We start from the raw sequence: 71,386 nt of genomic DNA, 5'->3' as shown, positions 1-71,386 counted from the left end.
GCTTGCCTCCGCATCACCGTCCGATCTACCTACCAGCTCCACATCTCACGGCTTAGTCTCGCTGAACAAAAATCGATGAAACCGCCACACACTGGAGCACCAAACCCTATACCAGCTACCCAAACAGACCATATCCCTAAAACTATCGGCTTCTCCTCCTTCTCCCCCTTCCTTCTCCTCTGCAACTGCTCCACCCCCATACCCTGCCATCACCACCACCTTCTCCACCTCTGTCACCACCATCTCTACCACCTAACCTCCACCAAATCACCTTACAAACGCAACCCACCTTCACCACCAACTATCCATGATGATTTTCAATCCCTTCATCAACATCACACGACCTCAGTGACGTGTGGAATTGGTGAAAGTGATTGCATGTCATCAATCGAGGACAACAAGGCTATGGAGAGGTAGAGAAAGAGAATTGGCATCATGGGTTGCGACTATCACGATGGATTAGGTAATTGAGACAACCTAATTTCTATTTTGTGTAATTTGGGGAAGAACAAACCCTAATTTGGGGGAATTAGGTATTTAGGGAAATTGAAGCTTGTAGCTATAAATAGAGAATGGGTGTGGTGTAGAAAGGCAGACTGGGTTAGCCAGTTTCATGCTTAAGAGGCCTGGACTAGCCAGGACCTCAACTGTCATGTTTTAGTTCAATTTGATGCTTTGTTTATGTTCATGTTCCACTTGCAATTTCAATTCCAGTTCTTTATCACAGTTGACAGTTGGATGTTGTATGTTTTTGAGTTCAATTTCATTTCTGTTAATGTGTGTGAAGTCAATTTTAGTTTTATGCTGTGATGTTTAGTTTCTTCAATTCTAGTTAATTTCTAGTGCATAATCCTGTTAGTGTTAATTCTGTTTAATGTTAATGTTAGTTTAAATGCTCAACTGTGTTTCAATTCATTGTCAAGAAGTGATGGAATGTTAGGCTAGAAGCTTTGAAGCATTGTTTTGATTGAGCAATGGGAGAAATTAGTGCTCATAGCAAGCTAATTCTCTTTCCCATTCCATTTGTATGCTTAGGATGCATTGTGTTGATTGAGCATTGGGAGAAATTAGTGCTCATAGCAAGCTAATTCTCTTCCCATTCTATTTGTATGCCTAGAGCCACTGCCTTGGCCTTGCATTGTCACCATTTCAGTTTCACCATCTCCCCTGCCCTTGGCTTAGGCCTTGGTTCACTTGCACTGTTCTCTGATTGTTGTTGTTTAGTTCTTGCTGTTTAGTCATTGTTTTGTTTAATTTTCTTCATTGCCTTGTTTTGCCCTGTTTACTTCCCTTGGCTTGCTGCAACCCTGTTGCTGCTGCTGTTTTCTTCCCCTTGCCTTGTTCTGCAGCTGTTGTGCTGTTGCTGCTGCAGTACTGCTGCTTTCCTTCCTCTTTGCAGTACTGCTGCTTCCTCTCCAAAGCCCAGCTCACAGTTCACTTTCCAAGCAAAGGCCCAGTTCATTGTTACCAATCCCAGGTTTGAACCAAAAGTTGAAGCCCAGTTCGTTAAGGCTCAAGGCCCAATTCAGTCAACTGTGGGCTTAAACAAAAGCCTAATTCAGAGACCAAAGCCCAAGTTCTCAGTTCATCATTCAAAGGCCCAAAGCCTAGTGCACTTCAAGACCAACTAAGCCCAAAGCACAATCATAACCCATTGGTTACCAAAATCCATTGGTACCCAAAGCCCAACAATAGCAACTAGAACCCAAAATAGCTAAACATTACAAAACACTCCCAATCTCTGTGGATCGACCCGTACTTGCACGAGCTACAACTGACGACCGTGCACTTGCGGTATTACTGTAGGCCCGCGTTTCATTTCGCTTTAATTTTATACGCTTTCCCGGGTCCACCAAGTTTTTGGCGCCGCTGCCGGGGATTGGTGCTGTGTTTTCTTGTTGTTTTATTAGCTATTTTTGCATTTCACTGCATAGCATTTGCATCTGCATCTGCTTCACTTCATTGCTGTTGGACCTGCTGTTCTGAACCTGTTTTTCCTCTGCTGGACGCCACCAAGGAAAAGAACCAAAACCCAACTGGGTTTTTGCAACAATATCAGATCAGCTGGGCTGTGCTTAAAAGGTAACCCATTTAAGAGAACCCGAATTGTGGGCTTCCAATTTTTTAATTGTGGGCTGTAATATTAAAGCCAATTTTTGGGCTTCTCTTATTTTCTGTTGGGTTTGTAATAATTATTTGTGGGCTTGTTTGTGTTTAATTTGTGGGCTTGTATTTAATTTTTCTGATCTTGTTTAATTTGGACTTGTATTTTGTATTCTGGGTTTTTAACCCAGCTGAGCTTGTAACCGATTGTGGGCTTGTTTCCACTCAAGAGTGGACTCGAAACCAAAGTTTTAAAACAAACGTCGGGCCTTAACCAACTGGGCCAAATTAAACTTTCAAAATTAAAACTTAGTGTTTCGTAGGCCGCAGCCTTCCATTCCATTAGAGGACAAACAGTGGGCTTGCTTTCCCAAAAAAACCAAATTTATTTCTTTTCTTTAAAAAAAAAAAAAAAAAAAAAAAAAAAAAAAAAAAAAAAAACCAAAATTTTCTTTTGCTCCCAATTTTAAAACCAAATTTCTACTTTGCTCCCATTTTTAAACCAAATTTTCTTTTTCAAATATATCCCATCAAAACCAAAATTTTCCCATAAAAAACCAACTTTTTGAAAACCCATTAAAACCAAATAGTGGGCTTTGTGTCTTTTCAAAATGGGCCAACCTCGTGCTCTCCATGAATACATGTATCCGTCAATAAAATTCCATTATCATGTATTGTATTACCTCAAACCAATAACCCTTTTAAAATAAATGCAAGCATGATACAAATACTTCCTATATTTCGAGGGTTCGATTCTGAGAACCCCTATACTCATGTAAGAGAGTTTGAACAAATTTGTCGGACTATGCAACCTGATCATATGTCCGAAGACTCTCTGAAATTGCGTTTGTTTACATTTTCTTTAAAGGAAAGGGCCAAAACATGGTTTTACGGTTTGAGACCACAATCAATCAACACTTGGGACCAACTCACAGATCTATTTTTCAAAAAATTCTTTCCACATCATAGGACCATCGCTATTCGTCAAAGTATCAATTGTTTTGTCCAATTGGATGAGGAAACTGTTTTTCACTATTTTGAACGTTTTAATGATTTGTTGAGTGAATGTCCGCACCATGGAATTGAGAAGTGGAGACTTGTCGTCATCCTCTATGAGGGACTAGACTTTAAATCTCGAACCATGGTTGAGTCTATGTGTAATGGTGAGTTTATTGATAAATCTGTGGATGATGCATGGAATTTTTTAGCCGAGATTGCAGAGAAAACCCATCAATGGGAATCCGTTAGGGAAACAGGAACAACACCACATGATATGAGTCACCCCATGAATTAGAGTTTTATTCTTGTAATAGCTCCGACCTTAGGATTGAAAATTATCCTAGATTGCAAAATCCTATCATGATGATGATGATGATTATGATGTTATGTTAGAAGAACATGTCTATACTGAAAATGTTATGGAACCTTTGGGTTCAAATACATTAGGCTTCTCTGCCCCGACCTTAATGCATGATATTTCTTCTAGTATTCCATGTGATGTTTCCCCTGATGTGCCGATACACGAGAATCAATCTGTTGATGATGTTGAATTCTGATTGTGATCTTGCCAATTTGATTGATGATTGTGAGCATGATGTGACATGTGTAGATGAGTTAGGAGATTTTGATTTGATTGATAATGATATGCCTATTCTTCTACCTAAGTCACAATCTGATGGCCTTCCACCCAACCTAGATTTGGTTTGTACCCATATTGTAAACCAATTTTTCTGAAAATTCCTAATCTAGGATTGGAACTGTGTGCTTCCCAAGTCCTCTTGGACTATTTTTTCAAATAAATACATTTAAAGACCACAGTTGGAATGCATTTCTTTGCCCATCCCGAAAACAGTCCATTATGAGTTAGACCTTTTGAATCCTGAACCCCTAAAATTGTTAGATTTTGTGCTTAAAAGTAAACCTGTTGAAAATTTAGGTTTAGGGGTGATTCATTCGGTTTTTCACTCTCACTCCCATTTAAGTCCAATTTTAGTGTTTTGAAACTTTCTATGTCTCTACACTTTTTCTTTTGGGTTGATCCTCAACTCTTTAGACTTTTGGTGTATGGTGAATTTTTTGTATATAATCCAGTAGATAAAATTTCAAAAACCCTTTTGTTCCTTTTGTATATATTTTGCTAATCCAATATGATCTCGGCTGAAATATGTTGGATTTTTGCCTTGAATAACGGAGTTTTAATTCTGCTTTCGCCGAAATCGGGTATTCTCTCTCCTTTTACTCTACTCAGCATGTCCCTTTCCATATGTTGCATTTTAATTCTTTCCATATTTTGAAACATTGAGGACAATGTTTAGTTTAGGTTTGGGGGTATAGAGTAGATACCATGATAATTTGCCATAATTGAAAACGAACTCCTTCTTCTTTTTGAAAAAATTGAAAAATTCCAAAAAAATTGAAAAATAAAAATAAAAAATTAAAAAAATTAAAAAAAAAAAAAAAATCATAAAAATGGAGCTCATTTACCTTGAAATGTTGACTCTTGTGCAAATATGTATTATTAGGAGTCTTAGTCTAGATATTTAGGCACCCTGATTCTAGCACAATTCACATAGTGATAAGAAATTTGCACGCGCACGATCTACCAATACATGTATGGCCTCGATCTTCAAGGTGTTTGATAGGAAGTTACGATTGCCAATCACTTTAGAATACTGAACGAAACTTGACTAGCTTGTTCTTTGGTTGGTTGGGATAGAAGGTGGAGGTTACATTAAGAAAGACAACCATCGAATTTAACTGGGTGCATCAAAAAGGGCTACCTCTTGCAAAGTGTCATGTAATTTTTGTTTCTTTTGTATATGTATCAAAAGTTTCTTGTAAAAAAAAAAAAAAAAAAAAAAAAAAAAAAAAAAAAAACGATGTATATATTCAGAAAAAAAAAAAAAAAAAAAATATCAGAAAAATAAAAAAATCAAGTATTTATCAATTCCATCATCTCTTGTTCCAAAAATAAAAAGAGAATAGTCAATGTAAATAAGAGTCATGTAAATAGATCTTTTGTGTTTCATTGTAATAAGCAAGGAGGGTGTATGCCATTGATGTACAACGCGAGTAATTGTGAAATACCTCCAACTCATTCACAATTCTCGTAAAGTCCGGACAGCTAGCTAGATTTCGACCTCAGTTCTTAGCCTGAGAAACTATCTCTTGGTGATTAGTAGTCATAACTTCAGATCTTTCTTTACACATGTGTAGATACACTTTACACTCTTATCACATGTCTTTTGTTATCAGTGCTAGGATTGTGCCTTCGATAGCTAGATTGACATCTCCATTTTGCTGTGAGCTTAAACTGTTTTGCACATGTCACATTTGATGGAATCTGAGCTTATATTTTGTCCTTAGGTTTTGTAGGCACACCTCTGGTAAACCTTCACGAGACTTCAACTCGTCCACTAGGGACACTTAGTGGTTTAAAAGGCTTAGTGCATACGCTAAATGCATTCGAGAGACCAGCGACAGTGGTATAGTTAGGATTTCCTTAGTTTTGTTTTACTTGAGGACAAGTAAAATTCAGGTTTGGGGGTATTTGATGAGTGCCAAATATTGTATATATTTATCCCTTTTTGTTGGCATTTAACTCATCTTTTGTGCATTAATTCTACATTTTATCCCATATTCTGTATTTTCATTGTTTTCAAGAATAAATATTTTTATTATTAATTTTGCATTTTTAGGTAATAAATAAAGTTCGGATGAGTCGCGGAGCGAAAAGAGCAGAAAAGTAGTGAAAAGCCGGGAGAAATTACGCAAGGAAGCCGCGAAGAATGGTGCGCACAACCTCATTTTCTACACACAAAACGCCTCCGTTCTCAGCCATCAGATCAGTTCTCAGAAGCATCCGATGGTCGCTCCTTCATAGAGCATCAAAATCTGAAGTCTCTGCCAAGCACCACAGCGCTGAAATTCCAAGCCTTCAGATTAGATGGTAGTTGAATCCAACGGTCGCTCCCTTGCTGTGCATCAAAGTTTGATATCTCCGCCTTACACTACAACACCTAACCCCATCTAGAGCCGTTAACTTCGTTGTATCAAAAAAATCTGACGGTCGCTACAAGCTTCACTCACTTCACCGTCCGATCTACCTACCAGCTTCGCATCCAGTGACTCAGCATCGCAGAACATCAAACTCGATACGCCGCCTCACCCTAGCGACCGAACCTACCAGCTAACCAAACACGCCTCCTCTGCCAAACCATCGAGCTCACCCCATCTCCTTCCCCATTCCTCTGCAGAAACCATGTCCGCCACCAGCTCCGCCTGCCTCTGCCTCAACCACCACCACAATCTTCCAAAAAGCCATCATGGCTATCACCTACACAAAACGCATCATTCCCCTATTCTTCTAGCGGCCTATTGCATCAATTTCTCATCTCTCATCTCACTGAAACCCTAGGTGAGAAATTGATGAAATAGGTCGACCTAGAAACACAATTGAGGACAGGAGATGGACCAGGAGAAGCATAGGAAGGATGGGTCGACGAGATGGAGCAGTTATCCCGTCTAATTAGGTGAGAAATTTGGAAAACCCTAATTTCATAAATTGGGGATTTTTGGGGGAAAGTTGTTGTACGTCTAATTAGAGGAATGGGTCGAAGTTTTCAAGTAGTTATCAATCTATTAGGTTTTTTTAATTTCACTTTTTGTCAGAACCCTAGTTCACTGTTTTGGGGGAAAAAGATATTGTGTATAAATTAGGTTGATTGGTGTGTAATAGAGAGATATCGTGGCTAGCCAGTGACACATGTTTTGGTTTTCATTTCACTTGATATTTCAGTAACATTTTTTCAGTGCATGTGAATTGTGTGTTATGTATAAAAATTAACTGTGAAGTGTGCTGTTATCATGTGGAGCATGTGTGTATGTGTTGACATTATGATTATAAGCATGTTCATGTTCTAATTCTTTTGCTAGGGCTTAGAGGAAGCTCCTGATCATATGCTAGGATAGTAAATGTGTATGTTTTGTCTTGAAATGCTTTAACTGCCTTAGGATTAATGAAATGCCATCTGAGTTACTTCACTTGTGATCAGCTGTGCTGTTAGAAGACAGCTGATGCTAGGAGTGCAGCTAGGTCAGTTGCAAGAATTTAGTCCATTAGAGAGATTGTCTTAAGACTAGTTAGCTAGTTGAGCTAAAGATTTGTGATCAGTTGTGCTGTTGAAAGACAGCTGATGCTAGGGGTCATTTAGCTAGGTTAGTTACTATATTCTTCATTGTAATCTTTCATGAAAAAAACAAGACATACATTGCATCACAATTTCCTTAGCCTAGGGTCAGGTAGTGGAATCAAAAGCCTTAGTACCCTCCCTTGAACTCAGAAAACCTTAGAAACTCCCCAAAGAGAACTTTAGCAAATCCTCCAAGTCCCTGTGGACAAACCCCTATTTTACCCCTTTCTTGCTTCAACTTCCCTGTATACTTGCAGGTTAGTTTGTAGGTTACTTTTCCCTTCACACCAAGTTTTTGGCGCCGCTGCCGGGGACTCGGTAGCAGTTTGCTTGTTTTCTGATTGTTTCCTGATTTCTGTCTTGATTTTGCGTCACTACCTTGCACTGCTGAAAGTGCTGCTGCTGCTGGTGTGCAAGTGTTGCTGTGGTGTTGCTGCTAGCTAACTGCTGTGGTGTTGCTGTGGTGCTGTTGCTGCTGTGCTGCTGCTGAAGCTGCTGCTGTGCTGCTGCTGAAGCTGCTGCTGCAACTGCAAGTGTTGCTCTGCTGCAAGTGTTGCTGAAGCTGCCTGCTGCTGCTGCTGCTGCTGCTTCTGATCCAACCTGCTGCCAACTGAAGCTGCCAAGCTGCTGCCAGGCCTGCTGCCAACCTCTTCTGCTGGGCTTGTGCAACAATCTGCTCTTGGGCTTGCAACTTCAGCTGGGCTCCGTTGCTGCTGCTGCTGGGCTCTGCTACACCTGCTGCTGCTGGGCTTGGACGTGAGCTGCTAGGACGATCCTAAAGCCCAACTGGGCCTTGCAACTAAAAGGGGACTAAAAGCCTATTTTTGGGCTTCCCTCCAAAAATCAGGTAAGCCTAACCCATGAGCTAACCCAACTGGGCCTCATTAAATTTATCTGGGCTTGTATTTAAGTGTTATATTTGGGCCTGTAATAATTTTATTTTTCTTTTTCTTTATTTTTCTATTTGGGCTTGTAATAATTTTTTTTTTCTTTTTCTTTTTCTTTTGTGGGCTTGTCATTATTTGGTTGTTATTTTTCTTCTTTTGTGGGTTTGCACTTTATTTTGGACTATAGGTTTATATCCCAACCATTGGGCTCCTAACCTTACAAAGAAGGGAAAAATTTTGTCGGTCCGTGAGTTAAGATTTTTCTCACCAAAATTCTCCAAAGAACCCAAGAACCAAAAGCCTTTTTAGTTGTTTGGGCTTTTTGTCCAAATTAATCCAAAATTTCTCTAAACCCATTGTGAAACCAAAACCCAACCAAAACCAAATTTTAGGTCGTGTTTTTCATTGACTGTGGGCTTGTTAGATGTTAGTTCGTCGATCAATGATCTTGTTAGGATATGGTTGTGACCTTTAGAGACCAATCAAACCGACTAATTAGAGTCAATCCAATAGACCCAATTGACATACCCACATCCTCGAGGAAAACACACCAGACCAACCTGAGATAATGGAAGAACCCCGTAGCCTCAAGGATTACATGTACCCCACAAGGACAAGCCAACCCTCGTGCATTGTTTTACCAGAAGCCACTGGTCATTATGAGCTAAATCGAGCACAATACAAATGCTTCCCGTGTTTAGAGGAATTGAAAATGAAAACCCTTACCATCACGTGAGAGAATTGAGGAGATTTGTGGAACTATCCGTTTCACTCAGATGTCTGACGAAACCCTAAAATTGAGATATTCCCTTTTTCTTTGAAGGAAAAAGCCAAGTCATGGCTGTATGCCTTACATCCACAATCAATTAGGACATGGGACAACCTCACGAAAGAGTTTTTCAAAAAATTCTTCCCTAATCACAAGACTGCGACAATTCGTCAAAATCTGAACAGCTTTGTACAATTAGAAGGTGAAACCTTAGCTAGATATCTTGAGAGATTCAATGAATTATTGCTTAAGTGTCCCCATCATGGTTTTGAGAGATGGAGACTTGTGCAAATTTTGTATGAAGGTTTAATGTCTCCACCCGAACAATTGTAGAGTCTATGTGCAATGGACTCTTCACAGATAAAGTGCTGATGACTCTTGGGCTTTCCTAATTGAAGTTGCTGAAAAAACTCAACATGGGAATCCATTCGTGAACCTAGAAAGACTACACCTGTAGATAAGGTCCATAGAATTGAGTCTAAATTTGAGGAAAATGCAAAAATGGCAGCACTAGCAAGAAGAATAGAAGCATTAGAACTTCAGAAAAACGTAAAACCTTCTACCACTGCTTTCTGTGAACATGTCGAAATGGCTATCTGTGATATATGTAACGGTTCTGACCATCAGGTCAGTGATTGTCCGGAAATGCATGCATTCCAAGAATCTAGGCTAGAACAGGCACATGCTATGTTTCAAAAACAAGAGCATAACCCTTATTCTCAGACCTACAACCCAGGATGGAGGAACCACCCCAATTTTTCATGGTCTAAAGGACCCATCCAAGGAGGACCATCTCAACCCACTCAAAGCTATCAAAACAATCAAGGCTATCAATACCCTAAAAATCCTCAACAGCAGTCGTACCCTCAATACACTGCTGACAAGAAATTGTCTAGCATTGAAGAGAGTATCAATCAATTGACCCAACATCTGATGAAGAATGAGAAAGCAACTGATCAACGAGTCTCCGCTCTAGAACTCAGATGGGTCAAATTTGCGATGCACTGAATACAAGAGAAAAGGGTAAACTTCCTAGCCAGCCCCAACAAAATCCAAAGAGGATATTTCAAGCAGGAACATCATCTTGCAATGAAACCTCACCCGATCAAGCCCATTCCATCACCACTCTCCGAAGTGGTAAGATTGTTGAGAACAATGTAGGCATACCACAATCAAATGAGTCTGAGCCAAGCATATCATTGCCTACACCACCAAAGAACACCTCCAACTTAGAAAAGGAACCTGAGTACATTAGCAAAGCCGACAATCCCACTGTTGTGAATACCCCTCTAACTCCTAATGTTGATGTTGCTCCATATCCTCAGAGGTTAGTTCGCCAACAGATAAGCACCCACTACAATGAGATGTTAGAACTGTTCAAAAGAGTCAACATCAACATTCCTTTTCTTGAGGCAATTAAGCAAATCCCTGCATATGCCAAATTCCTCAAAGACTTGTGCACTCAAAAGCGCAAGATTAATGTGCACAAACGTGCTTTCTTAGCTGAACAGGTGAGTTCCATCATTCTGAACAAAACTCCACCTAAGTTTAGGGACCCAGGTTGTCCAACAATTTCTTGCACTATAGGAAACCACATGGTCAGTAAAGCTTTATTAGATCTAGGTGCAAGTGTGAACCTCCTGCCATATTCTGTTTATGCGCAGTTAGGTCTTGGAGAATTGAAGCCAACACCCATAACTCTCCAATTGGCGGACCGATCCGTCAAAGTCCCTCGAGGTGTAGTTGAGGATGTCTTAATTAAGGTTGATAAGTTCTACTTTCCTGTAGACTTTATTGTCTTAGACACTCAACCTGTACAAAACCCGGATAGTCACATTCCTGTCATTTTAGGACGTCCTTTCTTGGCGACATCTAATGCGATCATCAATTGTCGTAATGGAGTGTTGAAGCTGTCTTTTGGGAACATGACTGTCGAGCTGAATGTGTTTAATGTTAGTCAACAGCATGTGAATCTTGATGATGAGGATGTACATGAGGTCAATATGATTGAGAGTTTGATACAAGATTCATTGACTGGCATTATGTCAAAAGATCCCTGGCAAGCATGTTTGGAAGATGTTAACTTGGAGTTGTATGATGATGAATACATTGGTGAAGTCCAATCTTTGCTCGAATCTGTACCTCAAATGGACATCACTAAATGGCAGACTACAGTGGAACAACTCCCACTTTCTGAGAAGTCTGTTATATCTTCGGATGAGTCTCCTAAGGCCAAACAGGAATTGAAACCATTACCTGATACTTTGAAGTATGCATTTCTAGGTCCTTCTGATACTTTACCTGTTATCATTTCTTCACGATTAAACATAGAACAGGAAAACAAGCTTTTAGGAGTACTTGAGGAGCAGAAAGAAGCCTTAGGATGGACCATCTCAGATCTCAAAGGGATAAGCCCCACCATTTGCATGCATCACATTAATCTGAAGAGAATGCCAAACCATCTAGGGAAATGCAAAGGAGACTTAATCCTAACATGAGAGACGTTGTTAAGAGTGAGATCTTGAAGCTACTTGATGCGGGTATCATATATCCGATTTCAGATAGTAAATGGGTTAGTCCCATTCAAGTTGTGCCTAAGAAGTCAGGCATTACTGTAGTTCGGAACGAAAAGAAGAGTTAGTCCCTTCACGTACAACCACAGGATGGCGAGTATGTATCGACTACAGGAAGTTGAACACAGTAACAAGAAAAGATCACTTCCCCCTTCCCTTCATAGACCAAATGCTAGAACGTGTGTCTGGACACAGTCACTACTGTTTTCTAGATGGCTTTTCCGGTTATAACCAAATTCACATTGCACCGGAAGATCAGGAAAAAACTACATTCACGTGTCCATTTGGGACATTTGCTTTTAGACGTATGCCCTTCGGGCTGTGTAATGCACCTGCTACTTTCCAGCGTTGCATGATGAGCATTTTTTCAGACATGATAGATAGTTTTCTCGAGATCTTTATGGATGATTTCTCTGTGTTTGGTCTTCTTTTGACGAATGTTTGGACCATCTAGTCCTTGTGCTATCAAGATGTAAGCAAAAGAATCTGATTTTAAACTGGGAAAAATGCCACTTCATGGTGAAATCCGGCATAGTTCTAGGACACATCGTATCGGAAAAAGGAATTGAAGTAGATAAAGCTAAAGTCGATCTCATTCAACATTTACCCCAACCCCACTCTGTGAAGGGGATTCGATCATTTTTAGGTCACGCCGGATTCTACCGGAGATTCATCAAAAACTTTAGCCAAATCTCTCGCCCTTTGTGTAACCTACTTGCCAAAGATGTTGTCTTTAACTTTGATGCTGCGTGTGAAGGCGTGGGAAGAACTCAAGACTCTCCTCACCTCAGCTCCTATTGTCCAACCACCCGACTGGGAATTACCGTTCGAACTCATGTGTGATGCCTCTGATTACGCCGTTGGCGCTGTTTTAGGACAGCGTGTTGATAGACTACCATATGTGATATACTATGCTAGTAAAACTCTTAATGATGCTCAACTCAACTATTCGACTACCGAGAAGGAGTTACTTGCCGTGGTATTTGCATTAGACAAGTTTAGATCTTATTTGATAGGATCTAAGATCATCATATACACTGACCATGCGGCTTTGAAGTATCTTCTTTCTAAGAAGGATGCTAAAGCTCGCCTTATTCGATGGATACTCTTATTACAGGAATTCGACATCGAAATCCGTGATAAGAAAGGTTGTGAGAATGTGGTTGCTGATCACTTGTCCCGATTAACTAGTGAGTCTATTGATGAATCTGAGCTGATTAGAGAATCATTCCCTGATGAACAATTGATGTCTGTGACAAACCTTCCTTGGTTTGCCGACATTGTTAACTACCTTGCTACAGGTAGAATGCCCTCACATTGGTCGAGACAAGACCGCTCCAAGTTCTTGGCTGAAGTTAAACATTTCCTTTGGGACGACCCATATTTGTTTAAGTACTGCCGAGACCAAATCATTAGGAGATGTGTACCCGACATGGAACAGAAAGATGTGATATCTTTCTGTCATGACCAAGCATGTGGAGGCCATTTCAGTGCCAAGAAAACCGCTGCAAAGATCTTGCAGTGTGGATTCTATTGGCCATCATTGTTCAAGGATTGCCATGATTATTGTGTTGCTGTGAACGCTGTCAAAAGCTAGGAAGCATTTCGAGGAGAAACATGATGCCATTGAACCCCATTTTGATTGTGGAGATTTTTGATGTTTGGGGGATAGACTTCATGGGTCCATTTCCCATGTCTGACAGCAAGTTGTACATCCTAGTTGCAGTTGATTACGTTTCTAAGTGGGTAGAAGCCATAGCAACCAGAACAAATGACCACAAGGTGGTACTTTCATTTCTAAAGGAAACATATTTTCACGTTTTGGTACCCCTAGAGCTATCATCAGTGACGGCGGTTCACATTTTCGTAACAAGTACTTTGAGTCTTTAGTACGCAAGTATGGCATAACTCACAAGGTTGCTACTCCGTACCACCCTCAGACTAGTGGACAAGTGGAAGTGTCTAATAGGGAAATTAAGCACATTCTGGAGAAGACGGTCAACCCGTCCAGGAAAGATTGGTCATTGAGATTGAATGATGCTTTGTGGGCCTATAGAACAGCTTATAAGACACCAATTGGCATGTCCCCCTATCGTCTAGTGTATGGAAAGCCGTGCCATCTACCTGTGGAATTAGAACATCGTGCCTACTGGGCAATCAAAGAGCTGAACTTCTCTCTGGACGAAGCTGGAATTCAACGGAAACTTCAACTCAACGAGTTGGATGAATTGAGAAATGAGGCTTATGACAGTGCCAAGCTGTACAAGCAAAAGATGAAGATATTTCATGACAAGCGTATTCTACGCAAATCCTTCACTCCTGGTCAGAAAGTCTTGCTGTATGACTCCCGATTACATCTTTTTCCAGGAAAACTGCGTTCCAGATGGAAGGGTCCGTACCTAGTACGCACAGTTTTTCCTCATGGAGCTGTAGAGCTGGAGGATGTCTCCAACAAGAACGTTTTCAAAGTCAACGGGCAGAGATTAAAGCCATTCCTTGAGCCATTTCCACCCGACATTGAAACAACCAACCTGGAGGACCCAGTCTATGTGGACTAAACTGGTCCACTCTTTCCCTAAATAACCAAAAAGTTTTCCAAATCTTTCCCTAAAAACCAAAATTTTTCGTTTTCCCATCAAAACCAAATTTCCCAACAAAACCAAATTTTCCAAAAAGTCCAATCCCATTAAAAACCAAATTTTCTTGTAGATAATGTGTTAGTTAAATTTCCTTTTGTATATATTTGTGCTCATCCATTGTGACTGCTAATATGATGGATTTTTGCCTTGAAATAACGGAGTTTTAATCGAGCTACCCGTACAATCGGGTATTCTCTCTCCTTTTACTCTACTCAGCATGTTCCTCTTCATATATTGTTTTATAATTCTTTCCATATTTTGAAACATTGAGGACAATGTTTAGTTTAGGTTTGGGGGTATAGAGTAGATACCATGATAATTGCTAAATTGAAAACGAACTCCTTCTTTTTTTGAAAAAATTGAAAAATTCCAAAAAAAATAAAATCAAAAAAAAATTAAAAGAAAAATCATAAAAATGGAGCTCATTTACCTTGAAATGTTGACTCTTGTGCAAATATGTATTTTTATTAGGAGTCTTAGTCTAGATATTTAGGCACCCTGATTCTAGCACAATTCACATAGTGATAAGAAATTTGCACGCGCACGATCTACCAATACATGTATGGCCTCGATCTTCAAGGTGTTGATAGGAAGTTACGATTGCCAATCACTTTAGAATACTGAACGAAACTGGACTAGCTTGTTCTTTGGTTGGTTGGGATAGAAGGTGGAGGTTACATTAAGAAAGACAACCATCGAATTTAACTGGGTGCATCAAAAAGGGCTACCTCTTGCAAAGTGTCATGTAATTTTTGTTTCTTTTTGTTATGTATCAAAAGTGTTTCAGTTGAAAAAAAAAAAAAAAAAAAAAAAAAAAAAAAAAAATAAAAAAAAAAGATGTAATATTCAAAAAAAAAAAAAAAAAAAAATATCAGAAAAATACCAAAAAAACAAGTATTTATCAATTCCATCATCTCTTGTTCCAAAAATAAAAAGAGAATAGTCAATGTAAATAAGAGTCATGTAAATAGTCATCTTTTGTTGTTTCGTTGTAATAAGCAAGGAGGGTGTATGCCATTGATGTACAACGCGAGAAATTGTGAAATACCTCCAACTCATTCACAATTCTCGTAAAGTCCGGACAGCTAGCTAGATTTCGACCTCAGTTCTTAGCCTGAGAAACTATCTCTTGGTGATTAGTAGTCATACTTCAGATCTTTCTTTACACATGTGTAGATACACTTTACACTCTTATCACATGTCTTTTTTGTTATCAGTGCTAGGATTGTGCCTTCGATAGCTAGATTGACATCTCCATTTTGCTGTGAGCTTAAACTGTTTTGCACATGTCACATTTGATGGAATCTGAGCTTATATTTTGACCTAGAACTTTGTAGGTACGTTCTAAGCAAACCTTCACGAGACTTCAACTCGTCCACTAGGGACACTTAGTGGTTTAAAAGGCTTAGTGCATACGCTAAATGCATTCGAGAGACCAGCGACAGTGGTATAGTTAGGATTTCCTTAGTTTTGTTTTACTTGAGGACAAGTAAAATTCAGGTTTGGGGGTATTTGATGAGTGCCAAATATTGTATATATTTATCCCTTTTTGTTGGCATTTAACTCATCTTTTGTGCATAATTCTACATTTTATCCCATATTCTGTATTTTCATTGTTTTCAAGAATAAATATTTTTATTAATTAATTTTGCATTTTTAGGTAATAAATAAAGTTCGGATGAGTCGCGGAGCGAAAAGAGCAGAAAAGTAGTGAAAAGCCGGGAGAAATTACGCAAGGAAGCCGCGAAGAATGGTGCGCACAACCTCATTTTCTACACACAAAAGCGCCTCCGTTCTCAGCCATCAGATCAGTTCCAGAAGCATCCGATGGTCGCTCCTTCATAGAGCATCAAAATCTGAAGTCTCTGCCAAGCACCACAGCGCTGAAATTCCAAGCCTTCAGATTAGATGGTAGTTGAATCCAACGGTCGCTCCCTTGCTGTGCATCAAAGTTTGATATCTCCGCCTTACACTAAAACACCTAACCCCATCTAGAGCCGTTAACTTCGTTGTATCAAAAAATCTGACGGTCGCTACAAGCTTCACTTCACATCACCGTCCGATCTACCTACCAGCTTCGCATCCAGTGACTCAGCATCGCAGAACATCAAACTCGATACGCCCGCCTCACACCCTAGCGACCGAACCTATACCAGCTAACCAAAACACGCCTCCTCTGCCAAACCATCGAGCTCACCCCATCTCCTTCCCCATTCCCTCTGCAGAAACCATGTCCGCCACCAGCTCCGCCTGCCTCTGCCTCAACCACCACCACACATCTTCCAAAAAGCCATCATGGCTATCACCTACACAAAACGCATCATTCCCCTATTCTTCTAGCGGCCTATTGCATCAATTTTCTATCTCATCATCTCACTGAAACCCTAGGTGAGAAATTGATGAAATAGGTCGACCTAGAAACACAATTGAGGACAGGAGATGACCAGGAGAAGCATAGAAGGATGGGTCGACGAGATGGAGCATTTATCCCGTCTAATTAGGTGAGAAATTTGGAAAACCCTAATTCATAACTTGGGGATTTTGGGGGAAAGTTTGTTGTACGTCTCTAGAGGAATGGGTCGAAGTTTCAAGTAGTTATCAATCTTTAGGTTTTTTAATTTCACTTTTTGTCAGAACCCTAGTTCACTGTTTTGGGGGAAAAGATATGTGTATATAGGGTTGATTGGTTGTAATAGAGAGATATCGTGCTAGCCAGTGACACATGTTTGGTTTTCATTTCACTTGATTTCAGTAACATTTTTTCAGTGCATGTGAATTGTGTGTTATGTATAAAAATTAACTGTGAAGTGTGCTGTTATCATGTGGAGCATGTGTGTATGTGTTGACATTATGATTATAAGCATGTTCAGTTCTAATTCTTTTGCTAGGGCTTAGAGGAAGCTCATGATCATATGCTAGGATAGTAACATGTGTATGTAGTTTGTCTTGAAAATGCTTTAAACTGCCTTAGGATTAATGAAATGGCCATCCGAGTTACTTCACTTGTGATCAGCTGTGCTGTAGAAGACAGCTGAGCTAGGAGCAGCTAGGTCAGTTGCAAGAATTTAGTCCATTAGAGAGATTGTCTTAAGACTAGTTAGCTAGTTGAGCTAAAGATTTGTGATCAGTTGTGCTGTTGAAAGACAGCTGATGCTAGGGGTCATTTAGCTAGGTTAGTTACTATATTCTTCATTGTAATCTTTCATGAAAAAAACAAGACATACATTGCATCACAATTTCCTTAGCCTAGGGTCAGGTAGTGGAATCAAAAGCCTTAGTACCCTCCCTTGAACTCAGAAAACCTTAGAAACTCCCCAAAGAGAACTTTAGCAAATCCTCCAAGTCCCTGTGGACAAACCCCTATTTTACCCCTTTCTTGCTTCAACTTCCCTGTATACTTGCAGGTTAGTTTGTAGGTTACTTTTCCCTTCACACCAACGTTCTAAGCAAACCTTCACGAGACTTCAACTCGTCCACTAGGGACACTTAGTGGTTTAAAAGGCTTAGTGCATACGCTAAATGCATTCGAGAGACCAGCGACAGTGGTATAGTTAGGATTTCCTTAGTTTTGTTTTACTTGAGGACAAGTAAAATTCAGGTTTGGGGGTATTTGATGAGTGCCAAATATTGTATATATTTACCCTTTTTGTTGGCATTTAACTCATCTTTTATGCATTAATTCTACATTTTATCCCATATTCTGTATTTTCATTGTTTTCAAGAATAAATATTTTTATTAATTAATTTTGCATTTTTAGGTAATAAATAAAGTCTGGATGACTTGCGGAGCAAAAAGAGCAGAAAAGTAGTGAAAAGCCGGGAGAAATCACGCAAGGAAGCCGCGAAGAATGGTGCGCACAACCTCATTTTCTACACACAAAAACGCCTCCGTTCTCAGCCATCAGATCAGTTCTCAGAAGCATCCGATGGTCGCTCCTTCATAGAGCATCAAAATCTGAAGTCTCTGCCAAGCACCACAGCGCTGAAATTCCAAGCCTTCAGATTAGATGGTAGTTGAATCCAACCGTTGATCCCTTGTTGTTCATCAAAGTTTGATATCTCCGCCTTACACTACAGCATCTAACCTAATCTATCACCGTTCGTTTCGTTGTATCCCTTCATCCGACGGTCGTTCCTCGCTTGCCTCCGCATCACCGTCCGATCTACCTACCAGCTCCACATCTCACGGCTTAGTCTCGCTGAACATCAAAAATCGATGAACCCGCCACACACTGGAGCACCAAACCCTATACCAGCTACCCAAACAGACCATATCCCTAAAACTATCGGCTTCTCCTCCTTCTCCCCCTTCCTTCTCCTCTGCAACTGCTCCACCCCCATACCCTGCCATCACCACCACCTTCTCCACCTCTGTCACCACCATCTCTACCACCTAACCTCCACCAAATCACCTTACAAACGCAACCCACCTTCACCACCAACTATCCATGATGATTTTCAATCCCTTCATCAACATCACACGACCTCAGTGACGTGTGGAATTGGTGAAAGTGATTGCATGTCATCAATCGAGGACAACAAGGCTATGGAGAGGTAGAGAAAGAGAATTGGCATCATGGGTTGTGACTATCACGATGGATTAGGTAATTGAGACAACCTAATTTCTATTTTGTGTAATTTGGGGAAGAACAAACCCTAATTTTGGGGGAATTAGGTATTTAGGGAAATTGAAGCTTGTATCTATAAATAGAGAATGGGTGTGGTGTAGAAAGGCAGACTGGGTTAGCCAGTTTCATGCTTAAGAGGCCTGGACTAGCCAGGACCTCAACTGTCATGTTTTAGTTCAATTTGATGCTTTGTTTTATGTTCATGTTCCACTTGCAATTTCAATTCCAGTTCTTTATCACAGTTGACAGTTGGATGTTGTATGTTGTTTTGAGTTCAATTTCATTTCTGTTAATGTGTGTGAAGTCAATTTTAGTTTTATGCTGTGATGTTTAGTTTCTTCAATTCTAGTTAATTTCTAGTGCATAATCCTGTTAGTGTTAATTCTGTTTAATGTTAATGTTAGTTTAAATGCTCAACTGTGTTTCAATTCATTGTCAAGAAGTGATGGAATGTTAGGCTAGAAGCTTTGAAGCATTGTTTTGATTGAGCAATGGGAGAAATTAGTGCTCATAGCAAGCTAATTCTCTTTCCCATTCCATTTGTATGCTTAGGATGCATTGTGTTGATTGAGCATTGGGAGAAATTAGTGCTCATAGCAAGCTAATTCTCTTCCCATTCTATTTGTATGCCTAGAGCCACTGCCTTGGCCTTGCATTGTCACCATTTCAGTTTCACCATCTCCCCTGCCCTTGGCTTAGGCCTTGGTTCACTTGCACTGTTCTCTGATTGTTGTTGTTTAGTTCTTTGCTGTTTAGTCATTGTTTTGTTTAATTTTCTTCATTGCCTTGTTTTGCCCTGTTTACTTCCCTTGGCTTGCTGCAACCCTGTTGCTGCTGCTGTTTTCTTCCCCTTGCCTTGTTCTGCAGCTGTTGTGCTGTTGCTGCTGCAGTACTGCTGCTTTCCTTCCTCTTTGCAGTACTGCTGCTTCCTCTCCAAATCCCAGCTCACAGTTCACTTTCCAAGCAAAGGCCCAGTTCATTGTTACCAATCCCAGGTTTGAACCAAAAGTTGAAGCCCAGTTCGTTAAGGCTCAAGGCCCAATTCAGTCAACTGTGGGCTTAATCAAAAGCCTAATTCAGAGACCAAAGCCCAAGTTCTCAGTTCATCATTCAAAGGCCCAAAGCCTAGTGCACTTCAAGACCAACTAAGCCCAAAGCACAATCATAACCCATTGGTTACCAAAATCCATTGGTACCCAAAGCCCAACAATAGCAACTAGAACCCAAAATAGCTAAACATTACAAAACACTCCCAATCTCTGTGGATCGACCCGTACTTGCACGAGCTACAACTGACGACCGTGCACTTGCGGTATTACTGTAGGCCCGCGTTTCATTTCGCTTTAATTTTATACGCTTTCCCGGGTCCACCAATAGCCTACTACCAATGAACTTCGGACTGGAATGTAGTTGAGCCCTAACCAATATCACACTGATCAAGGTACATTTACGCTTTTTAAGTATCTGAACCCCAGCAGGATTTATGCACTTGATTCCCTTAGCTGATCTCACCCACAACTAAGAGTTGCTACGACCCAAAGTCGAAGACTTGATAAACAAATTTGTATCACACAGAAAAGTCTATTGAGATAGAGAAATTTGTCTCCCACAGAAATACCTACAAGTTTTTTTTTCCGTCTTATGATAAATTAAGGTGCACAGGAACCAATTGATAAATCGAACTTATATTCCCGAAGAACAGCCTAATACTATCAATCACCTCACAATAATCTTAATCGTATGGTTGCGAAACAAGATATTATGGAATCACAAACAATGAGATGAAGATGTTTGTGACTACTTTTTATCTTGCCTATCAAAGATTAAATCTCGAGCAAATCTTAGAGAAGATAGTACTCAATCACGATAGAAAACAACAAGATCAGATCACGCAACTACAGAGAAAATAGTTGGGTCTGGCTTCACAATCCCAATGAAGTCTTCAAGTCGTTAACCTACAGGGTTTTGGAATAAACCTAAGGCTAAAGGAGAATCGACTCTAGTCACAACTATTATCACACAAGAGGTGTGGGGATTAGGTTTCCCAGTTTCTAGAGTTCTCCCTTATATAATCTTCAAATCCGGGTTTGATAGCTTTGTTCCAAAGCTATCAATATTTACCGTTAGATGAAACCTGATCTAAGAGCTAATATAAGTTTGCTTGAAACCAAAGTAATAATCTCCACCGTTAGATGAACTTAGCTTGTTACACACAAATGAAATGCACCTTCATTTATATATGGATAACCGTACCTAAACGTGTATATTAGGTTGGCTCAATAATAGTTAACCGAAGTTAGACATATGAACACTTTCGTATCAACTTTATTCATCTTAACCACAACTAGTTCAAATGACTCAAATGAAACTAGTTCTAGAGTTGTTCAATTGTTTATATTCTCATAGAAGTATACAAGACACAGTTCAAGAAAAATCAGTTTGATTCATTCGAATCTATTCATGAACATTATAGCCACGGTTTGCAAAAGATTGCATTCCTTATTACATTAATGTATTGGTTCATGACACAACCAATTTTATAACATAACTCACTCAAGTATGCAAACGGGTGTGCATACCAAAGTAGCCGGACTTGGACTGTTTTCGACAATACGCAAACCGGTACGCATATTATCACACATCCACACATCAGTTGAAACCAGTACGTGTACGGGTACACATACTCAAGCTCTCGGACTTCACCTGACCTTGCCAGTACGCATACGGGTATGCATACTACACCGATCTTGGATCAACATATATGTAAGTTCGCATACTATGTCTATAATCTAATTAAGGCAAGTGTTCTATATTCCATTTAAATCATTGAAACATTCTTAGAAGATGACAGTAGATGTATCACACACACACTATTAGCTTCAAAGCAATTTTCAAGTGATAGAATGATCAATACGAAACATTCCGAGTCTACATCAAATGACTTTATCACACAAATCATGTAATATATTCCCAGGAGATTTTCACATGATCATCTTTTGACTTTCGTCAAGAATATAAGATGAACTTGGTTAAAGCGAAAGCTTACCAACACATATTTCGAGAAATATGTAAGCGAGTTGAACTCAGCTCAAAATATCAAATGTGTATAATCGAATAATATATAGCTATACGAATTTTGTCTCAAATATGAGATAGAGTAGAAATAAACTTTCCAAGTGATAGATGAGTTTCAGTCTCCTCATACCTTTTTTTGATGAAGTTCCACAATCTCTCCTTAGTAGTTCTTCTTCTTCAATTGATGAACGTGAAGTCTAATGCTCAACTACACAATCTATCCTAGTCTGAGACATAGCTATAAGTAGACTAGAAACCAAGACTTATGGTTTTGATCAATAAACTTGACCAACAAGCTTGAGATAGTAAAGCTTGCGAGTTCGACCGAGCAGTGCTCTAACAGTGTCGGATCCTTGCCTACAGTTAAAAAGGAATTTAGTGTATCGTGTTAACGTCATGAATCAGTGTGTATTGCAAAGAAGATTATCTTAGTTCGTCTAAGGGAAACGTTTGGGTATTTTGGCTCCAAGGCTGCTATTGGAAAGGTGTTGATGGACGAAGCAAGAGATAGACATACGACTATATCTTACTTGTTGCACTCTCTTGGAACCGTTTTTTTCCCCGGTTTCTAGGGAAATAAGATGAATGCTTGTTATTGCAGTGGTTGAAGTCTCTAAGTCTCGATCCGAAAAAAACCAAGGTACTTAGGTAGTCGTGGGGCAGTGCTCTCCTTTCTAGTGTGATGGACAATTTCTGCAAGGCTACTAGGTGGGGCGAAACACAAATTTTGGTATGTGTTGCTCTTATCCAGGTATCTTTTTGTTTCCATATAACAATTTTTTTTTTTTTTACTTTTCTATTGGTCTATCTGTAATATCTTTAAGGCATTATTCTTTTTTTTATCCGCAGTCATCGGCTTACGACCATTTTAAATGCTTGAGTCCTTCTCGGAATAAGAAGTGGGCTCTAGAGAAACCTAGAAGAGGAAGACACCCCTTTAAAGGGACACAACAATGCTAAATGGACGAAAATGGTCGAAATGAGGAAAACGTTGGATGCTTTGACAACCAATGATGTGGTTTTTGATCCATATTTGAGACTTGATGAAGATAGAGAAGATGAAGTTGGTGATATAGTATTTTCTGATATGGCGACCTACCTTGGACCTTTGTTTCATCCAACCGGGTTCGTCATTTTAGATCCTCGTAGAACGCTTCGTCAAATTGGTATAGTCTAGAAGAGAGTACCTGAAACCTCTCGTTTTAAACTGAGCGTAGAAAACTCCCTTTTTACTGACAAGGATGTCAGATTGACCTATGAACCAACACTGTTGATAGATCATTTGAATGCTCGCTCAAAAAAAGTAAAACCAAATGAGTATAAGGCTTGAATCTGCTCATAGCACTTGCGATGCAGATGCAAATTACATGGAATGGTATCATAGGTGGTCTCATTCTATGTGGAAAATTTGGATCTGGGAGCGAGAAAATACTTCAAGAAGGGAGAGAGTTCGACATCAAGGACAACAACAAATGGTGAAAGTAAATGGAGGGACATGGTAGTACGTATATTACTAATTATCCTTATGTTTGTATATGTTTTTTTCCTAATTATCTACGAATAATTACAGTTCGTCTATTCAATATGAAAAAATAGGTTGAACGAGTTAATTTGGTGGTCGAGGACCTGACCCGTAGTATTAATTCTGGTGAGAAGATAATGGTCCATGAACAAAGATTAATCCGGAATCCAGTTAAAGGAATAATAATCCCTGACAAATGAGGTCTATATGCTTATGAAGAGGACCGACCAAGGAGAAGTAAGAGGGCTAGCTCTCCTTCTTCTAGCGAGGACCCGGATACTTCCTCCAATGAGCATGTTCAATCAAAGCAAGGAAAAAATGGCGAAGTTCACGTGGTGTAGGTAAAAAAGGTGGATGTAGTGTAGATGCACGTGATGGAGGTACAATTGATAAAAGTGGTTATGGTCCAAGTGGTCGAGATGGCCGTGGTGGAGGTAAAAAAAACTCCAGTTCAAGGTGGTCGTGGAAGAGGTAGAAAAGCTAAAGTTGTAGAAGAGGTTGTGGAAGAGGAGAAAGATGACGAAGATTCGTATGAGGCATCGCGATCAGGTTCGGAGTCTGAATAGGGAGAGGAATCCAGTGAACGACTAATAGAGATGTAGCATCCTTTTAGTATTTTGCTTCATGGGTCATCTAAGACTTTGTCTATTTAGTATTTTCATTGTTTGGTTATAGATTTGGACGGATGATTTTTTATATCTTTGCATCATCAAGGAATATTAGTATTTCCTTTTGTCCAAATCTAAGTACAATGATGAAAAAAATCAACATAATGGAAATTTTCGAGCACTTACGACTAGGTGATTTCTTCACAATATCTAGCCGTAAATGCTTATAATTGTTATAAAAAAATAGACCTCGAGTCCTTGGTTGGTTTTCCCAACCGTAAGAGTTGTTAAATGGTTAGGGATCCTAACTGTAATGGTTTCCGAGTATGTCAAAAATAAAATAAAAAAATATGACACATAGTATCGGTTAGAAACTCCTGACCGTGAAAGTAGAAACGGATAGGGAAACCAACTGTGTTTTGTTTACGGTTGGGAAAAACCTAGCCGTTTCTTTCACTGATAACCAAAAAAAAAAAAATTGAATCTATGTTACGGCTAGATATCCAGGCCATTTATCTGTTCCACGTTAGGACTCCAAAACGTAAAACTGACATAAAGTAAAAACTCAGTTTGACGGCCTGGATTCCTAGCTGTAAATCTGACATTCCCCAAAACCTACATGTTTATACTTACGGCTTGGTCGACTGATAGACACATTTTGTGTCCGATTTTTCTCGATTCTATATATTTTTAGGGCTCATTTTTGTACTTATTATGGTGTTTTATTTATTTATAGGTATTTTTGGCCAATAAACATTTTTGGAAAAAATTGGTTCGAAAAGTTGTCGGAAAGCACCCGGAGGACATTTGCTATTCGGACTCTCACTTTGGATAAGGGGTAACCTAATTACTAAGGGGCATCTCATTTCCAGGCAGCTGCTAATCGCACCCTACCCTGTATAAGGGGCAACCATCTTCAACATTTGAAATTCAAAAGGAGGGAAAGTAGATACAGTTCTGGAAGATTTAGGGTTCTTGATTTGAAGGAGTTTGAGGTCGATTAAACTTCTTATTTTCATAGGATACACTCCTTATGAGTCTAGGAATCGGATATAGGTGTTGAGATCGATTAGACTGGGCTCAATTGACGGATTTTTATCACAACAAAAAATATGGAAAGTCACGTATGTGACCTGTTTTAGGGAATTTTAGAGAGATTAAAGTGTTGTAAACCTTTCCAAAGATTTGTATCTATCTAACAAAGAGTTTAGAATAAAAAGGAAAGCTCAGAAACGCGTAGAAATTCTAAAACAAAAAATTGCCGCAACTTTGCCGTGAAGAGAAGGAAAGAGATTTTGGAAGATTTGGGAGAGATTTAATCGGTATTTTTGATATAAATAGATTGTTTGGGTCATATAGAAGGTGTGTCGATAGTTTGGGGACCTAAGGAGAGCCGGAGAAGAAGAAATCAGAGCTTTACCAAACTCTGTTTCTGTTGTTGCTGCTGCTGAAGAGGAAGAACGCGAAGAACATTGACGGACGGGAAACAGTCGCAGAACAGTGTCGTGGTTTAACAGTTGAAGAACATTAAGCTGTGCAGGACAGTCGTATTCTAGGGTCTTAAATTTCTGATCCTGTCACAGTTGATTAGTAACGTATATCTTCAGTATTGCAACACCAACTGTAACGGTGACTTCTGTAACATCTACACACCGGTGCAGATCTGCTTTTTTATATATTCTCTTCAATAAAACCACCTTTTGAGCCATGATTTATTATTTTGAACCTGTTTTTGATATGAGGAGCTAAACCCCATTGCTGAGGCGATAGAGGAAGCTATTTTTCCAACAAAAAGAGGTACAATCTATTTAATTTAATTTATTGCAATTATTATTATGATTATTTGCCTTGGACTATTATTGAATATGATTTTTATTTGAGTGATTGTGATCTATTTTGATGGAGTATGCTTAGTTTATAGACTCTTGATGCTTCATGCTTGGTATTTACAATTATTGCTTTAGAAAATCTACTTGTTGCAATAGTAAGAATCAAATTGAACAAGAAAATTGCATGAATATAAATATTGGATTAAATCACTTTGAATTTGGAAAATAGTGGAATCTTAGCCTCAGTGTTCTTTTAATATTGATATCAACTTTGATTGAGTTTGCTATAATTTTTAGTGAGTTTTCTATTTTAATATTAGAATTTAAGTCTAATTAATACCCTTCACAAGTCTGAGAATCGAACCACTTTTACCACTATCTACAAATCACATCATCGACCTAGCAAATTCCTAGCCGTAAATATAAGAATTTCCTTTTGTACCACATTTTATCGGCTATTTTTTGAATTCTGAAAAATAGATCCATTAAAAGACTGATTTATATAAAGTTCTAGCTGTTTAACCACTTATTTATACTTGAAATAACTCCACCTCCATATAACTACCAATTCCAAATGAAAATCACACCTTCTATATCAATAACCTCCACCAAAACCCATACAAATTCAATGCAATGTACTCAAACAATAAACCCAACTTTACTTTGGATGAAGACATGTCTCTTTGCAAAAATTTTGTACTATGCTATCCAAAGGTTTTTGAAAATTTTGAAACATTTTGTAGTGAAACAGGTAACACCAATAACCGTGATGAAGTTAAATTGTATTTTCGATTTTCAGACATACGCAAAAAAGTGGAAAAATATATGACTTTACTTCGTATTTGGAAGAAACTTCGACTTAGAGGTGAGACTGATGATGAAGTCATACCTCAAACTAAGAAGGAATGAAGAAAATGGAAAGCTTATAATTTTAACTTCGAATCTCAACTCGCCATCATCAAAGACTTCTTGATACATCGTAAGGTACGTTATTAAAACCAACTTTGTAATGTGGATCTGGTAAGTATCTAACGGGTTTTATTGTGGTCTAATTAATAAAAGTATTAATACCTTTCAATCATAGTATGAATTCATGCTAAAACTCTAAATTTCTCAACTTACATATTCATTTACGGACAGGAAAATTGCCTTCTTAACATGTTAACCTAGCCAGACTCAAGTGATCCTGGACCAAAAAACGGCTAGAAGTTCTTAACTTCCCATCCGTTATGCTTATTTGCGACTGGGAGTTCCTCAGTTGCCAACCGTCTTTAACATTTTATGGCTGGTTCGATACATTATCTCAGCTGTAACACGTAAAAAAAACAGATTATCCCCGAATATTTAAAGGATTTGAATTTATAAAATTTCCTATTGGGAGTTGATTATAAGGTTTTCCTGACTATTGTGACGAAGGGTTTCATCATTTTTCTTCAAAGTTTTTAAAAAAAAATTCACCGAAATCATCCTTCTTCTTCTTAAAAATCCTGGAAAATCAAGTTTTGATTTTCAAAAAATTAATTGTTTGGTCAGTATAATCCATTCACTAATATTTATTGGTTCACTTATTCAACTAAATTAGCACTAATTAAATTGAGGGTAGATTGGGTATACAAAATATCAGAATAAAAAGTTATATGGTTACTATTTCATGATCCTGTACCTGGCTTGATTGGGGTATACCCAGATTAATTGGGGTATACCCGGATTTTAAGGGGACCTAGTGTCCTTACTAAGGGGAGGTTAGAAAAGGGTGATTTTACTTTAATACCCTTGAACTAATTAAATTTTAAAAATAAACCCATTTCTTAATTTCATTAACCCTAAAATTAAAAAACTAAACAAATCTTAATCTTCTCTTCTTCTTCTTCATCTGCATCTGCATCAACTAAAGCCATACAGATATCTTCAACTTTGATTTTCCAAAAAAATTGTTGACTCTACCGGCGAAAAGAAAACTATAAGTGATGTTTAAACTCAAACCCATCATTGTGTTGTGTGATTTGATTGTTATATTAGGTTAAAAATCGAAAATTATGATTTCTGTGTTTTTGGTCGGCAAGTTCGTAACATGCATATCTTGTCGACCTTTTATAACAACCATGGCGACTGTAAATTTTTTCAACAGCCGGCAGGGTATTTTTTGAAGACCTTACCTACTACTAGATTTTTTTAACAGCCGGCAGGGTATCTTTTGAAGACCTTGCCGACTAATATATTTTTCTCAACAGCCGGCAGGGTATTTTCTGATGACCTTGCCGACTAATATATTTTTCTCAATAGCCGGCAGGGTATTTTTTGATGACCTTGCCGACTAATAAATTTTTTCTGTCGTCTCCTGTTTGTCAAAGAAATAAAGTTGGCATGATCTTCATTCGTCGACTTTGCCGACTTTTCATACTTTTAGAACTGAAAGTGTTGATTTTTAATCTAATTTTGAGTATTATTTCATACAACAGCTTTGCAATCCCCTCTTTAGAAGTGTTTGGGTAGTGTGCTTTCATTTCCGTTCCAAAAGATTTTTTCAAAACAAATTTTTTTCATCAAAAAACTTCCCAAAGTTCAATCGAAAACAAAATTTCATTACTCAAATTCATAATTTCAGAAGTTTTAATCTACTCAATTAATTAACCTAATAAGATTTTTAGTGTTAATGAAACAAAAATATATTAGTCACTTAGAAAATATATGGTTAAGAGGTGTCCTGTTTTACTTCAAAATGACTCATGTTTTGTCTCATTAGGTAAACCCTAATTAATCCGGATATACCCAAATCATGCCAGTATCTCATACGGTCCCAATAATAGGACTCTCTGAAAAAACTACTCCAGTTTATGTCAATTTCCTTGATGACTTTTTAGACGGTCTTTGCAATACCTCCTTGTGAAGCAATCAAAATATTTTTGAGATTTTCCCAAATTTGGGAAATTGGGAAAGAAAGAAAGAAAGGCCAAATGGTACGCTATAATAACCAGAGTTCCTGGACGCCAGTCCCAAACCTTGTCAAAAGAATCAAGCTTGTCCTTTGTTTTGACCTCTCGATGGTGCCCCATGGTGAATTTAGGAGTCAAGAAGGCATCCATATCCTGCACTAAATAGGCAACTCTCCCTACGTCCTTTCTTTTGTGGGGACTATTACTTTTTGCAATAGTACATGGTACTAGTAGTAGTTTCTTTCACGAGTCATTTACCACTGAATCTCATGGCCAAGTAGCATCAGAAAAGCAAGGGCTCCAAAACTGTTGGTACCACCGGCGATACGATACCGGAAGTCGGAGAAAAGAATAAATGTGACCGAAGAAAAACGGTGGGACCAAATCAGTTAACAAGGAGAGGCAGAGTGGGACCATGTCAGTGTGTGGCAGGGGAATGACAACACGTACTGGGGCCTGGGCCCTTGTTTCCCATCATCTATTGGCCCCTCTGTTAGCCATCCTTTTGTCTCTTCCCCTTAAAACACACACTGAAAACCTTGTACTCTATCTCTGACTCTGAGTACGACTGACATCTCCATGCAACAATTTCCTTTCCACAGATTTTCATCGCCAAATAAAACCTGCAGCTGCAATTACAACCATGCATTCTTTCCGATTGACACGAGCAGGACGGAGATAACTATGACTTCCGGAGAAGGTAAAAATTTCAACAGAGTACAGGGATAAAAACTTGTAGATAGGTTTATCACTTAAATGAGTCATTATGAAGTAATTAAATACTGAGCCTTGACTTGAATGACTATAAATGAATGAAATTCAGTGAGTCCATTAAGTTCCCTTCACTCACTACAAAATCAATTACTGTCTCCCATCTCTACCCAACCAGAAAAACAATGTCTTCATCTCTGTACTTTCTCATCTTCTTCCTTGTTCATATATTCATGGCTTCTTCTTCTGCAGAATTACAACATGGGTTTTATAAACAAACTTGTCCAAACGCTGAATCCATTGTCAAAAAAGTGTTGAGAAACGCCATGGTCAAAGAACTCAGGGTTTCTGCTTCTGTCATGAGATTACAGTTCCATGACTGCTTCGTTAATGTAAGTAAAAATCAATTTCACTCTTTCTGTTCATTTCTTCAAAAATAATTGTTTTGTTTCTTTTTTATGGTGTAAAACAGGGTTGTGATGCATCTCTGTTACTAGATGATACACCAACGATGCTTGGTGAAAAACTATCACTCTCTAATATTAACTCGTTAAGATCATACGAAATCATCGATGAAATTAAGGAGGAGTTGGAGAAACACTGTCCAAATGTTGTTTCTTGTGCTGATATCATAATCATGGCTTCTAGAGATGCTGTTGTCCTGGTAACAAACAAAACCCACAAACCCTTTTCATTAATTCTGCACACAAAAAATCAATCAGACCCCTTTTGATTCTGATCTTGAGGTTTTTTGATTTTTGCAGAGTGGAGGACCAAATTGGGAAGTGAAGTTGGGCAGAGAAGACAGTTTAATAGCAAGACAAGAAGATTCAGACAAAATCATGCCAAGTCCAAGAGCAAACGCAACATATCTAATAGACCTCTTTGCGAAATTCAATCTCTCTGTCAAAGATTTAGTAGCACTTTCTGGGTCTCATTCAATCGGTAACGGAAGATGTTTCTCAATAATGTTTCGTCTTTACAATCAATCAGGATCAGGTAAACCAGACCCAGAGCTTGAATCAGGGTACAAATCAAAACTGAACAAGCTCTGTCCAATTGGTGGTGATGAAGAAGTTATTGGTGATCTTGATGCAACACCACATTATTTTGATAATCAGTATTTCAAGGATTTGGTTTCTGGGAAAGGGTTTTTGAATTCTGATCAGAGTTTGTATTCTGCTGGTGAACCGACGAGGAAGTACGTGAAGATGTTTAGTGAGGATGAAGATGAGTTTTACAGAGCTTTTGTTGAAGGGATGGTGAAAATGGGGGATTTGCAGTCTGGGAAAGCTGGTGAGATTAGGAAGAAGTGTAGAGTTGTCAATCCATGGAGGATTAGTGGAAATGGGTTTTGGTTTGCCAACTGATTAAGGGATTGATTATTATTATTATTTAACTTAATTGGGGTAGAGTCTTTTTGTTAAAGCAATCTTTACTAGTTTTCTGAGAGGAATCTTGTAAAAACAGGGTATGAATGAAATTGTGGACAACTAGGTAGGTAGTCTCACAATCATGCATCTACAATGGGAAATCGAGTGGGGAATGGGCATTGATTTTTGAGTGACTAAAACCAACAACCGATAATATTAAGCCTGGCGTTTTTAGGTGCCACCCGAAAAGATTTAGGGGCCATCAATTTATACCCGCCAAAGACTCTAGTTAAGGGGTACCCTATATGATATTGAAGTTACATAAATGCCTTCTGGTAAAACTGTATAAAAACCAAATCAAAAACAATTCTACTCATTTCAACTCTTCTTCTTCCAGTTTCCTATTATCTTCCGATTGTGGAAGAAAAAAAAAATTTCCACTCCAAAGTCAAATGGCCCCAATTAGGTAAGAATCTATCATTTTTTGGGTTTATTTCGCTTTAATTCGACGAATCGAGAAAAAAAAATTCTAGGGTTTTCGGTTATTTATCCAGATTCGGGCGATATTCATGCTCCTTTACTTCCGAATGTAGTCGTGTTCTTCATTTCTCAAGAACATCGACAGTATTCGGGAGAAAGATTTGATGGTTATCTGCCGAATATTGGTGGCCATATCTTCCTGGATACAAACTGCTAATAATCGGTAGTTTAATGAATTTTTTGGCTACCGAATATATTTAAGTAGACACACAGTATTCGGAAGAACACTCACTACCGAATGTATATATTGAAAAAATCTCAAAATTTCTGATATAGGAAAAATCCCATTTTGGGGCCAGTATTTATTCGGAAGACAATATAATGTTTTATACCTTCGATTATTTCAATTTCAAAATTTGAAAGTATAAGTTTTTCCCAAATTCTGATTTTTGGGCCATCGTACATTCGGGACTTTACAAAACAATTATCCTCCGAATATAGCAAGTTCAAAACAAACCACGCCATGGCTCTAGGTGGTTCCAAGGGCCAATATAGAATGTTAGACATACGATATTCGGACGTTTTGGTAACTAATTATACTTCCGATTATTTCAATTTCAAAATTTGAAAAGTATAAGTTTTTCCCAAATTCTGATTTTTGGGTCACCGTACATTCGGGACTTTACAAAACAATTATCCTCCGAATATAGCAAGTTCAAAACAAACCACGTCATGGCTCTAGGTGGTTCCAAGGGCCAATATAGAATGTTAGACAACCCATATTCGGACGTTTTGGTAACTAATTATACTTCCGATTATTTCAATTTCAAAATTTGAAAAGTATAAGTTTTTCCCAAATTCTGATTTTTGGGTCATCGTACATTCGGGACTTTACAAAAAACTTATCCTCCGAATATTGCAAGTTCAAAACAAACCACGCCATGGCTCTAGGTGGTTCCAAGGGCCAATATAGAATGTTAGACAGCCCATATTCGGAAGTTTGGGTAACTAATTATACTTCCGATTATTTCAATTTCAAAATTTGAAAAGTATAAGTTTTTCCCAAATTCTGATTTTTGGGCCATCGTACATTCGGGACTTTACAAAAAATTATCCTCCGAATATAGCAAGTTCAAAACAAACCACGCCTTGGCTCTAGGTGGTTCCAAGGGCCAATATAGAATGTTAGACAGCCCATATTCGGAAGTTTGGGTAACTAATTATACTTCCGATTATTTCAATTTCAAAATTTGAAAAGTATAAGTTTTTCCCAAATTCTGATTTTTGGGCCATCGTACATTCGGAACTTTACAAAACAATTATCCTCCGAATAATATAGTCGTGTTTAGAAATACCAACTTAATCGGTAGATAAGAATTTAAGTTTCCACCGAATGTCTTATTCGGAGGGAATACGTGTATCGTTAACAACCGATTGTAGTGCACCAATGATACGAAACCTCAACGGCCATATTTTCAGAAACCTCAACGGCCATATTTTCAAAAATTAGATCCGTTGGAACTCTAATCTATATAAGGAGGGTAACCCCTCTCAGTTATTATTGAGTAAAAATCTGAATGAAAAACCTTTTCAATGGCAAGTCCATCATCAATCGACAACATACTTCGAAGATGCAAGCGAACAACTACATCAATTGCAGCAAGGGAAGAAGAAATACAAAAAGGAACAAACAACCCAAAAAAATTAAACCATCGTTAGTGGCAACGGAGGAGGAGGAAGAGGAAATCAAGGCTAAGAAGCGAGGTCAAGAACAATTCCATCATAGAGAAAGATTAAAACAAGTTGAGGAAGAGACCGAATGGATAAAAAATTATTACATTGTGAAAGATCTACCCAAAGAACAGCAGGACGATCGTATATTTTGGATTAACGTTTCATTGGGTCCTTTTGTTGGTAAGTACAAGAAGCCACGCCACAATTATGAACCATCCCATGTTTCTTCAAGGGTGCACCATGTTATAAAATTGTGCACCGAGTACAACCGTATTCTTGCTAGGCACAGAGACGACAGGTTTGCGGCACAAGATGCTTATTCCAAGTGGAGAGGAGAGTCGTTTCTACATTTCGAAGCCGCGTTGATTGTTGCATCTCGGACTGGGAAAAAAGAATAACATGTGATGTTTGAGTGCTGTAAATTCAAATTTTTAATATTAATCGGCGGTTTGATAAAATATGGAATTCCCGAATATGATTAATCGTATTGAAGTGTTATAATACTGTTGTTCCGATTACATAGTTTCAAAAAAAATTATAATCGTGCCTCGAAAAAAAACGATCAAACATCGTCATCATCCGAGGGGATCAATTCGAGTAACTCAGCGGGAAAGTTGTTGTCCATAACACGATCCCAATCAACCATGTTGGACTCATATTGTTTCACCCAATCCTTGCAATGGTTCATCGGGAAGTAATCGTGCCACTTACTCAACGGAGGTAACGGACAATCTTTCTTTACTCTTAAACCGATAAAATGCATTTCATTCACAAATGCCATTACGATTCTTCTATCTTTAACCGACTCGTCGCAAGCCGTTCTTGTGGGTGCAAACGTCATGCTAAGTCCATACATAGGAGGAACGAAGAAATGTACCACGCAATTCAAAACGTCCGCTAGGAGATATCCAAATTTAGGCATTGTCATCCAATACTTGGATCCGATTGTCTTCAATCCCTTTCGACACTTCACACGCGCAACTAAGTCTTTGAACTCTTGTTCTTTGTCGTATCTATCTCCTCGCCTCATCATCTCCATAAAAAACCCTTGTCCTTCACTAGTTGTACCGCCATCTTATTTCTTAAATATTGGCATTGGGTGACATCTTCGATATCCGCCTCTCTAAAGTAACCCATTTGTTCCGTAGCAACGTGAAACCCACAATTTCCATCCCCATCAACCTCGTCGGTCGACAAAACAAATGGAATGATAAGTGGAGGGAGTTGTTCCAAATACTCTTTGTATTGTATATGTGGATCGATTTGGTCTTCCATTAAGATCTCTAGGGCAACGAAGAGTACCTTTGTCCTCTTTTATAGTAAGAATTTCCATTGGTTGGGTTTGTTGCGAGGCGTTCATTTGCTCAACAACTTCTTCGACAACATTGGGTTGACTTACTTGAGAAGGCTCTGTAGAGATCTTTGGCCTTACTTGTCGGGTGGTTGGTCCACTTTGATCATTTCTTGGACGACCTCTTTTCTTAGGTTCCGGCTCATCTTCAAATTCGGCTTCCGAACACTCGTGCCTAGACAATATTCTTTTATTAGACAAATACTCCTTCAACTCTTTTCTTTGGATGGTCCTCGACACTTCGGTGTTCGGCCTACCGGTGTTCTTTTGCTTAATAGGTTCATCAACCTCCCTTAAACAAGGGTGAAGGGCTTCCTCCAAATTATGCATCAATATTTGCTTTTTGGTGCCGTTTGATGTAGCGTAACGCTCGGCTATTCGTGCATACAATTCCGACTCGAAGAAAGACGGACCATCAACTACCGGGGTGTTCGGAGTGAAATTTAATTGCTTCCAAAATGGGTGAATATCATCGATGTCAATCACTTCAACATACCTACCCAACTTATGACGACATGGGAGTCCAATACCTATCATATCCTTGCAAACACAAACCGTATTCTCGTCATCATAAGTTTTATATAACTTCAATTGTTTCATCATGCGATTTATTGCCCATCTTGAAACTTTATGAACAACTCCCCTTAGAAGCAATTTTTCCTTAATATGTTCCATCGGGAATTGGTGTACACTAAATTGCATACATTTCCTAATCTTTACGAGATCACGATTGGTGAATTCATGGATTGCTTCTTGGATCGACACAACTCCATTTTGACTACCAATTAGTATTTTCTTTAGTCGACCATGAGACCCCTCCGCAATGCTTGTCGCCTCGTTCTTGAAGTTACGATATTCATATGTCCATGCAAACACAAACCTCTCCTTAATCGTTAACCATTGTGTTTTACAATACTCAACCGGTTTTGGGTAGTCCGTGCGTATTCATCCTCAAATTTCTTCAAGTTACATTCGTAAATTTCCTCGGTCATCGACCAAACGATTTTGTCCCATGCTTTCATGAACATTTTCCAAATTATTCCATCCTCCTTCCACTTTTCTTCAAATAGCCTATCCTCTTCCTTACGTTCTTCCAAGGTTAATTTACTAATGCGCTCATCCTCTTCCTTTGACCTCTTGGTACCCTTCCTTGGTCTTTTAGCTTGGAAATGATGATGGCAATTGGTTTTGAGATTGCATTGAATGTGCCACGTACATTGCAAGTTTTGGGCTTCCGGAAACACTACCGCTATTGCATGCATTAAGGCTTGATCGTTATCCGTTACAATAACCCTTGGAAAATTATCACCGTTATAAATGGACCTCAACGTCTCCAACATCCAAATGAAACTCACATTGTTCTCATGATCCATTAAACCCCATGCAATCGTAAACGTTTTTGTCCGAAGTATGGCAAGCAATGTTCAACAACGGCATGTTATACTTGTTTGTCTTATAAGTAGCATCTATCAACAAAATTTGATGAAAGCATTGAGCCAATTGGATCATTTCGGGATGTGCCAAGAAAATACGAACCACTATACCATCCTTTTCTTCCCTTCTCAAGGTGTAGCCGTGTAACTCCGCTAACCACTCCGATTGTTGCATGACCGTTCTACCATCCCAATCAGTCCTTTTGATCGTAGCTAGGGCCGACTTAATTGTAGACAAAGAAGACAAGTTGTCGGGATCGTCCGTTTATTTTACTTAAGATCGCACTCGCTTTTTGGATCCGCATAGACCTCACCGTCTGCATTTGATGTGGTTTTAACTTGGCAACCATTACATGTCCAATTAAATCCAACGGATCATCATGGTTGTGACAACCGTTATCAACTTTATACATTTTATACTCTTTACCTTTAATACCATCGGGCTTATAGAAGACAATCTTAAATGGGCGTCCTATCTTCTTGGTATTGCTTCGGTATTTCCTATTCGTCTTCCGTATGTACTTACTATTCTTTCCCTCGTGACTCTTTCGCGTCCCACCTCGCTCACAAATCATTTCAAATCGAGTGTCACTAACATGATTATTTTGAACTACCACGCACATGTTAGCTTTTGCCTTGTTCATAAGACATTACTTTGCCTCCTTCTTACTTCCAAATGTCTAAACGTGCATAAAACAAAACAAATCTAATAATCATAACCATTTAACATATAAATTTTGCAAAAAAAAAAAGTAGTTATGAGTATACCAAATCGTTTGCATAGTATAGGGAAGTGTCGGGCCTCAAATAGAAGTCATCAACAAACTCTTCAACGACCTGCATATGAAAGCAACAAATTATTATACAATAATCGGAGGTTATTAAATAAGTCAAACTTCCGAATACTTTATATTCGGAATCCTATCGGTTACCCAAAACACCCAATTTATGCAAATGAATGTACACAGTTTACTGAGTGAAAAAAATGATATAATCGGAGGTTATTAAATAAGTCAAACTTCTGAATACTTTATATTCGGAATCCTATCGGTTACGCAAAACACCCGATTTATGCAAATGAATGTACACAGTTTACTGAGTGCAAAAAATGATATAATCGGAAGCTAAAATATATAGTAAACCAGCCGAATATAAATAACCGGGAGATAACTTTAATCGATAAACATCCGATTTTCAAGTTTTCGGAAATTTTATTTTGAGACCACTGTTATATTCGGCAGTCAAATAATGTTAAACTATTACCGATTGTAAAGGATAAGAATATTGAGTTTTGAAATTTTCTGAGGAATTCGTTTTTGGGGCCATTCGGGGATAAATAACTCTACATAACTACCGAATGTAGATATTTTTGGAAAACCAGTTTGGAGTTTTTTCTCATATTCGGCAGTAAACTAGTATCTTGGAACTACCTAATATACATATTTGGTACTCAGTGTGTTATATTCGTAAGTTTATTCTAGAAATTATCTACCGAATCTGGGTAGTTCATGGCATTCAATGCATGCAATAATCAGTTTTTCTTGTTTACAAAAGCACACAAACGCATGCAAATCGAGTATTTGAGTTTCTTAACACAATACTTGTGTTTTACATGCATCGTTAGCTTCAATATCATGCGATTCTCCATTTTCTTCCATGAAAGGGTCGTCTAGGTTTTCCTCTCCACAAAAGTTTGGATCATTCAACATATACCCCAAATCGTCTTCTCTAAACGGTCGTGAATCCTCAACATTTTGTTCTTCGTCATGATTCTCACCTTCTTCTTCATATCCATCCATTTTTGTAGTGAAAAAAATGGTTTTTCCCTTTTTTCCTTCAACCTCTTCTCTATAACTCTAATAACTCACAAATGCAAAAGAAATGAAAAAATGAAACAAAAATCATTCTAATACTGCACCGACCACAATCGGAAGTCTGGGAAATATTTTGGCTTCCGATTGAAATCGGGGGATAACAATGTTATCATATCCTCCAAATATATAAGGGTAATTTCGTCATTACGAATTACGCGAGATAAAGGTTGACTACATTTTCCCTTTGGATGATCTTTTTTGTTTTATTGTTGGCCCCTAAATCCTTTTGAGTGACCCCTAAAAACGCCAGGATATTAAGGACCACCGCGACCTCTTTTTGTTTGAGTGACTGGCATCAATATCCTATTATTATTACACGATCTGTTAAAACGTTCATGGTCTCTTAATAAAAAGAGATCCAACGGTGTAACAATATCCTATTATTATTACAGAATGACTGGCATATCCAACGGTGTAATTTCATTTTTTAGGGAGATCCAACGGATGATAATACTTACTTCTTTGACTTTTGAACAGTCTTGTTCTCATTAAAGAGGGGGGAGATTTCAGGTATACCATGTTTTGGCCACTTTGATGGAGATACCTATATATGTAGGCTGTAGGCAACGAATAACCGGAGATGGCATCTGTATGGTCAGGGATAGACCAGCCCATTGCAACCGCGCACACTTACACTCCTGCCCAGCTGGCTTCAAGCCTAATTTATGTCCAGTTGATTTTTTTTTTTTTTTTATTTACAGGTCTAGTTTTATTTATTTGCAACCCTTTAAAAAATTGCAACCCCAAAGTAAATTTTTGTAACCCATTTAATTTCAGAAATCTTAGCTTCGCCCTGATGCTGATCACCCATCTTGGCGTCATCAATAATAAGCACGTACAACTAGTTGTTAAATAAGTTATCACAAAAGTGTGACAATTCAAACCCTTATCATCAAGCTCAAAGAAGCAAGAATCCTGTCGAAGTTTTCTAATGTTTAAAACATAAAACGGCCTTTTTTTTGTCTTCTAGGCGAATCTCGGACAACATTATTGTTGCTCATGAGAATGTGCATTCTACGAAGAAAAAAAAGTTGGGTGGTTGGGTGTTAAAATTGATATGTCGAAGGATTTTGACAGGTTCGGTTGAGAATTTTTAAACAAAACCTTTTTGCAATTTGGTTTTAGTCAGGACTAGTGTGATTTAATTTTTCAGTGTGTTTCGACTACCTCTGTAGCGGTGCTCCTGAATGGAAAGCCTGGTCAATTTTTCAAACCTACTCGAGGTTTAAGATAGGGCGATCCTTTCTCTCCCTCTCTTTTTATTATATTTATGGATGTTCTTACAAGACTGCTTTTGGCGAATGAATCCTCAAAACATATTCATGGTATTAAAATGACCAAGTCTAGACAGCCAATTCCGCACCTTCTTTTCGCTGATGATTGTTTGCTTTTTGCTAAAGCTGACTTAGGAGAATGTCGCAACATTAATGAACTGTATCGTGAAGCTTCTGGTTAACTAATCAATTTCAACAAATCTGGGCTGTTTTTTAGCAAAAAGGTTCATCCGAGGCATTAAAGAATGATGAGAAAATTGTTTAAAGAAAATAAAAAAAATCAATCTTAAAGATTTTTGTTGATAAATCTAAACTTAAAACCTTTGATGCCTTTAATCGAGAAAATGTAGAAAAGAATTCAAGGATGGAGGAGTAAAATTCTTGCACATGTCAGTAGGATGGCTTTGAATAAACACGTTTTATCTAGTATCCCTACTTTTCAAATGGGGTGTTTTCAAATTCCAAAGAAGTTAACAAAAAAAAAAATGTGTGATATTCAAAGGGATTTTTGGTGGAGTAAGGATTCCCAATTCTAAAGGTATTTTTATAAAATCTTATGCTTTTCTCTGCAAACCAATTACACAATGAGGGATAGGATTTATAGACACCATTAAGGCCAATCTTGTTATGCTTTCTAAGGTAATTTTTTGTGAAGCAAAATAATTTTGATTCTGACTTCTACTTGGAGAAACAGAAATCATAAGTGGATTTGTATCCGAACGAGCTAGTAACACTTGAAAGTAGTTAACAAACGACAGTATATACCCTAATAAAAACGAAAACGTTTTTAGGCCAAACAATCCTACTAACTCTTCCACCAATATATTAACATTGGTATTTCTAACAGCTGATTTAAAAGTATTATGTTATGCAACTATCTTGTAATTCTCATTTCTCGTTAGAGCTCTGATTCCATATAGTTATTTCAAACAACTAAAATCCAAACCCTAAAATAAAAAAAGAATACTTAGATGAATTAAAAACATGAAGATTACCATTTCTAGGTAAGGCATGACCCTGAAGCCCGATGTAGATCGAATTTGACCTTCTATCCATGGTGATTTTCATAATTTACATACCCAGGACCACGAAACAAATGTATATAGGTCCACAATGTTCTTGTAAAATCACCGAACTCACAATATATTAGTGTTAGAGCACTGCTCGGTCGGAGCGTTGATATCTCAAGCTTGTTTGTCAAACTTAGTTTCCAAAACTATAAGTCTTGATTTCTAGTCTACTTATAGCTATGTCTCGGACTAGGATAGAATGTATAGTTGAGCTTTAGACTTCACGATGTTCAATCGATTGAAGACGAAGAACTACTAAGGGGAGCTTGTGGAACTTCATCAACAAAAGGTATGTGGAGCCTTAAACTCATCTATCACTCAGAAGTCTATTTCTACTATATATCCTATTGGGACAAAAGTCGTATAGCTATATAGACTTTAATTTATACACATTTGATATTTCGAGCTGAGTTTAACTCGCTTACATATTTCTCGAAATATGTGTTGGTAAGCTTTCGCTTTAACCAAGTTCATCTTATATTCTTAACGGAAGTAAAAAGATGATCATGTGAAAATCGTCAGGTAACATCTTATATGATTTGTGTGAGACAGTTATTTCATGTAGACTCGGAATGTTTCGTATTGACTATTCGATCACTTGAAAATTGATTTGAAGCTAATAATTTGTGTAAGACATCTATCCTCGTCTTCTAAGAATGTTTCAATGGTTGAAATGGAAGTTTAGAAAATTAAACATGATTGGATATAAGCATAGTATGCATACTTGCATATGTGTAGTCCAAGTCCGGTAATCTAGTATGGATACCAATATGCGTACTGGCGAAGTCAGTTGAAGTCCGAGAACTTTAGTATGCGTACCCGTACGCGCACTATATTCAACTGAGTTTGTATGTGTACAATAGTATGGGTACCCGTTAGCATACTGACGAACACAGTCCATGTCCGGCTACTTAGGTACCCGTTTGCATACTTGATTGGACTATGTTCTAAAATCGGTTAAGTCATGAATTCATACATTTATATAATAAGGAATGCCATCTTTTGCAAACCGTGGCTATAATGTTCATGAATTGATTCGAGTGAATCAAAACCGATTTCGCTTCAATTGTGTCTTGTATACTTCTATGAGAATATAAACAATTGAACAACTCTATGACTAGTTTCATTTGAGTCATTTGAACTAGTTGTGTTAAGATGAATAAGGTTGATATGAAAGTGTTCATATGGATAACTTCGGTTAACTATTATTGAGCCAACTAAGTGTACACGTTTAGGTACAGTTATCCATATCTAAATGAAGGTACATTTCATTTGTGTGTAACAAGCTAAGTCAATCTAACGGTTGAAAGATATTATCTTTAATATAATCATGAGTTCATCTAACGGTGAATATTAATTGCTTTTTTTCAAAGCTATCAAACCCTGATTTGAAGACTATATAAGGGAGAACTCTAGCAACTGGGAAACCTAATCCCTACACCTCCTATGTGATATTAGTTGCGACTAGAGTTGATTCTCCTTTAACCTAGGTTTTTCCTAAAACCCTAATAGGTTAACAACTTAAAGACTTCATTGGGATTGTGAAGCCAGACCCAACTATTTTCTCTGTAGTTGCATGTTCTGATTTTACTTTATACTATCGTGTTGAGTGCTATATTCTCTAAGATTTGATCGATATTTATCTCCAATAGGTATGATATAAAGAAGTCACAAACATCTTCGTCTCATCGTTTGTGATCCGAAATATCGTGTTCCTCTTCTATACGATTAATATTATTTTGAGGTGATTTATATTTCTCGGATGTTCTTCGGGAATATAAGTCCGGTATATCAATTGGTTCCTGTGCACCTTGATTTATCAAAAAACGAAACCAAACTCGTAGGTATTTCTGTGGGAGACATATTTATCTATTCCAATAGACTTTTCTGTGTGAGACCGATTTGTTTATCAAGTCTTCGACTTTGGGGCGTATCAAATCTTAATCGTGGGTGAGATCAGCTAATGGAATCAGTAGAGTCCTTATGGGATTCAGAGACATAAGGAGCGCAACTGTAACTTGATTAGTGTGAGATTGGATATGGCTCAACTAAAAGTGGCATAGGGCGCAACTGTACTTGTACCCACCAATTTCCACTATTTTGGTCCTGCAAAATTATTAAATGTCAATTTTTAGAATAACTTTATGGCAAAAAATACGAGACATTAATTACTTCCCGTTTCTTAGCTTGTGTATACTGAAAGTGGCATCTTTTTGGTTGCCTTTGAAAGTGGATACTTCAGAAAAATTGCAACCAAGGGCGATTTTTGAGGATGTGTGCACAAATCTATGACTATCGAGGTTGGAGCATTTATTTTTGTAGTTGTCACTCTGGAAAATCAATTAAAAAAATCAATTTATTTATTCCTTCTTTCGTAAATAATACTGAACAAAAGTAGATTGGGTTTTGGATTATCCTTCGATATAATAAATTATTATTGTTTCCCCTCATGGAAGACATAATAGGTTTTAATTAACATCCTTCTTATGCGGGAAGTAAAGAATATATTTGTAATAATGATTTAACATCGAAAAGAAAAAGAATTTTTGCGGGACAATAATACTTACTGTCCATAGTATAAAAAATCTTGTCTGGAAATCATAGTATCTGGGTTTAAATACCTAAATAAAAAGAAATATATAATGATATAAGAATGACATCTAAATTTGAGTTGAATTTTGGAAACTTAACGTTAGATGAATAACTTACTTCCCATCCAGCTTCTATGGTATTGAGATCATCTTCATTACCTGCTGAAACCCAGATTTGAGAACAACTTAGTTCACTTAATGTTTCCACGATCGGGTTCCACAAATTTATTTTTGTTTGTGCTCCTAGAAAATTGCCTTCCATCCTAATTGTCGCGTACTATAATGTATTTAAGCACGTACAAAAACATATTTTTCAAAACTATTACAACCATTATACAAATAAGAAACAAATTAATAAAAAATCCACAAGAAAAGTAATAACTAACTTGTGAATATACCTCATGATCGTCGTCAATGTTGTTTGGCTGCAATGTATTAGGAGAAGCCTTAGAATGCGAAAGTTTTGGATGGCGATGTTTGCGCAAAAATGTTGAAGGTTAATCTTTTCTAATCCTCCGTATAGCGATAGTTCCCTGTGGACACGTTCCATACTTGTGCCAAGTTTGTGTAAGTTGAAGTGTCCCGAGGTTATCTAGTTTCAATTTCTTCGGATACATACTTGGTCTCCTCTGTTTCATATGTACCAATAAAAAAATAATTCTCTTCTAAGTTTGATATAAGAACATATGATACCATATATATTATTAAGAATAAACCAAGCACTCAAACCTGTATTGTATGGTTACGAAGCAAAGGATGATATAAAGAAGGTTGCTTGTAAATGTCATAACAATCAATGATCTCATCTTTGTCAACCTACACGATATGATATAAATAAATATATAAATATTTTAAAAGTATAAAATGATTCTTGAATATAAACAAATGTAAACTGCACCTTAATTGTTCTGATTATTCCTGTATTTGATATCGTTCTTCGGTCACTTAATCCTTCTTGAATTAAAATTAGAAAAACAAATATCATTAGGATGAGTAGCCAACAGGAAAATTTGATGACCTTCACCATTATTGGTTTGATTCTTCTTAGGAATCAATAATACAACACAGAACTTTTCACATAGGAGGCGGAAAAAAATCGATTTATAGGATGCTACACAAAATATACGTGAGTATAAATACTAACCTACTTCCAAATATAGGATTCTAAAATATATATGGTTATTAATTATTATAACATCATTAATTCGAAAATATATTTTTGAAAGAGGCATGCACCATGTTTACTAACCAATTAAGTCGCAATGTCTTTACCATCTTTGTGAGGAAAAATATCTCATTGTTATAGAAAAGCACCGATTTTATCTCCATGCCAGAAAAAGCTATCAGATGGATATCGTTCAACGGGCAGCCGGATTCAGCGATTGGGAAGATCCGGATGGAGTTTTAGATTCGACGACTAGGAATACAATTCCTTTCCCATGTATGATAAATAGGAAAAATATCTCATTGTTATAGAAAAGCACCGACTTTATCTCCATACCAGAAAAAGCTATCAGATGGATATCGTTCAACGGGAAGCCGGATTCAACGATTGGGAAGATCCGGATGGAGTTTTAGATTCGAAGACTAGGAATACAATTCCTTTCCCATGTATGATAAATAGGATTAGAGAGTGGTTAGGAATAGGAATCCCAAAAATTAAGGAAATCCTAATCTCAAGATTCCTCTCTTTTGTAGGGGTGTAAATTTTGCCCGGCAGCCCGAGGCCCAGTACCGTCCGCCCTGTCCCATGACAGCCCATGGGTGACCGTGGCCCTTTACGGGCTGACCCGACGTAGCCATTTAAATAAGAGGGCGGGCACATGCCACAATTCAAATTTTCTTGCCCGACCCAATACCCTCCCTATTATCCCGTCAATGCTACCCGCCATGTTAGCCCGCCAGTGTTATCCATTTACCTAGCCTAAGTGACTGTTCTCATTTGTTTTATCTTAGAATATACTTGGTACATATACTTAATACAGTCAACCCTCATAGTTTTCATATGTATTTCTTAACTTTTACTCCATAAGAGTCTAATTTTGTTAACCATATAGAGAAAATATTGAGCAAAATCTAAGGCAGTTTCCTTTTCTGATGATTCAATTCAGGAAAAATTATAGGAAATTTGGTTTATCTTATTCCCATCTCAATTCTCGTATTTGATTATTAATTTTAAGTAAAACTTGTGTATTATTACTACTTTCTTTTTATTTTTAACAATATATATGTATAATATACATTTGTTTGTAATATTCAAGGCCCTCCCGGCCCTACCCGCCCGAACCCAAATTACAAAACAGGTTTGGATAGGCCATGGGTATTAACTGTAGATAAATAACCCTACCCGCCCGGCCCTTTTAATTTCATGGATAAGAGATGTTCTGACCCGCCCTATACCGTCCCATTTAATAAATAGGCCGGGCTGCCCGGCCCGGCCCAATTTACACCCCCACTCTTTTGGAAATATGATTCCTTGGAGTAGAAATTTCCCATTAACTAGACACCTCATAAATGGGGTGATGCTGGTCAACTAAATTCGGCAAACACATGATTTTTACCTCTAAGAATTCTCTCAAATCAAAAAATCTCTTTCTTATTAAAAAGAAGATCTTCTCAAATCAAATTGAGTGCTCCACAATAACTTTCAAAATCAAAGTTCCAGATCTTGGTAACGATTCACGGAGAGTATCCAAACTCTACTCTAGGTGTGATTTTGGCTAAAAACAATTCTCAAATGGTAAATCCTTTTCCTTTTATCTTTCTGTATTTATGTTTCTCTAATTAATGTTTTAGTCTTTATCCTTATCGAGAGAAGACGAATTCATGTTAGTTAGGGTTCAACAAAAGACTATGGAGGTAAATAGAGGTGAGCGATACAATCATAGAACCTAATAATTGCCTGGATAACTTGGAAAGGGTAGCTGATTTTATATTGGATCAAACTGAATAGAATGTAGGCTTAGTCAGAGATGTAGCTTCGCTGTTAATTACCATCATACAGCAGAGAAATTCACTTAAAGATGATTCAATGATATTTATTGTAAGAACAGTAAAGTACTGCATCAACTAATTATCTGTCTAATCAATGTTTACCACTGTAAGATCAGAATAAAGCAAGGTCCTAGGAAAGCTGTAATCTTTTCATGAAACATTGTTATGTTTTTTTTCCCTCTTCCTTATTTACCATTTATCAATTTGGAGAAGGTAAGTCTAGCATATTCTCTCATTCTACATACCTGCCCTATGGTGGAAAAGCCTCAGCTACCCGATCAAGCGATGCAAAAAAGCTGATAGTATTCCCTTATTCTTCATACAATACGGTGCTTATCTGATTGCTTTTACGATTCCTAATAAGCTAAAGTTCAGATTTTCCTTGGACTTGCCGTGGAGCCTGTTTATGAATGTTGCAGTATATATTGAATCGTGAGATGGTGGATAGTCCTCAGTTCAATAATTTACTGTCTAGGGGAAAGGATTATAGTTTTGTGCTTATGATGTGTATTTTGTACTGTAGGCTTATGCAGAAGTACTATGATCCAAAGATACAAGCATGGTTCTTCTTTAGTTCTAAGGATGATGTGAATGTGGGATCAACTGCACCACTCCTCTATTTATTCATGGACTAAGTATGTTCATTCAGAAGGTATCACCACCCTTATACTTTGTCCTCTAGACATGATGGCCTCCGGGGTTTTTGTTTCTGTTGATCTCCATACGAGATTATGCTGTTGAAGACTTTTGTATGCCTCTCTGCATCAGTTTTCCTCAAGACTTTTTTCTGCACCAACTTATCAAAATAAGTTTGAATTTCCAAAGCCCTATTGGCTAGAGCTGATAGACCTAATGCAATTTTTTCTTTTGAAACATGAAGTCTTGGATGTTGCACTATTGCAGGTCTTCAGAGGCTAATACGCGAGCATAGTTCATAAAACATGAAGACTTGCATGTTGCACTATTGCAGGTCATCAGAGGATAATCCACGAGCATATTTCATCTTCTCGCTGACAATAAATTAACAATGAGAATAGTGGTAAGTTACAAATTTGATGACTCTTCATGTAATTTTTTTATTCTAATTTATTTCTTAACTTAGTAGGACGGACAGTAAGGCGTGAAGAATTGATTATGCAGACACATTTTTATCTATATTAATCTGTGCTTCACGTTTCCATTTTGTTTTAGGGAAGTTATTTAGTTTCATTCTGGAAGAATGTTAGGTTACAACTGAACTTAATTGTTTTCTTAATAAATACAATATTTTTATAGGTAGACGCACAATGGGATTTTCATGTTGATGAGCGAATGCAAGTAATTGATAAGGATAACAAATTGGCGTGTCATTTATTGCCTTGCTGATTAGATTTTCTATGTTTATTGGCAGTTTTAGTAGTCTCTTACGAAGTGGGGTTTTGATTATTAGGTTCCTAACTTTTACTGCAATGGTGTTTTATGCGTCTTCTGTAGAAAAAATTTGGTTTTGAAAAGTAGAGTACATTTAGAGGTGAAAGTGGCACCTCCGTTTTATAATACTTTTTAACCAGAGTTTGCTCATTCTAAGAAACAAAGATTAATGTCAAATATCTCCCACTTATTTAACGTGTATAGCATTTTTAGACTTTTGTATTCGTTCATGGAATTACCTTTTTTGTGTTGGCGTTTTGAAACTGTTTTGTTATGGATATGTGGATGGGAATCATGAATGTGGAAGGTGAATTCAGATGTGTTGACCAACGAGGAAAGTTGAGAGGAGGCTTTTGTCAACTGGGTTAGTGTGTCTGAACAATGGAAACAAGATCATAACATGAATGAGAGTTACCGGGACAATGGAATATATTCCAGGTATTGGTATACTTCTTTTTGTTGGATTTCTGAACTCTTCATTGTGTAAATTTTGAAAGTATTAGATGTGTTTTACTGTTATTCTATATTAAATTTCTGTGCAAATTTTGCATAAGAAATTAAGTATGTCTAAAACGAATATAAGTATCCTTAGGTTGACAACAAATAAGAAGTTGGCATGTCAGAGTTCTTCGTATAACTACTCACATTAATAATTATGTCGTGTGACAGAAGCAAAGCTGTTCAGTGGACCCATACTTCTGATACCAGGGGGGTTATTTCCTTATTGGCACATGGATCGGCACGCCATCTTGTTGCCCTTGAAGTCATGGTGGCCTTTTTCCTCTTAAATAATTTTTGCTTTTTGACCTGATTTACTTGGGTATTAATTCTACATTGCCTGCTCAATATTTTCACCGTAGCTAAAAGGTTTGATCGTCTCTCACTGAACACCTGATAAGCTTAATGGTTCTTCCCTGTTATGCAAGGTGTGGAGTAGATGAATAATGTAAAGCATAGAGAAGATGAGTAATAAAGTATCTCACACACGAGGATTTGAAGGCGATAATGATCCTGAACTCCATTTCGTAGCCGCCCGCCGAAGGTAATAAGAAACTTTTGTTACATGATTTTATTACTTAAACTCATTCTGTAACAATTAGCTACGCACACATGTCTGAAGATGTAAAGAGCAGAGGTGGTCATTTCAGAGACGTCTTATCAGATTTGAATTGATCAATGATGAACTTAACAATGTTCAATATAATCAATACATGATCAATCCTGAATGGTAAGTTTCTAATCTGTTTCACCTTCTTTTTACCTTATGGCGTGCATCTGTTTTGACATTTTTTCGAAGTTGGTTTCACTTTTTCCCGTTATATATTCTTAGAGCAGCACTTGGTTCGTATTGCTTTAAAGGTTCCTATTTATTTATAACCTTCCTGTGTTTTGCCTTTTTTAATCACTGCTTAAGACAAAAGTAAAATTGATTAAACAGGAATACTCATAAACTTCAGCATTTCTAATTTAGATACATGTTCTGTAGAATAAAGGACTTTGCAATTGCCGAGTTTTTCGGAATTCAGATTCCTTGCTGAGATGTTAATATGGTTTTCTGGGTTGTTGTTTTTGGGTATCTAAATACATGTACTGAGCAATTGCTGAGTTTTTCAGAATTCAGATTCATGGAGCTTGCTGGGTTGTTTCAAAAAGAGGCTTTTTTGATGGGTGGGATTCTTGGGATGAACACTTAATCTGACCTTCACTGTTGGTCATTTACTTTAGGTTGATGAAATGCCAAATCTTCATTATTTGCTTTAGCGTCTTTTATTTTACTAAGTTTACCATATACAATCCTGTTCATGACAAACTACGGGATTTGGGAGGGTATAATATATCCCGCACATCTCTGTTATGATAGAGAAGATAACTAGCAATCCATGTTATGATTGGGCTATAACTTCTGTTATGGAGAGAGAGAGTGAATGAACGAGTGTAAATTGCACTCAGAGGAGAGACTCCTTATACAATATGTGGAGTTAGGGCATACTTCTCTCCCTCTCTGTCTACAATTATTTCATTGTCCAACAGTCGCATGTGGTGTTGCAGTATTCTTCTCCATACCTCTCTCTCTCTTCTCTGATTATTTGGAATTCGTACATATAAGAAAACTCTGGCAGACGGGAATAAAAATACTCTGGTTGGATTACACATTTAGACAACCTTAATTGCTACAATATAACGAGTTGATGCTTTTTTACCCATTTTCCATGTTGTACAACAGTCTGATACATTGGTAGACTTATTTTTGGGGTTATAATCACATTTCTGTTGATTTTGTCAGATAAGAAAGCTTAAACTGGGAAATGATTCGTGACAAGGGGGTAATGGGGCCGTGAAGCGTGATATTGGGGATTCCATTACCTTGAATACTATCCATCAGGTGCTTCACTTTCTTATGTTTTGTTTTGTTTTGTTATTGCTCACAATTTGGGAATCTGTGAGTATTTAGACGATAGATGAGAACTGTGAGTATTTGACATTGCTTTTGTTGCTGAGAAGTTTCTAGCCATTTATTTCCAGCTAATATTACTTTCTTCTATTTGAGTTCCTGTGCAAGCCAAGTTAGATTTGTAAGTAAGAAACCACTAGAATTTCAAAATTTTCAGTGTCAGTTAATCTATGTATAGCCTACATGGCGTGTCTGAAAGTATCACATAACTTCCATATCATCCTGATACGTCAATGAAAACTAATACCTTTTTATTACACAAATCTTGAAGCTTTCCTTTAATCATGCCTCACATCAATATTTATTGGTACCATAGCCTGTGGTTTATCTTCCTACTGCATTATAAGACGGTTCGCCTTTTCCTTTATCTGTTTTTGCGATGAAAATAGGTAGGCTTTGATATTGGTTGTTAACGTGGTTGCTTTGATAGTTGATTTTTCTAATAACTCAGGCACTTCAAATTTGGTCTTAAAAAACTTGTTGTCTTGCCACGACTTGCACATAACCTTAATGATTGTATTTTGTTCTCCCCTCCACAGCCAAGAAGCATTTATCCCTGTTGCACGCCTTTCGCATTTCAAAATTGAAGATGAGGCGATATGACACAAATGTAGGTAAATATCCATAAAATTGTTTCCTTTTTAATGATGTACTTGCTAATAGCCAAACGTTGCATGGTGTTATCTTTTATGACTTCTATGCGGGTGATTTAATCAAGTTACTTGCCGTATAAGATATAATAAATGCACATGGTGTTTACATAATTTATCGAAGAGCACATTAATATTTTACAGTATCTGTAGAGATATTTTATGTGCATGACCTTCTCAATAGATATTTGAGCTCAGTTTGCGCTTTTCTATGTGTATTTAAGACTTGCTTCTTATATTTTCAAAATAAATGTCCAACGTTCTAGGCATGTATCTGAATCAGTTGAGTACTAAATAGTTTGGTCAAGGAAGGAATAATAGCTATGGATAGAAATCTATTCCCTCTCTGAAGGTCTTAAATAAGCGTAATGATCTGCAAACTACGCGAGTTCATCATGATATTCTTACCTGCACTATTTTAGAGGAGTTAAACAATCTGGATGCTTCAAATAAAAATCAGTTGGTGGATTGAAATTACTATTCACTTTAATATTTTGTATTTGAATTTATGAATTATTATAAAAGTTTATTTTTGCTTTTATGATTTTATCCATCTTTGTAGGATGATGAAGTCTGTTGTCCAGTCTGAAAAGTTCCTTACAGACTCTAAAAGTTGTGTACAAAAGTGGATCCTGCAATTCTCAACTTAGGTTGGTTTTGACTCTTTTTTGCAGTTGATTACAACTTTTTTGGGTCTGATTTATTGACTGGACATTTGAGAAGTTTTTGGGGGTTCTAATTTACTTCCCTTTTTGGTGTGTCAGCTCGATATAACTATAACGCCGCATCTCCCTTTTGACTACATAAATCATCTGAAGAGTCCAATGGAAATACATGAAGAGGCTGAGAATGCAACTGGTAAGGACTTTAGCACTACGATATAGACTTAAGATCAATGATGTTAGGGTTATATGTGCAAATGAAGCAATGTGTTAGGTACACTCTCTTTAGGCTCTCTTCATGGGCAAGCAATTGGAATTGTATTTGCTGTCTTTGCTCAAATGGCAGAGCACATGGTTTTAACCCATGTAGTTGTGGGTTCGACTCCCACAGATAGCATAGTTAGATGAGTAATCCAAAACGTTATATGCATTCTGATACCAGTATATAGATATGATGGAACATAAGCACATGTAGAAAAAATTTCATTTCTATATTGTCTTCTGTCAAACAAAAACTAATATTGTTTTCTCAGCACTTTTTTCTGGAAGAGAACATGTTGGAAGTTGATTGCCTTTGCGTACACTGAAGTTATCCTTAACACATAAAATCATGTTGCCAATTACCGAACTCAATTTACTGAACTTATGAATTTTAGTTTCATGTGATCCCTAACTACGTCAGAAGGAAACATATAAAAACTGAACCACATTACGATTCAATGGATAATTTACTGAACCAGAGTGCTTGTAAGTTGATCAACCAAACAGCTGATTTGGGTTCAAACAGAGAAGAAAAATCATTTAAGAAAAATATGAAACACAGTTCTCATAAAATCATTCAGTAGGACACATCTACTCATTCTAATCTCATTTCACCATCCATAATTTTAGTTTTATGCTATGCAGTATGTTAGGATGTAAATCTACAATGAACAGAAAATACATAAATTGAACCACATTACCATTCACACAAGGGTAACAATAAATTCTTAGAAAATTATTCAACAAAAATGTTTCGGCGATTAGAAAGTAAACAAGCTTAATCTGATAAAATTCACTAGATTAAACAATCTAATAGTAATAGTGTGTTTCACTACATAATCAATGCTCAGCATTATATTCATTAGAAAGAGAAGGTTAACTTCATGACAGAGACAGATTATTATTGCTCAGATTTATAGTGAGGTTAACCGACACTGTCACGGGAGACAAAAGCTTGTAACTATAGCCTCGCATAACCTGCAACTCTTTATCTTACACTGCTGTATTTCTCTTAATATTAGCAACTTAAGAGAAATAATAATCCCAGACTAAGCAATTGATCCGTCATGGATTAGTAGGTGCAAAGTCTTACCCAAAATCAGAAAGCAAAGAATAAAGGAGCCGCGGAGAAGGAGTAACAATGAGAGGAAGCGTGGTCATGCCATAGGCCAGCCGACGCCACTTGACCACGCCCCATGCTACCCAACCGTCCCTTACTCCTTTGTCGACCAATCAGGTCGCTTTAAACCTGCCACACTCCCATGAGTTGTGGCTGGGCCCATACTTGTCGGCCTTATTCTTCATCGACCAATCAGGTCGCATTAAACCTACCACGCGCACCAGAAGTGTAGCCACACTCGTGCTTGGCCGGGCCCCTCTTTTTATTGACCAATCGGGTTGCTCTAAACCTGCCACAATATTAAAAGAGGTGGAATTGCATCAAGTGGTCATCATGCCAAATTAGCTTCCCAAAGATTGTACAAACAACTGGGAATGTTTGGTAAACAATTTTAGTATGATCTACATGCCAAAAGTTTCGTATGGATGTCTAGCATAACATTCTAAAAACTCAAATCAATCGGAGTAACGAGCTAAAAGATACAACATAAAAAGCGAGCTAGGTCATGGCTGAAAACTGACAGAATTCTTCCTGAGTTTTACTGTCGGGCTGTTTTCACCTCTTAAACGAGTTCAAAACCTAAGTATTCCCTCGTGAGGATATAGGAAATTCTTTTCTGATCGGAATGGAGGGGCAGACCTTCAAAATCCGAGTTCGTACGAGAATTCTACAACGATTTTAGTGAGGGTCCCACATCTGAATTTTCTGATTACGAAATTTCATGAGTTAACACAAATTTATGTGAATCATCTCAGCCATCCAACTTGGCTAGCCAACTTAAATGTTTTATATTTAATTTGAGCCAATCATCACGGTCACATGCCGCATGCGCTAATTAGGGTTTCGGTATGCCAAACCCTAATTTAGGCTAAGTTGCTACGCCAACCGAGCCAAAATAATGTTCCAGTGCATTGGGATTGATGTGGCCGCTGAAACTGATGTTGCCACACCACATTTGAGTCTAACACCAATGTGCCAAGATTTAGTGGCCATGGCTACGACAGGCGCTACTTGCACCATCGTGCTGCTGGCATGCACAAAAATCTTCAGACGAAAATCTCGAGCCAGAGAGGCGAAAAACAGAAACCTCTTTCCCTTCTCAGTTTCTTCCGTCGATCTCTGGATCAAACCTCTTTCTCTTCTCTTCTTTTCTGTTTTATCTCCTTCTTTTCTAAAATCATAGAGAAAGTAGAAATTAGGGTTTCAATCCCTATTTTATGACAAATCTGAATCAATGGCGGATGATGGATTTCGGAGAAATTAGAGTTGGATTTCGGTGAAAAAGGTATTGGTTCCTCTTTAATTCAAGGTATTGATAAATATAAATAGCTTTTATCTTTCTTCTAAGGCTAGAAATTCGATCGATAGGTTTTTTTTCCTGTTTTGAATCTTAATCTTCTTTTTCTTCTTTGTTTTATGATGATTGGTGAAGCAGATGTAAGAGAGGGGTATTGTGATCGATGGATTCTGTTGTTGTGAAGAACATAGGATTAGAATTCAGATTTCTGCTGCTAATTCATGACGAGAAAGAGATGAAGAACTGAATATTGAATAGGGATTTCTTCTGGGGATTGAGTTACGGAGATGGGTTCAATTGATTTTAGGGGTTTGAACTGATTTGGATTGAGCAACTGATGATGATTTAGAGTTTGTAGAAGATGGATCTATGCTCGATTTGTGAGAAGAATAATTGGCAGTTTATGTTTGCAATTGGGTCATTCTCGAATTTCGGTTAAATCTTAAACCTTAGCTTCTATTTCTTGAATTTTGTTTTGAGACTTTTTTTTTTTAACTGTGTGTATTGGTTATCTGTTGATCCAACCCTTGAGCAGTGGGAGCAAATCAGGGAATGAGACCGCAGGGGTGGCTACCTTTCTTTGACAGTGCTTATCAGGTATATTTTCTGTAGTGATTTCAACAATTGTTTCATGTCAAGTTGTTTGATTTTGAATAATAATTGTTTCATGTTAAATTTTTTATAACATAAGTCATGATGATTGTGTCACGGTACCAATTACATGAGTTAATCAGGCTGTTGTAGATGGGGAAGAGAAATCGAACAACCTCGAGAGAGGGATGATACCAAGTGAAACGTATTTTTTATTTGAAGCATCCAATGCGAGTGGTATCAACATCGCGTTTCATTTCCCTCGTAACATGCCTGTTTTTTTACTCTCTCCACATGTATTCTTCTCTACTATTTAATTTAGTAAGTTGTCTTCTGATTGTTTTTACACTTTTTATGCACCTGGATAAGTTATAAAACTATTGTATTTACATGGAGATATGCAGATTGTCAACCAACATGAAGCCGCCAGCAGCAACATTATCTGGCATGAGGAGTTCAATCGCCAGTCACTAGGTATAGGTGATCTAAGTGCAGAATTTGCTGATATCTTCCAAAGAGCATTTTCTTCCCGTGTTTTTCCCGCCCATATGACCAATAAGCAATCTCCGCTTAGACGAAATTAGTCTTTTCTTATTTAATTGGTTATATGGGCCTCCTGGTACTAGAAAGACCCTTATGGCTCGTCAAATTGGTCAAATGTTAAATGGAAAGAACCCAATGGTATATAGTTGACTCTCTTGCTTCTTTTTTTGTTCCCGTACTTATATATATGCTCTTAAGGCGTTCACTGTCAAAGTATCTCAGGAAGCCAGTCTCTATGTCGGTTTGGATGTTACATGGCATTCTTACCCTACCGGTCACCGTTTGAGATCGTATCATTTTCTTCTGTCATTTTGATGTTTAACTTGACTATTCTCCTTACAGGTCAATGATGGTCGATTAAGGACAACTGGTGAGGCTTCTCCAAGGAGTACTAAGAAAGATTGGGTATAGTGGATGAGGCATTTTGTTATTGAGCTTCTTAAACAAACCCAATCTCCATCTTTTTTTCCTTGCCTTGTGCGAGGCTTGCGCAATTGCAGGTGGTACCTAAATGTTTTATAAAATTTCTTTTGGTTTCTGTGCATCTACTTTTGGCCCTGAGAATTGACTTTGTAATTGCAGACTTTGTGAGTTGTTGGGCTCAGCTGACGATAAATTTTTATGAGAAGCTTCTAGTGCCTGGTCTCAAAATGGATGGGTGAAAGTGAGAGTCGATTATTTAAGTGGCCAGCGGGGGGAAGGAAATGAGAGTGAAGCTTCTTGACGGATCAAAACAGAACTTCTTGTACAGATGCAGGTATTTATGATGCTAAATTGTGAAATATTAACTCCTTTCTAGTTTAATATACGGGTATGTGATTGTTGGCCCTAACCTAATTATGTTGTTAACGATTTAAAATTTGAATTTTTGTTGAAGATGCTATACATGTGTTGGTTGCGATTCCACTTGAAACTGTGGTACCTGATTATGTACATTGATATCTTTAATGGCGAAAACGAGCGAGGTCCAGTTTTTGTAAGAAACTTGTTAGACATTTCCCGTTTTTCGTATTTGAAGACATCATTGTAAATGGTTTTTCTGTAATAAGTTGCTGGAAATTGACACCATCATGCTGCAAGCCTGCAAGGATAAATTCATAATTTGCTGTGTTACAGAAATTTTGTGTTCAAAGACGAAATTTTGTGTTCAAGGATAAATTCATTACTTCCAACATCTAAGTTTACTTGTCATACTAATGCAGCCTGTTGTATTTTGCATGATTGTATTCAAGTTTTTTAGGCAGTTAGTAAGTTTCTATGTGTTCCCTTAGAAATTTGGAACCTTCCATGTATTCCCTTAGAAATTTAATACTTAACAAAAAAAAAAGTTTGGTACTTTGAGAAATTTCAGTTCTTTTGTAATTTATATCAGTTCAGTTCTTTTGTAATGTAAATCTGATATGAATTGAATGAATGTGATATGAATGGATTGAAGAAATTGTTGTTGAGTGTGGATGATGAATGCAGGGTATTGAATTTAGAATTCTGGGTTATTTCCGGCAGAAAATGAACTGCCGGTCAGCCTTGACTGGCAGTAATTTTTTGTTATTACAAAAAAGTTCGTAACGGCTATAAGCTGTTAAAATGTGCCACGTAGTAACGACTGTAAGCTGTTACAATGTGCCACGTAGTAACGGCTCGTGGACGTTACGACAGTGCTTTTACAAAAGATCGTAACGGCCCTGAGCTGTTACCACGTGGCAAAATAGTAACGCCTAGCATCTGTTCGAGAACCGTTACAGACAAAATTCGTAACGGGCCTATTATCGTTACAGAAAATGTTTGCAACAGGCAAAAGCCATTACTACCCGTTTTCGTAACGGCTCATTCTGTTACGGATCCCAGAATTTGGTGTAGTGAAAACATAATGGTTAATTTTACACGAGCAGAAGATTTGGCTATTGTAAATACTTATGTTATGTTTGCAACGGATTCAGTAGTCGGGAGGTATCAAGATTCGGAAACTTTCTGCGATAAAATCCAACCGGAATACCACCGTACTTTTGACGTTTCAAGACACGAACAACATTATTATGATCCTATAAAAACAACATCATATCTTATATACTAATATATATAGAAAAATATATATCAAAATATAATAAAATGACTGAAAATTCTTGATGGTTAAAATTCAATACCTTTGTCGCAAAGATCTTGGAAGCCCATGAGTTTTTGTAGCCAAGCAATACCTCCCCTCTATCTCTTGGAGCACCATAAGTTGGGTTCTTTGGCGACAAATACAAATTGTCTTGAGGAATGTATGCATATCTAGCACAAGGCTTTTTAGGCGTCTTTTTAGGGTTTTTTTGAACAATTTCTACTTGTTCCTCTTCATCCGAGTCCTCCTCTGATTCGTCATCTTCATTATCTCTATCCTTATCTCCATCTTCCATATCTTCTTCACCGTCATCATTTTCATCCTCATTTCCTTCTTCTAATTCAGTTGGTTCCTCTCCTCCACCTTGATTATGTTCTTGATTGCCCATCTCTTTCACAATCTCTTCATTAACTTGATTGATTACATCGTCAACATTATCCCTATTGACATCATCTTGGATGACAACACCCGGTAATGAACCACCTCCAAACTTAGCATTTTGGGTTCCACGCTTATCGGCACCTAAGTGTAATCTGCCTCGAGGTGTGGGAGTTCTCATATCTTCCACTAATCCTTGGTTGAGTTTTTTTCCTTTGCCACTAATCAAGAAAACAAAAGATATTAGTTAAGAGTTCGGTTTGTCAAGAATTTTTGCGAACCAACCGAACAGAGTGAGAAAAGTTCGGTTAAATAATAACTCAATATACAAGGAAAAATAACACAGTTCGGTTACACTGGATTATTTTTGTAATATGGGTAAAGTTCGGTTACTTTGTAGTTTTAAAAATTGTTTGCGAATCAACCGAACAGAGATGAACAAGTTCGGTTACATGAGAACTCAACACAGGGGGGAAAATAGCACAGTTCGGTTACATAGGAAATTTTGTTTTGTTTTTTTAATATGGGTAAAGTTCGGTAACTACATAGATTTAAAAAAAATTGCGAATCAACCGAACATAATGGACAAAGTTCGGTTGTATCATAACTCAATATATTGTGCAAACAACCAGAGTTCGGTTACAAAATTTCAACAAACATATTTTGAGTAATAAGGGTGAAGTTCGGTTGCAAAACAGTTTTAACATTTTTTTGCGAAACAACCGAACTACCGATTCGGTAAGCTATATCTAAATTTCATGAAACCAAACTGTTCTTCGTGCTCTTCATATCAGGAAGTTCGGTTAGACAACTAGGTTTTTTTTTGAAACTCGTTTTAACCGAACAACACACTGTAACTTCCATTTGAACCCTATCTTGATGATTTCTATACGATTAAAGGAATCAAAATCAAATTAAAAGTAATGGGTTTACATAAAAATACCTGCGGATCTTTGCCATGGCAGTTTCAGGGTTCTTCGGGCGTCTATTTTAGCCGATTATGACTTCATTTTCCGGTTCCACTTCTTCATGAATCTCAAAATCACTTGGCTGATTTGCTAGATGTCCTAATGGGGGACCTGTTCCTGGGAGTCAGTTGGTTTTCTTTCGACGAACCATTCTTATACTCGATTGATTAATCGACGATAAAATTTTTATGAATCGACGATTAATCGATGAAGACGATGTTGAAATGAAGAAGAAGAATTTTTTTTTTTCCTCAAAAACAGTTTGTGCGGCTAGATTAGATTAGGGGGGTCTGATTTTTTGTTTTTGTTATAGATTAGATTAGGTTAAATTTATATTTTGGTAGTTATTAGTTTAGTTATAATTTCAATTAGGATTAGGGGACAGATTAGTAATGTCTACACTTTAGGACATCTCTTATAAGTATAGGGTGTTGGTCCCCAAAAAAATCCATTCCAAAACAAACTGATTAAGAAGCACGATTTCATACAGCTGAAGGTGATATCCAGCTTTTGAACGGGCGCGTAAATTGTAGTACAAGATTATAGCTAAAGATCTTCATTGATTATGTAACCTATCATAATATAATATAAGAGGTCCATTGTTGTTGTTGTTGTTGTTTTCACATAGACTGTAATGTTGTGGAGGCTTCTCCTTAGATCTTCAATTTTCCTGTAGATAAAATCAATCCTCAATTTGAATGGTTTACATTTAGAGATTTTAGTATCATTTTTCATGGGTATTCTCGATTTTAGTGTGTTAGATACCTGACAAGGAGAAGCTGCAGATGTACGATATTTACATAGCCGGAAATGATTTATGGCACCCAGCCTTGGGTGTCATGAAGATGGCCTTTTTTTCCCCTCCAACTAGAGGTGATCTTTTTTTTTTTTTTTTTATTTTGAAAAAAATTTAAAATCACTTTCTTAACCGGTATTAGATATGTGGTTTTCTGTCTTAAGTCCCAAACCAAGAAAATATGCAACAAAAAACAGGGACTGAATGTGCCTGTTTTTGGAGGATTTTAACCATAAACCATTATTTAACTTTGCTCAGAGTTATTTCACTCCATATTTATGGGGATCCAGGATCAGACGAATGATTTCTGGAGCAGATGGCCTGAGTTTGAGTTGAAGCATGGGAATGAGGAAGCGGTAGAAATATGAAAGGTGGCGAACCTAGAGAAACAGCTAGACCCTGCAGCTCAAGATAGTACTCAATCTGGTGTCATCCGTACACCAGATGGTGGTTGGAAGGTTGCTGCAGACCCCTACACCAGATGGATGTTAACGAAGTTGAAATTGCACAGAGAGATGAACCTGCTGTGGTATTTGGGGATTATGCTAGAAAACTTGGCGCCCTTGAGAGGGTCCTCGGTTGCGGTATGAGCCATACGGTGGTACTAGAGATGGAATAAGAAGTTGCATTTCCAGGTGTCAGACTAAATGGCGCATCAGAAAGTTTGATGTTTCTGAGGCGGCTTTTGGTTTTGGATTAATCTTGGATTGTTGAAGTTGTAATTGAATCAGTACAAAGCAGCTCCAATTCTCAAACAGAATATTTTATGCTTAGACGTGAGCCGATAAGAACTTGCAGCATTTACAACCATCTAATAGACAAGGCCTGCTCCAAAATAACTAATTAAAATATATTCATATCAAACTGCGCAGGGGAATGGAAAATTTTCAGCTGTCCAAGCATAACACTAGCTAGCTTATAAGCTTACTGCTCCATAAAATACCATCAAGTTCTTCAAAGTTTAAAGTAACAAAAACTAAAGGACAACAAAATCATTCCAGAGGCAGAAAGAAACAAGGATGCAACACATGATGGTGAAAACTAAGCGGCAGGCTTAGTTGCAGCAGAAAGTCTTGATCTTTTCTTTGCAAGGCTCTCAGAACGACGATCTCGCTGTTCTTTCAATCTTGAGGCAAGAAGCTTCTGGTAATCCGCCGCTTCAGACTTTGCCTTGGCAATCCTTTTCTTTTTCTCTGCAATGCGTCCCCTCTTCCTTTGCAGAGTAAGGGGAGTCACAAGCCTTTGAACCTTTGGAGCCTTGCTTGTCTGCTTGCCTATAAACATACAAGGGAAGGTGTAAAAACAAGCAGTTTTCAGTTCTCAATCTATCTGAAAACGATGCTCCGCAACTAGCAAATGACAGTGCAAGGACAAGAAATGAGTAACAAACCTTTTTTGTTTGTGAAGGTACGGCGGTATGTATTGACATACTTTGTAACGTCATCCTCCTTAGACAAGTTGAACAATTTTCGGATCTTTGAAGCCCTCTTAGGACCCCTCATCCTGGGCTTTTCAGTGTCGGTCAAACCAGGAAGATCTTTCTCCCCCTTCTTAACAATAACCAAATTCAAAACAGAAAGGTCTTGGCTGACAATGCAACCACGAACAGACTTCCTTCTCCTCTCCCCATTACGTCTTCCATGTCCTCGGAAGCATGGAGTTCCTGACAAATAAAACAGAAACCACGAAATTACAAACCTATATAACTCAAAACTATTCATATCCAAAAAGAGACCATGAAATCACAAACCTATAACTCAAACTACTAAATCCAGAAGGAGGTATAGTTTTTTTTTTTAAATGTAAAGATACTAGAATGATTTTCACAATCCATGTACCTCTGTGAAGCAAAAGCCGAACACGGCCAGGAGTCAACACTCCCTGTTTCATTGGAAACCCCTGCTTGTCGCAGCCTCCCATAATCTTGAAAACATACCCTTTGAATTCCTGTTGGGGGAAAATAAAAATTAAGAACATTAGGAAACTAAGATGCAAACTGGAAAACAGCTCAGCAATATTAAATTAATAATACATACATCACCAAGAGCATCTCCACTGACTTCCTGAGAGATCCTCTTGTCGTAGAAGGCACGCCTACACACAATCAAATGACATTAAGCATAAGCAAACACAATATAACAATTTCAAACATGCAGTTAGCTTCAATCAGCATATTCACAATTTGAAAAAATTTATTCATACCAGAAAAACGTAATCCCATAAAAAAATACCAAAATCAACTGGGGATTTTTCCTCCTGGAGATGAAGAAGAAGATAACAAAAACAAAAACCTAATAATCTTACACACTAAACAGTCCAGATTAGTCATTCCAAACCCTAATATTCAAATCCAACTACAAAAAGGTAATCCCATACCAAAATCAACAGGGGATTTTCCTCCTTGGGATGAAGAAGAAGAAAACAACGAAACGATCTAATAATCTTACAAAACAAACCCTAGATTGGAGACATTCAAATGCAACTACTGATTAAACAATCGTTATAATGAGAAAACAGTAAAGAACTTACAGCTTTTGATCATCGTCAATTTCCAGCTTTTTCTGGCAGCCGGTTGTTGGATTTGCGATGTTGAACTGCACAAAAGAAGAAGAAAAAACACAGGAAAATGTAAATATTAGAGAAGAAAGAAAGAAAGAAATGAAGAAATCATCCACAAGCAGTAGTAATGAGAACGATTCAATCAAACGAACCAACCTTCATGATGTTTCTCAATCGGCAGTGCCTCCCAGGGTTTCTAACTGCAGCTGCTGCTTTCTCTCTAGGGTTTATTCTTCAAAGTTCAAACACCAGAAAAAAGAATTGCTCATTTTCTTTATATTTGGAGGAGATTGTGATATTTCGGGCTTAGGGTTTTTGTGATTTATAAGCCCAAATCATCTTTTTGAATATTAGCCCATTTTTATATTTTAGGTGAGTATTGTCGTGGAAATTTCTGGAAGATCACTCGACACTCATTGATATTCTTTGGGACCCACATCTAAGTGCATTTAGGAGTAACCACAACTTTTTTTCCATTATTCTCTTCACAATTTCTCGGAGGAGAATTGAATTGACTATTTTTTGCAAGTTAATCTTTTTCCAATTAGGGGCACCGGATCTAGTCTCCATCTTTACAAAGTTATCCTTTTCATAATGACGACGATTGTGAGAAGGATTTGTATGGCATTTATAGTTAAGTCTAGGTTTATCACAGCACGGATTCCTTTTCCTAAAGGTTGGACAGTTACAACCTGTAATGTCAAGGGGATTAGCCTTAACATATGATTTAAGTTTGATCACTACTTGTGATGCCCAAACAAGAACGTCGTAAAGTTTCTCATTCCTTATGCGAAAATAGCATCCCCTTTGCAGGTGATCTTTATTTCTGCAATAATAGCAAACATAAAGAATGTTCTTACCCGGAGGCGTGCTTGTTTTCTTAAGGATTTTCACTTTTGACTTCAGTGGAAGCCTTTGGTTGAGAAGAATCACTAGCATTGAAAAAATTTACCTCTTTACTAGTAGTTGGATCATATATTCCCTTATAGCCCAATCCTTGTGTATCACGATGATTTTTACTTGCTCCTAGCATTGTGGTTAACTTGTTCGATATAGTATTGAACTTTTTCAAGTCCTCTTCCAACATCTTGATTTTATCAAGAGCAACAACTAGATCAGCCTCAGGGCGTTTTTCTCAAGCGGGACAAGCACTTTCCCCGTCTTCAAAACTAATTTTTTGAGAGTTATTCTCTGCTTCAAAATCTGGAAGTTTTTCTTTCAACAAAAAGAAATATAGGTGAAGATTATCACATTCAAGTGACTTTCTACTTAGGTCTTCTTCATGATCTTTGAGGATCGATTCGTTGTGGTGATTCCAACCATAAAGACCTCCGTAAATCGTTCTCAATTTCTTGTTTCCCGAAAAAAAGTAGTTAGAAAAGGTGTGAGACAAGAAGTCGTCAACTTTTTCTTTGCCAAAGGTTTCAACATCTTGATATACTCTAATATTTCATCATCTTCATTTCTAGCAATATCTAAATCACCTTCATCGGAAAGCTCTTCCAACTGTTTTCCTAGGTAATTCTACAATAATAATAAGAGAAAATTATCTAGTATATTCATGCGAGGTGATTTCATATGGATGTTTAGATATCGAATTGGATGCGACAGTTCCCTCGAGAGTTATGTTCAAACTTTCAACAAAATCAAATTGTTGACACCCCAATTTCGCACCTTCCATAGAAAAATATCAGTCTTATACTTCGAAGTTGGATACAAGAGAAATTCTAAGTAGAACAACTAAGGATTTCATATCCTTTAAATCAAGCCCACAAACAATACTCAACCACCCATTTCACTACCCAATCAAACCCACAAACATTACCCAATTACCCATTTTACTACCCAAATACCCATTTCATTACCCATGTGAAAACAATTAAAGGGAAAAAAAAGGAGGCTTTTATCATCACCAACGTCTCTTTATCCTTTCCACAACAACTAAAGGAATTCTCTCCTTCTCTCCCACCATAAAATCATCACCCTTTTGGCCGAGTTTGGCAACCGGGAAACTGGGATAACATATCCTAGTATAGGTTATCTTAGTATAATTATGATAAGCTTAACACTGGTCAGTATAAGTGATGTTTGTCTGAAATTCTATCCTATCCTGGGTTAACTCAAATTGTGTTTGTCTGACACTCTATTCAGTAGTAGGTTAACATAAATGATGTTTGTTTCAAACTCCAGAGTTTAATATGCAATATATAAACCAGCATCCACATTTTAAAACAAAATATTAAAACGATAAGAAAAAATCTAAAAATAAAAAATTCAAAATAATAATTCGATAAAAAAAATAAAAAATCTTAAAATAGAAACATGAAAACAAGAAAACAAGAATTGGATGAAAAATATAAAAATATCTTAATAGAAATATCAAAACAAGAATTCGATAAAAACTAAAAACTAGATGGTACGGCGACAATGTTGATAATTATTCCACATCGCGTCTGCAATTGAAGTACGAAGTTCTGAAGCTAAATCTTGCTCTCTATTTCTCCCGAGTCTAACACCTTCATTATTGTCTTCCGGTACCTCAGGTTCGGTTTCTTGCACCGGTACAACACCTCCATCATCAAGAAACAAATCATTTATACATTCCCTACGAATGTGGTTATGGATGATGCAACAGGCTAGCACAATTTTCACTTGTGATTCATACGGATATTGAGGTTGTACTTGCAAAATAGTGAATCTCCTTTTCAGTATTCCAATAACACGTTCAATTACATTCCGTAATGATGAGTGTCGAAGATTAAATAATTCTTTGGCATCTTTTGGACGATTTCCCCCATACTCCTTCAAGTGATAACGAACGCCGCGATATGGAGTAATAAAACTTGGCGTAAGGGAGAATCCTGCATCTCCAAGATAATATTTTCCTACACAAATAAAAATTTAAGATTATACTATCTCTATTATAAAGGCAAACGAAATATTTAAAGTTAATACCATACCTTCTGGTACTATTAGTTTATCGGATCTTGTTAAAGATGAATCCAATATACGCCCGTCATGAGCAGAACCTTCCCAACCCGCAAGAACATACTGAAATTGCAAATCGAATGAGCATGCTACTAAAACGTTCTGAGAAATAAATCCTTTTCTTTTCCGATAAATAGGTTGTTCATCCTCACTAACCATTGCCGGCATGTGAGTTCCGTCTATTGCTCCGATGCAGTTCTACGGTTGAACACATAATTAATTAGTTTATAATATCTAAGTATAAATCATAAAATTAATTTAAATAAGAAGTAACAATGAAAATCGTGTACCTTAAAATAAGGATAAAATCTCGGATTTTCTCTTATCTCATCAGGGGTACTAGGCCCCGCTGGTTGTAAAAAATCATCTGCAAGTTGAACAATAACATCCAGGACAGCGTTGAAATGTCGACTGATTGTCTCACCTGAATGCTGAAAACGTTCCTGGAGTATTATATTACGTTCATTGTGACCAATGGCAAGCATAAATATTGCCACCTTCTCCTCAACTCTAACTCCCTTGCTGTGTCGAAGCAACTGTTTTTTTTGTAACAATTCACATAATAACAAGAAGACATGCTTTTCCATTCGAAAACTGTTTTGACATCGCGCATCATGTCCATCTAGAATTTCATCTACATGAGCTGAGCCACTAAGGATTGAATCATGACACACAGTCTTCTCCACAAAGTATTGATAATAACATCCTATCAATGATGTTGTAGCTGCTGCGACAACTACTATGGCATCCTCATCATCTTCGGAACTAGCCATAAATAAAATATATAATGTACCTAATGACGAAAAATAAATAGAAACAATCAAAACCAAATAATAGAAACTCAAAATGCAACGGTAAAATCTAAATAAGTAAACAAAACAAAGTTTCATCATAAATAAATAACTAAGAACAACGATTTCATATAGTCCACTAAAATTTGAAATTAAAAATAACCAGATAGCTAAAATATCCACCTAATTATTTGGAAACTAAACCATATGAACTCCAACTAAACTCTAATAATCAACCTAATCACTTCTGACACTTTAATAGTAATCGGAGTAGTTAAGCTTTGATAATAACCAACTTCGTCTCCTGTCCCCACTCAATGCTATGAAAATCTTCGCTTTCTTCTCGTCTTCCAATAGATCTAAATATTGCATGAATAGAAAATCATCCAAGTTGGGCATTTCCTCAAGTGCAGTAACTACATTTTTCTCTAGAAAAGAGTTTCTATTTTCCTCTTTTTTGGTTGCTATATTGTTAACAACACTCGCCATCAAATTAATTGCTTCCACCATCCCTTCTCCAGTACTTTTTTTTTGTCTTTCTAAATGAACGTAAGAAGAACCTACTGAAGTTCTCATTTTTGTTTGCATTTCAGATGTATTATCATCACTAATATTACCGTTTCCATACATATTATCATTATCATTCTGGTCTTCAACATTCTCATTCTGTTCCTGAGTATTATTATCCCCTTCCTCGTCGTCCTCATGGTTGTCCTGATTATTATCATTCCTAAACCTTCTATGCTTTCCAGTCGCCCTACTATCACCAAATATCATTGCTAGATCATCATAATGTGGGAGTGACCTTGTCCTCCATTGTCTGTATTCTGGGTGTTCCTAAAATTCAGTTTAACATATAACTAAATTAGTACAAAATATATTAATGATGATAAAACTTTGAATAAAAGAAATTAAATAAAAACACAAACCTTAATACGTCTTTCTTATACATCATCAGGTGCAGTCGCAATCTCTCTCGTCTTGTTCCAACCAAAGCCGCTTGTACCTCTAATACTACTTACAATATTAAAGCTTTTCTTCAAAGTTTTCATGCAGTTTCTTAAAACCTCCTTATTATAAGAAGGACCAAAGCTATCTTTGAATTTAGTGACGATGTTTACCCATGCAGATTTGCTAAACTGGCCATCGAGTAGTTGTTTTTCAAGCACTTGTTCTACCATAAGTTCTATAAACAGTTGATCCATTGGAGGAGTCCAAGTTGTTCTCCCGCCGTTTTGGGCACTCGAAGATTCACTCTCCATAAGTTCTATGATGGAAATATTATAATGTAAATGATACATTCAGTTAAAACTCAAAAGCATCCTGCAATAGTTCAAAAGTACTATTTAAAAGTATTGCTTCAAACCTATTGCATTTCCTGACCTCATAAAAAAATCCATTCATACAACATACAATAATTAGAATTGAATAGCTCGAAGATGAAATCTGTCGCATGTTATCGTTTATAGTTCATAGTTCTGTATCTAGGAAAAGTGAGTCTCCATCCCTAACCTAAATTTCAAATGAGTGGATGTTGACGGCAACAGATTCACTTGTCAGGTGGATACTTGCATCTCTGAACAGAAGTAGAGCACAAAAAACGTATACACGTATAAATACTGACAGTGGTACTAAAAGTACATGATTGATAGTTCGTCAATGTGAAAGCTAAGTCTTCCATCGTACTGATCCGCAGAAGACGCGTTAATAAGTAGCCAGCCATATCTAGAGGAACTGCTGGTTTTAATATACCCACTAGGATGTGAAAAGTAAAATTAGTGATCTGTAAGGATGATATGCTCGCATATGAACTTTCCTATTACTTAATTAGCTTCCAAATAATTATTTATCATTATAATACAGTCAATATGGACGGCATTCTTGACAGATTTCATGTCGTCTAACTTGAACGTAGCAGTATCAAGCTTCATAGGCCATAGTTCAACACCATGTCCACCACTAATCTTGGTTTTAGCATCTTTCATAAACAATCATCTAAGTGAGAAACCCACTAAATAAACAATAGTTAACCATATCTTCGTTACCAATCCCCATATCATTTCACACATATTTTTGGTGTTGTGTTTAGAGATGCTGGGTAATTCATCAGGCTGGTCAACTTTCCTACATATAGTTAAAAATAAAGACATTATAGATACCCATCACCTAAAGCATGATTAACTCTCAATACTAGACAATGAGTAAGACAATGGGATTCTGGTGCACACACGTTGGTTTCAAAATCCAAACCGAGCCTAGTGTAAATTCAAGATAACGGACTATTCACTAACAAAAGTAACAAAATAGGATGCATATATCGGAAAAAATAAACTGAAGCATTCTAAAGTTGAATGAACAATAATGACGAGCCAAACACATTTCTCAAAACTAATGGAAAAAAAAACATAAAATTCTCATTGAGGAATTTTATCAAACACCTATGGACTAGTGACCGTACTTTCGAGTTTCCAATCAAATTTTGACATAGTAACACGTGAAATCATACCATTCTCGTAAATCATAGATATCAACGATTAACATATTGCAATTTTCAGGGAAAAAATCAAAAAAAAAAATGATAATGGCTTCAATAGAGGAAGAGAGATATTGTACCTGGTGCGATAGAAGAAAAGAAGAACCACTGTAAACAGAAACGAAAAAATAAATAATCAATTCCGTAATGAAATATTGTAATCAGTAATAATAATAAAAAGATTTACCTGATATTTCTATGGAGGAAGAAATGGGAAGCTTGAAGAAGTAAGTAGAAGAGAAAGGTACTTATAAACCCTTCATGGGTTTAACAGTGGAGTCTGTTACACTATTCCTGGCTAGGAAAATGGGAGAACAAGTATACAGGAGAATAGTATAATCCTGCTTTTTTGGCGTTCGAAAATCACGGAAGATTCTGATATCCCAATCCATGGCAAGAATATGCGGGAAACAAACACAAAATAACCGTTTTTATAGGGATAACCCAACCTAGGTTGGGATATCTTGGTTGCCAAACTCGCCCTTTATATTTTTATTCAACCCCATTACCCAAAAAAGCAAAAATTATCCGTCTCAAATCCCACTAAAAACCACCTTTTCTTACCAAAACAATAAACCTCTCTCATCCCATTATCCAACAAATAATTTTAAATACACCACATGCACCCCTTCTACTTATTTCTCTCTTCTTTCACCCGTACACCTATTCATAAACCACTTTACACCCCAGAATAAAAAGAAAAAAAGAAAATCAATCCCAACATTCTTTGTCCCCCACTATTCCTTTTCATCATTTTCTTCGTACCTCTTTCACATCTACTCCATACCTTTCTACAACTATATAAGGCATGCCTTACTCCAAGAAAAAAACGACCAACAATCCCAAAAATCAATCAATTACACTCAATCAACCACACCAACAATTCTGATTTTCTACCAAAAAAAAATTCAAACACCCAAGAGAATCTTATTATCCCTTGCAAAGAAGAAAACAACTTCATTTTCTTCACATGCAAAATCAAATACCCTGATTCCCAAAACCACAAACCAAGAGGAATTATTATTTTCAAAATAGAAAATAGTTCTTCTTACATCATTCAAGTCAATAAGTCCATCCCATTTAAGCAAATATTCATGTATTTTGTTACTTAATCAAGAAACAATTTCAATTTCTCATAAATATTAGCAATTATTTTGATATGGTATTTTAGTTCAGCTTTGAGAAACCCAAAAGAAAATATATAAATAATCAACCAAGTATTGTCTTTAAGTTTTTAAAAGATTAGCATTGAATTGCTGGTAATTTAACTATTTTTAGCATACTTTCCAAAAAAAGAAAAAAAGAAGAAGGAGAGTATAAAAATCTCTCTGAAGCAAACACCTCATCCAAGGTATATTTCAAATGAATGCTCGTGGGTAAATCATAATTGTGAGTATAGAGCGGATTCCCCCTCTCACAATCTGATTGTGCATGTTGGTTTATGTATAATTTATTTTAATGATGTATTTTGTAGCATAATCTATTTAATTCATGTTGTGGAGAAAATCTAAATGTGAGCATAGAGTGGCTTCCCCTCTCATATTATGATCCCGCATGTGAATAAAACGTAAATGATTTATTAAATTACCGACTAAGCTGCAGGATATCGGTTATTATCCTAAAATTTCAATAAGCCTTCAATCGGTAGTCCATGACAGCTTCCAAATTTATGTCATCATCCAAGAATCACAAGTGTGATTAGAATATTTTTAAATAAAAGCTATAAATATTATTCCCATTTAATCATGAAGTATAGGCCAATTATATAATTGCGCGGCTGATGGGTGCCTAACACCTTCCCATCCCGTGCTAGAATCTCCTTACCCAGACTCTCTGATAGCAGACCATAAACATGTAAGTCATTAGTATCAAAAAAAAATACATGTAAGTCATAACTAGATTTTGTTTTCTCGAAAGAATTCAAAATAATTAAAAGGGTCCTGACTCCCCTTAGTCAGGTGGCGACTTCAAAATATCTCTCTGTTCTTTGCGGAGTTAGCTCTCTTACTAACGAACTAATACGAAGTTACCTTTGGACGGCCTGTCGACAAACATCCACGAACAGATAGGCACATAGACGTCACCCCCATAAAAATTAGGGATCGGAAAAGCCCAGTTCATCTACCCGTGCTAGACCTCGATTTCTACACAAATCATGTGTGTTCCATATTCGATAATATGCCTTTAGGTCAGATCACTACAGACACAGACTTAGGTCTTAATAGTGTTTTCCTACTCTGATACCAATTGAAAACGCTACCACCAACTTTTTCGTTTGGGTCTATAAGACAAAACCTAATACAAAAGAAAGTAGAATTTATGATCCTTGAAAAAATACGTATATATTATTTATCTTTCTTGTACAATCAGTAGTTTAGATCAAATATCCGTGAACCTGATTGTATACAAGAACTCTTGGACGATCTCAAAAATCAATATCCAAGAACAACCTTATTAGAACACTGCTCGATCGAACTCGCAAGCGTTGTTATCTCAAGTTGTTTGCCAAGTTTAGTTATCAAAACTATAAGAGTTGATTTCTAGTCTACTTATAGCTACGTCTTGGATTAGGATAAAATGTGTAGTTGAGCTTTACATAGAGAATTTTCAGAGGTCTTAATGTCTAGGAAACTTCTTATGAGAATTTTTTTCTTATGTTTTTAAGAAGGATAACTAGGGTTTGGAATATAAATTATTATGAGTACACATAGCTGTTGCCAACGATTTTCATCTTGCAATGTTTTTAGATTTGTTTGTTTAAATTCTAAAGTTTATTCGGAAGATGATTTTGCAGTATTAATCTTTATTGGTTTTATATATTGCAATGGGATATGAGTGTTTACGCCCGTGAACTGTGATTGTCCCATATATGCCAAAATTTAAGTCTATTATGTTATTATGCAAGTTTTGATGGAAAATAGAATGAACTTTTGATTTCAAAGATCAAGTCTATGAAATCATCATGCAAATATTGATGAAAAACATAATGAATCTTTGAATATATATTCCGCAGTATTGATCTTTCCGTGATCCACTTCTATGTGAAAGTATTGTATGGCTTCGTAAGTTTTCTTATGTTGAGCATTTCCGATTAAATTAATCATTGAGGTTACTTTGTGATTAATTTAATTGAGTTTTCTGGATACAAATTCATGTTTCACGTGATTTTTTAATGTCCTAAGAAATCGTTCTTTTCTTTTCAAAGTAAGGCCGCTCTTGTTATTCTTTCGGGAATGGCATTTTATAGGGGAGAGTTATTTATTGAACTTGTGCTTAATTGCTATATCTTTGTGGAGAGTGAGGCTTCGGAATATTATAGGGGTTATATTGTATCTTTATAAACTCCTTGATGAATGCATTCAGTTTCAACTATATGATTGCATCTAAAGAAAGTTGATATGTTCTCTTTTAATCATGAAGTATCTCTATGAGAATTTCATTATGATCCCAATAGTTTTCGTACCTTTGCCAATTTATATTGACAAAAATGAGGAGAATTATTTTATAGTTCACACTACAAATACATATGGTTTATAGATCATTATGTAAGAGGGAGTGGTTTTCATTGTGAGATGAAGTATTGACTAAGGGGGAGTGATACATATCATCGTAGTATTATTGTCAAAGTTGTGATACAATTGAA

At 37.1% G+C, this 71,386-nt stretch overlaps 5 protein-coding genes and 1 long non-coding RNA gene across 16 annotated transcripts; 3 read left to right on the top strand and 3 right to left on the bottom strand.

Annotated features, from left to right (window-relative positions):
- Positions 1–29,482: 29,482 nt before the first annotated feature.
- On the top strand, positions 29,483–30,919 carry LOC113286759 (peroxidase 17-like). The gene is made up of 3 exons (XM_026535370.1): positions 29,483–29,861; positions 29,942–30,133; positions 30,234–30,919. The coding sequence occupies exons 1-3, from the start codon at positions 29,571–29,573 to the stop codon at positions 30,837–30,839; spliced, it is 1,089 nt and encodes a 362-aa protein (XP_026391155.1). The 5' UTR covers positions 29,483–29,570; the 3' UTR covers positions 30,840–30,919.
- Positions 30,920–45,195: 14,276 nt separating this feature from the next.
- On the top strand, positions 45,196–51,398 carry LOC113286758. 3 transcript variants are annotated; one of them, XR_003329480.1, is made up of 11 exons: positions 45,196–45,389; positions 46,167–46,295; positions 46,547–46,682; positions 46,919–47,491; positions 47,723–48,095; positions 48,174–48,281; positions 48,668–48,778; positions 49,338–49,436; positions 50,045–50,115; positions 50,718–50,805; positions 50,920–51,398. It is a non-coding gene; the product is annotated as an uncharacterized LOC113286758 (long non-coding RNA). The 3 variants fall into 3 exon arrangements; XR_003329479.1 differs by having other exon boundaries at positions 47,371–47,491; positions 47,723–48,778; XR_003329478.1 differs by having other exon boundaries at positions 47,361–47,491; positions 47,723–48,778.
- A 1,843-nt stretch (positions 51,399–53,241) lies between these two features.
- LOC113286757 (vesicle-fusing ATPase-like) lies at positions 53,242–55,977 on the top strand. 9 transcript variants are annotated; one of them, XR_003329476.1, is made up of 8 exons: positions 53,242–53,483; positions 53,634–53,929; positions 54,031–54,092; positions 54,230–54,407; positions 54,491–54,560; positions 54,972–55,129; positions 55,212–55,386; positions 55,507–55,976. XR_003329476.1 is itself a non-coding variant. In XM_026535369.1 (5 exons), exons 2-5 carry the CDS (start codon positions 53,857–53,859, stop codon positions 54,668–54,670), a joined length of 468 nt encoding a protein of 155 aa, XP_026391154.1. In that variant the 5' UTR covers positions 53,242–53,483; positions 53,634–53,856; the 3' UTR covers positions 54,671–54,963. The 9 variants fall into 9 exon arrangements, 1 of the variants encoding a protein (XP_026391154.1); XR_003329473.1 differs by having other exon boundaries at positions 54,230–54,382; positions 54,483–54,767; positions 55,507–55,974; XR_003329471.1 differs by having other exon boundaries at positions 54,491–54,767; positions 55,507–55,974.
- A 3,721-nt stretch (positions 55,978–59,698) lies between these two features.
- Positions 59,699–61,742, bottom strand: LOC113286756 (40S ribosomal protein S6-like). Its single transcript, XM_026535368.1, has 6 exons — positions 61,588–61,742; positions 61,402–61,466; positions 60,909–60,966; positions 60,711–60,819; positions 60,263–60,535; positions 59,699–60,146 (listed from the first exon to the last, which is right to left on the bottom strand). The coding sequence occupies exons 1-6, from the start codon at positions 61,591–61,593 to the stop codon at positions 59,914–59,916; spliced, it is 744 nt and encodes a 247-aa protein (XP_026391153.1). The 5' UTR covers positions 61,594–61,742; the 3' UTR covers positions 59,699–59,913.
- Positions 61,743–63,840: 2,098 nt separating this feature from the next.
- LOC113290374 (putative nuclease HARBI1) lies at positions 63,841–65,192 on the bottom strand. Its single transcript, XM_026539982.1, has 3 exons — positions 64,710–65,192; positions 64,392–64,617; positions 63,841–64,316 (listed from the first exon to the last, which is right to left on the bottom strand). Exons 1-3 carry the CDS (start codon positions 65,190–65,192, stop codon positions 63,841–63,843), a joined length of 1,185 nt encoding a protein of 394 aa, XP_026395767.1.
- A 273-nt stretch (positions 65,193–65,465) lies between these two features.
- Positions 65,466–66,472, bottom strand: LOC113290373 (L10-interacting MYB domain-containing protein-like). Its single transcript, XM_026539981.1, has 2 exons — positions 66,161–66,472; positions 65,466–66,047 (listed from the first exon to the last, which is right to left on the bottom strand). The coding sequence occupies exons 1-2, from the start codon at positions 66,470–66,472 to the stop codon at positions 65,466–65,468; spliced, it is 894 nt and encodes a 297-aa protein (XP_026395766.1).
- Positions 66,473–71,386: the final 4,914 nt, after the last annotated feature.

The sequence above is a fragment of the Papaver somniferum genome, chromosome 6 (genome assembly GCF_003573695.1).
Source record: "Papaver somniferum cultivar HN1 chromosome 6, ASM357369v1, whole genome shotgun sequence".
Lineage (NCBI taxonomy): Eukaryota > Viridiplantae > Streptophyta > Magnoliopsida > Ranunculales > Papaveraceae > Papaver > Papaver somniferum.
The sequence above is the reverse complement of the archived record's forward strand: the minus strand, read 5'-3'. Positions and strand labels throughout refer to the sequence as shown.

Bases quoted from the DNA above. Each gene is read 5' to 3' on its own strand.
- LOC113290373 (XM_026539981.1), bottom strand. From the start codon at position 66,472: ATGGAGAGTGAATCTTCGAGTGCCCAAAACGGCGGGAGAACAACTTGG. The intron at 66,048-66,160 runs GTATAAGAAAGA...ACTGAATTTTAG, and splicing joins TTGCGACTGCACCTGATGAT to GAACACCCAGAATACAGACA.
- LOC113286759 (XM_026535370.1), top strand. From the start codon at position 29,571: ATGAAATTCAGTGAGTCCATTAAGTTCCCTTCACTCACTACAAAATCA. The intron at 29,862-29,941 runs GTAAGTAAAAAT...GGTGTAAAACAG, and splicing joins TCCATGACTGCTTCGTTAAT to GGTTGTGATGCATCTCTGTT. The intron at 30,134-30,233 runs GTAACAAACAAA...TGATTTTTGCAG, and splicing joins CTAGAGATGCTGTTGTCCTG to AGTGGAGGACCAAATTGGGA.
- LOC113286757 (XM_026535369.1), top strand. From the start codon at position 53,857: ATGGATCTATGCTCGATTTGTGAGAAGAATAATTGGCAGTTTATGTTT. The intron at 54,093-54,229 runs GTATATTTTCTG...TGAGTTAATCAG, and splicing joins TCTTTGACAGTGCTTATCAG to GCTGTTGTAGATGGGGAAGA. The intron at 54,383-54,490 runs GTATTCTTCTCT...GGAGATATGCAG, and splicing joins TTTTTTTACTCTCTCCACAT to ATTGTCAACCAACATGAAGC.
- LOC113290374 (XM_026539982.1), bottom strand. From the start codon at position 65,192: ATGGCTAGTTCCGAAGATGATGAGGATGCCATAGTAGTTGTCGCAGCA. The intron at 64,618-64,709 runs GTACACGATTTT...GTTCAACCGTAG, and splicing joins GATTTTATCCTTATTTTAAG to AACTGCATCGGAGCAATAGA. The intron at 64,317-64,391 runs GTATGGTATTAA...TTATTTGTGTAG, and splicing joins TAAACTAATAGTACCAGAAG to GAAAATATTATCTTGGAGAT.
- LOC113286756 (XM_026535368.1), bottom strand. The intron at 60,967-61,401 runs GTAAGTTCTTTA...GATTGTGTGTAG, and splicing joins ATTGACGATGATCAAAAGCT to GCGTGCCTTCTACGACAAGA. The intron at 60,820-60,908 runs GTATGTATTATT...TTCCCCCAACAG, and splicing joins GTGGAGATGCTCTTGGTGAT to GAATTCAAAGGGTATGTTTT.